Raw genomic sequence first — 72,089 nt, 5'->3', positions numbered from 1 at the left:
CACCTTGCATTGAGTGGGAGATAGTAATAGGACAAGAGAATTGGTGACGCACACTTGTCGAGGACAAGTGGGAGATTGTTGGAATATGTGTCCTCCGACAATAATGCGATCACGACCGTTGATCATGATGATCACATGTTTAAATCTCATTATAAAGAATACAATTGGGAAGTAATATTATTCTTATCAAACTCGTCAACATATATCGGTAATGATTGGCTGACTAGAGTTTGACATTACTGTCGTGCGACGGTGGTGATCAGTTGACCCCCTAGGTCATACCTATAGGGCAACACTCTTAATTGATTATTTAATTAATCGTATAATGTTGCGAGTTAATTAAATTACTTGAAAATTGACGGACGATTTTGGAAGTAAAAATTACGTATCAAATTGAAATGTGATTAAATGAGATACGGTCTGAGTAATTAAATTGTATAATTACTCGGATGAAATAAATTGTTTAATGTAACAATTAAATTTGAATGAATTGTTATAAATACAATCTGTTGTGATTTATAAATGGTAAAATATTTTGGCACAAGTAATTATGAAATTACTAAGTCGATTTTTGTATGTGACGTATTTTTATTAATACGTTGATTTTTAATATGTTAAAAATTACATAACAAATTTATGTCACATATGACATGTGACATATTGACAATTGACAAAAATAAAATGGATTACTTATTATCCAAATGTGCCGAAATTAGGGGATGTAATGGGTTAATATTGTGTTTGATTAAGATAATGGCAACACAATGATTACCTATTATTTAGCCATGCAAGCCTATTGTGTATTGTAAAGAACAACACTTGCATGCATTGGCTACCCAAAAAGCCCCCCCTCCACCCGGTTTTTGATGAGAAAACCATCATTGGTTTTTCATCCAATTTTACCTAATATTACACTAAAATGTGTTAGTGATTTTTCATTTCATTCCATCATCCAAAATTAGTATTCTAGAGAGATAAAAAGCTCTCTACTTCTCCCTCCATAATACCGAAATATATAAGTGTTTTATAAATATTTTGGTTCAATTTTCTACCTAATTAATATTATACTAGTTCTTGTAATATTAATTAAATTAAGAGAAAGCCTTGGGTATAAAGCTTAGGGAGAGATCCTATACTTAGATCTTGTTCATCCATAAGGAAAGCTCAAGAACAAGAGAGAAAGGTGATCTCTCTTGTGCCCAATATAACCGAAATCCACAATGTAAGGACATGATTTCTCCTCTATTTATATTTTGTTTGCATGCATAAAATCCGTATTTAATTTTATGACAAATTAATTTCAACATATATGAGTATGTTAGTATGTATATGAATCTACTTTTCCTTCAATTTAAGGATGTGAAATTAGAACTTCATTTATTCGATGAAGTGATAATTAAACACGGCTTTCGTGAAACCAAAAAGGTTGCTGATTTCATGGCTTCTATTGAATATTCATGTCCAACTCTCTCGAGGTGGTTTGAAAACCGGTGGTGTAGATACCTCATTTCTGCACCTCCCGCAAGCCACCCGGTGATGATTAGGCCGCATGTTTGGTACACGGAACGATTTATAACAGTTCGTAAGTTTATCGTCAAGTGATAGTTCAAATACTTGTGTCTACCCCTTGGTTGTCATCTAAGCATCATTACGGTCGTTTTGACAATAATTAGAATTCATTTGGAGTCCGGGTCGAAAACCGCTTCATTTTCTAATAAACCGTTTAAAATGCCGAGTCGGAATGTTCTGGAATATTCCGGATATTTCTATTCCATAATTTAATTTATACATCTTTTGGTAAAATATATCCCGAAATCATATTTTAAAGAATAAGGAAGTCAAGATCTACCGCAATTCCATAACAGAAACGCGGAAATCTTTCTTCCGTAGGAGGAAACCTCTGGGGAAAGGACGCAACACCTATCGTGCCTCTTCCAAAGGTCGCAGTGGCTGCTGCGCCTCTTCCCCAGCCTTTTTCTGCATATTTTCAGATCTTTTCAAGATTTGTTTCCAAAGTTTCAGTTATACCATAATTCCTCCGTGTGATTAGTATAAATAGGAACCTTCATTCCTCATATTTATGACGCGAGTGTCCGCCCTTCTCTTCTCCCTTTGCATTCTAAGACCGTGCTATAAGCTTATTGACGTCTACGTGCTTGATCAATCGACCACGTAAGCTCGGATCCTTATGAGTACCAGCACGTTGCATGACCGACCAATTTGACCAACTTCACTCAATTAATCAATCAATTTAATCTAAATCCTCTAACAAGGGCACTTTCATCATACATTCGAGTCGAGCAATCACTAATCGTTAAAAGTGCCGGCTTATGCAAAATTCATGAAGGAGATTTTGACAAGGAAGAGATCCTTTGACGCGGTGGAAACTATTGCTTACACTCAGAAGTGCAGTGCCATGTTGCCAATCAACTCACCACCTAAATTAAAGGATCCAGGAAGTTTTTCTATCCCTTGTCATATTGGTCACCTTGCTATTAGTAAGGCTCTTTGCGATTTAGGAGCTAGTGTCAGCGTTATGCCTTATTCTGTCTGTAAGAAATTAAATATGGGTCCGTTGACAATTACTAATATGACATTACAGATGGCCGATAGATCAGTTAAACACCCATTGGGGGTGTTGGAGGACGTTCCCGTTCGTATTGGGAAATTTTTCATCCCTATTGATTTTGTTGTTTTAGACATGGCTGAGGACAACCAAATCCCTATCATTTTGGGCAGACCGTTCCTTCACACTGCGGGGGCGGTTATAGATGTTAGGCAAGGGAGATTGAATCTAGCTGTAGGGGATGATACGATTGTTTTTAACTTGGAAAAAGCATTAAAACATCCCATGATAGAAGAAACTTATCATAGTATAGATGTTGTTGATTTAACTATTGATGAGTGTCTTCCTATGTGTTTGGACAGGGATCCTCTGGAGATTACCATGGTTTCGGATCCAGCTGATCAGACGGGTTCATGGAGTCCAGAAGTTCATCGAATTGAGAGGCTTCTAACTGGAGAGGAATGCCCACATCAAAAGGTATATAGTTTGGGTACCACATCTAAGGTAACTGAGGTAAAGAAACCTGAACTAAAACCCCTTCCCTCTCATCTTAAGTATGAGTTTCTTGATGACTGTGAAATGAACCCAGTGATTGTCAATGCTAGCCTAACTGAAGGCCAACTATCTGCTTTGTTGACTATTTTGAGAACTCATAAAAAGGCAATTATTGGGTATAACATTGATGATCTCAAAGGTATTAGTCCTGATTTTTGTATGCACCGTATTCATTTGGAAGAAGGCCACAAGCCTAGTGCACAGGGTCAGAGACGACTAAATCCTCCAATGCAGGAGGTGGTAAAAAAAGAGGTACAGAAATTACTTGATGCCGGTATAATTTTCTCTATATCTGATTCTAAATGGGTCAGTCCTGTCCAAGTTGTACCTAAGAAGGGAGGTACTATAGTAGACTTGTTACAGGGTGGAGGATGTGCATTGGCTATAGGAAGTTGAACACGGCCACTAAGAAAGACCATTTCCCACTTCCTTACATTGACCAAATGTTAGAGAGATTGGCATGTCATAATTATTTCTGTTACCTAGATGGTTACTCCGGTTTCTTTCAGATACCCATACATCCTGACGATCAAGAAAAGACCACTTTCACATGTCCATATGGTGTATTTGCATATAGGAGGATGCCCTTTGGTTTATGTAACGCTCCTGCTACCTTTCAGCGTTGTATGATGGCCATATTTTCTGATTACATAGAGTCTATCATGGAGGTCTTTATGGATGGTTTCAGTGTATATGGTACTGATTTTGATATTTGCTTGAGAAACTTGACTAAGGTTTTGCAGCGCTGTGAGGAGAGCAACCTTGTTCTCAACTGGGAGAAGTGCCACTTCATGGTTACTGAAGGGGTGGTACTCGGTCACTTGGTGTCAGGTAAAGGTATTCAAGTGGACAAAGCTAAGGTTGAGGTAATTGAGCAACTCCCGTACCCGATTAATGTTAAAAATGTGCGTAGTTTTCTTGGTCATGCAGGGTTCTATCGCCGCTTTATTAAGGATTTTTCTAAAATTGCTCAACCTCTAACCCGGCTACTCCATAAAGATACACCTTTTGTGTTTACTGACGAGTGTGTTAAGTCCTTTAACAGGATTAAACAAGCTCTTATCTCAGCTCCCATTATCCGATCTCCGGATTGGAGCCTTCTTTTTGAGATTATGTGCGACGCCAGTGATTATGCAGTTGGAGCTGTTTTGGGGCAGCGAAAGGACAAGGTGTTACATGCCATTTACTATGCCAGCAAGACCCTTGATGATGCACAAATTAACTATGCTACTACGGAGAAGGAGCTTCTTGCAGTTGTCTATTCTTTAGACAAATTTAGAGCTTATCTTGTTGGTTCTAAAGTTATTGTTCATACTGACCATGCAGCTTTGAAATACCTTTTAACCAAACAGGAGGCTAAACCTAGACTTATTAGATGGATTTTATTGTTACAAGAATTTGATTTAGAAATCCGTGATAAGTCTGGTGCTGAAAATGTTGTTGCAGACCATTTGTCTAGGCTGAGATTTGCAGGAAGAGAGATCTTGCCCATTGATGACTCTTTTCCAGATGACCAACTGTTAGCTGTAGCTGCAAATACTCCATGGTTTGCAGATTATGCCAATTATTTGGTAAGAGGTATGCTTCCTCTTAATCTATCCTATCAGCAGAAGAAGAGGTTTTTGCATGACGTGAAGCGGTATTTCTGGGACGATCCATATCTGTTCCGGGAGTGTGCAGACGGTATCTACAGACAATGTATTCCAGAGGGTGAGGTACGTGCCATCCTTTCTCATTGTCACTCTTCTTCTTATGGAGGTCATCATGGTCCTTCTAGGACATTTGCTAAGGTAATGCAATCGGGTTTTTATTGGCCTACTATCTTGAAGGATGCTACTACTTTTGTCCGTTCTTGTGATGCATGTCAAAGGACGGGCAATATCTCGCAAAGGCATGAGATGCCTCAAACTGGAATCTTCGAAGTGGAGATTTTTGATGTTTGGGGCATTGATTACCAAGGGCCATTCCCTACTTCATGGGAATCGGTATATTTTAGTAGCTGTAGATTATGTTTCTAAATGGGTGGAGGCAATTGCCACCCCCACTTGTGATGCTAAATCTGTTGTTAAGATGTTTCAGAAGATTATCTTTCCACGGTTTGGAGTGCCTCGCGCAGTGATCAGTGATGGAGGCAAGCACTTCAATGAGCGTCATCTTAATTCTCTTTTGAAGAAATATGGCGTTACACACCGCAGAGGATTGGCATATCATCCTCAAACCAGTGGACAAGTAAAGATTTCCATCAGAGAGCTGAAACAAATCTTGGAAAAGGTAGTAAGCAAGAACAGAAAGGATTGGAGTCGGAAGCTAGATGACACTTTGTGGGCTTACCGTACTGCATTCAAGACACCGATTGGAGCATCACCGTACCGTTTAGTCTATGGCAAATCTTGCCATTTACCTGTGGAGCTCGAATACAAGGCTATGTGGGCCATAAAGGAGCTGAATATGGATCCCTCACTGGCAGGTGAGAAACGACTGATGCAGTTGAATGAGCTTGATGAGTTTCGACTGCATGCCTATGATAGTGCTCGAGTGTACAAGGAGCGAACGAAGAAGTGGCATGACAAGCATATTTTGCCAAGGGAATTTCATGTTGGTGAGAAAGTTCTCTTATTTAACTCTCGTTTGCGTTTGTTTCCAAGTAAGCTGAAGAGTAGATGGTCTGGACCGTTCACTGTAGCTGATGTGAACAAGTTTGGGTCAGTTACACTGCAAACTGACAAAGGAGAAACCTTCAAAGTGAATGGGCAACGATTGAAGATCTACCATGAAGGAGCGTATGTCGGGGTAATAAAGGCTTTGGACCTTTTTGCCATTGATTCTTCTCACTGATGAAGAATTACGGTCGTGCGGGACCGCAAAAACCAGCGCTACCGAGAGGCAGCTCAGATTTTGTAACTTATTAGTTTGTAATTAGGATTTCTATTTAAGTTTTTGTAATCGCTTGAATTTCGAGAGATGAGCGGAGGGAATTTCATGTGTTCCCCAAGTATTATGTGCAGGACTGACGAAATTTGGAGCTAAGAAGGACGAAGAATGAAAAAGGGAGCCATCAGGTGGTTCCTCGATCGAGTCAGGCCTGGCTCGATCGAGGAACCTATGAGCTCGATCGAGTGAAAGTGTGGCTGGATCTAGGCACCAATGCAGGAATTGAAGAAGCTTAAAACGAAAGTTGGTCAGTCAGGAAATTGGTTCCTCGATCGAGCTAGGCGCGACTCGATCGAGGCACCTAAATAGACCGGGTTCCGCGTTATTTTTAAAGCCGGTTTTCTGCTTTCATTGTTATTATTTCTTTCAAATCCCTTCTTCTATTTCGACACTCTACTGCATTATTCCGCCTATATTGCTCTTTCTCTCTTCATTCATCATCAATCATCATCAAATCTCTCCTAAAACTTGGGTTTAATTGCTTATTAAGTGTTTGCATCAATCTCTTGTGATTATTTTCGCAATTTCATTGCTATATTTGCTAAGGTAAGTCCCGATTTGTTCTATTTTGTCCCGGAAAAATCTGAAATTTCTTGCTTTACACTTGAGTTTATTGCATTGAATCTTCCATTGCTAGTATACAATTGCTATTTCCTTGCTTTCTAGCCCCTTAATTGTTGAATTTCATGCCTAATTTGCTAATTTGGGAATTAGGGTTCTTCACAATCCGGGTTGAAATTATGCATTAAATTGGTTAGAAATTGTGTTCTTATGCTTGGAATCTTCATTATTTGATACATAATCATGTTCCCCTAGCTTTTTGGATGATTTAATTGTGATTTTGAGTCTTAAAAATTGATTTTTTGACCCATATTTGCCAAAAAACGGGACTGTTTTGTCGTATGGTTGGAGTATGATTGTATACTTGTCTATTTTGCAGACAATGTCAACTTCTAGGCAAGGAAACAAGAGGGTTCGAGAAAGGAGTGCCCCGGTTCAACAACCCGAGGTGATACCCGAAGAAGTGGTGTCTTCCGAGGAGGACTTATCTCCTTTGGATGATTACCCTTTCATTGAATTCCGTGACAAGGCACAAAAGGACAGGTTCGAGTATTTGTTGACTAAATCCATGAGTGCTACTAGATGCGTGGATATGAAAATTTTACGAACCTTGAAGATTGATGAGATTATGTATGGCATGTTCGTTGAGATCGGTTTACAGGGTCTTTTTCTACTTCATGAACTATCTTACCCTGCTTTGACCCTTGAGTTTTTAAGCTCATTTACTTACTTTTCCAGTGACCACCTTATCAAGTTTAGGTTGCTTAACGTGGAACGGTCCTTAACCTTTGACCGTCTGTCAGAAATCCTGGGAATTGACAAGCATATGGAGGGGGATTTATACAATGTTGGTGGGCTGTCCGCCATCCGATACTTTCCATTGTTTACCGGTTATGCGGATGCGGATGTCAGTGCCTATGTCTTTGTTGGACGTCCAACATGTCTGTCTTCGATTATTTTTACGGTATTTGAGCTATTTACTGTATGGGCGGCACGACAAGAGCAAGACCTCCACCATTGAGGTCTTGATTCTTGCTAGTTACCTGAACCCTTATCGGGAGGAGCCATTCCAGTTCTCTCCCCCTACTCTTGTGTGCTCAGCCTTTGACCGTGTGATCGGGCGATATGGGGATCTTGATTGTGGTGCTCTTGTCACCAAGATAGCTCGGGCTGTTTGTGATTTTAGGGGTGATGACCCCTACGAGCCCATAGATGACCATGAGCCACTTGCCGATGATGACCACTTACGTTATGACATCTCTTATATTGACATCAAGAATGGGAAGGGCCATTACGGGAAGGTCCAGGGCGAGTCTTACATGCTTCTACCTTGTGACCGTTTACCTGCTGTAGACCCCCTTGAGGAGAGTACGGATGTGGTGCGACCCCCGCCCGTTACTTATCTGATTCCTCAGGACCTTCTGATCACTTTTCCCGGTTCTAGTACTACTACTACTACCGGTGGGCGTCGGAGACGTCGTCAGCCTGCCACCCACTTGCCTGGCTCTTTCCAGCCTACTCCTCCTCCTCCACCTCCTACAGATTATCCTACTCAGGGTTATCACTTTGACCCAGTCATTGAGAGAGAGGTGAGGATTCATCAGGGCATTAACGCCGCATTGACTGAGCGGCGTATGTGGGAGCAGATGGAGGCTATGACTCTTGCTGCAGGTGGACAGTACACAGACACTCGCTCTAGCCACTACACCGCACCTGGTGATGATAGCCGTGTCTTCCACCTTTTTGGAGTGACTCCTGCTGAGTTTGGACAGTTTAGTACTGATTTTGGTGCTTTGGGTCGTCCTTTCTACACTCCAGTCCGTCCCCATCAGCCTTCTTCTGTTTTTCCTGAGGATGTTGGTGTTCCTTGCTCCCAGAGGGGACCGTTTGGTCAGTTTAGAGCTTCTACTTCCGCTGCTGCTATTCCTGGAGGCGGCCGTGGTAGAGGCCGTAGTAGGAGAGTCGGCCGTGGTAGAGGCCGCAGTGCCCCAGTTCCTGATCCTGAGCTGATGTCCCTGTATGCCGAGATTGATGATTTTGATGATGATGATGGAGCCCAGTAGTGACAGCTGGTCACTACATCCCTCTCTTTCCAACTGGTTTGGGGGAGGCTACTGCATTACAGCTGGTATTATCTTTCTTGTTTTTATTTTATTGCATTTCTTATTTTTCCCCTCTTCCCTTTGTTAGTGGTGTCCCATAGGTTGCTGGATTTCTGTGTGATTGTTATGCTGTAGGCATCACAATGAGGACACTGTGACATTTAGGTTTGGTGGAGTGTGTTTATTTCTGTTGTGTGTTTTTATTTATTGTTGTGTGTGAAAAATTCAAAAATTCAAAAAAATTGAGAAAATTATAAAATACAAAAACATGTTTTATTTATTTTGAGTTGAGTCTTGGTGAATTGTGTAGCAATGATGATAATTTGCTTTGTCTTTGCATTTGAGTCTCATTTAGTTGTCCATGTACTTTGTTTTGACCTGTTAGTTATGATGAACAAAGCTCTTTACTCAAGTCTTGACCGTCACAATATGCCTTATGCCGAGTAAACTTGACTTTATTTTGTTGGTAAACCACTTAAATTTATGAGGTCTTTAGAGCTTCCTAGGCCGGGAACATTAATAAACCGGTCTCATTGTTATTTAGGCTGAAGAGTGTGGTCTCCTTGTGGAATATGTAATATCAAACTGCATAAGTGTGACATTAGTTTCTTAGCTTTTGCGCGTTCATATGATTAAGTACATGAGGAAAGGCGGATCTTATTGTTCAAATATGCCATACATTACCCAGTTTTTGTTAGCCCGTTTGAACCATGTAGCCATTTTATATCCTATTTCTTAGCTACATTCCAGAATTTGCCTACCTTTTTCGGGATAGTCGCAGTTGCTTGAGTCCTTATTGTTATAGCTGCTTTGGTTGGGTAGAGACTTTTATTGTCATGTGGGTAGTAGCTATCTTTTTGTAGTAATTGTGTGACCTCCTATGTTGAAAAAGAGAAGTAAGAAAAAAAAAAGTTTCGAAAAAGAGTTCAGAAAAAGAAAAAAAAGAAAAAAAAAGAGAAAAGAAAAGAAAAAGAAAAGAAGAAAAAAATTGCTTGCTTCATTGAGTTTTGTTAGGAGGTCGAGAGTGGTAATTACTGGAGTCTAATGCACATTTGGAGAGCCTTTTCATTTCTCTCATATGTTGTCAAAGTTGAGATAATTTCTCCAGTTGGATGATTGTTTTATTTCTTATTAGATTTGGCTATTGGTCTAGTGCTGCGACTACCGTTTGAGCCTCACATACCCATACATGCTTTTGCACAAGCCACTTCTATACCCATGCCACTTTACCACCATTCTGTCCTTGATATATGTACTTGGTCTGTTTTGTGAATGCGTACTAGTTGGAGAATCTCTTATCACATTAGATTGCATGCATATTTCATAAGTTGAGTGAGAGTCTTTATTCTTTCTATCTCACATACATCTCACCCCTTATGAGTGCATGAGTGAAACCGCGAGAATCCAACAAAATTGTCTTGCAAGGTTGAAAAGCATCTGGCTGAGTCTCGGTATCATGTCACATCTTGAGTAAGAGCTGCGTTAGTCTATTACCCGTGCTTTTAAATTTGTTTTATTGGCACAACTTTGGTCATTACTTTGTTATAGATGTGGACAGCTGGGATTTGTATGTGCCTAGACATTTGCTCTGAGTTATTCATTCACCATATGTTTGTTGTTCTTTGTTTGGTCTGACTGCTTTGCTTGAGGACAAGCAAAGGTTTGGTTTGGGGGAGTTTGATGTATCACTTTTATATATATTTTTATAGCTCCCTTTATACCATTTTACATACCGTTTTCGTGCCTTTATATCATTTATATGCCTTATTTCAATGAATTGTCGATACTGCCGCTATTTCGTGTTTTAATGCAGAAATGACTCGTTATGAGTATGATCAAGCTAAGATTAGCGTGGCGGAGACGGCATAGTAGAATACACGAAGCATGGCACGAGGAACGAGGAAGCACGAAGGCTAGGAGTGAAAGAAAGGAGCATACCGTCTGTGAAGATGGTTCCTCGATCGAGTCAGGGAGGACTCGATCGAGCAACTGTCCTCGATCGAGTCACCTCTGGCTCGATCGAGGAACCTTTGTGGCGGATCAATTTCCGGATTTTCCAAAAACAATTATCTTTTGTTATAAATTAGAAACTCGTACTTTATTTTAGGTTACGCTTTTATTTACCTTGATACTGTTGAATACTCTCTGAGAACCCTAATCTTTCCTTGCTACGGTACTAATCTTTCCTCAATAATTAATCGTTCATTGTTTTATGTTAATTGATCATTGTTATTTCATGCTTTCAATTATGTCTTCAATCTTAATTATTGTTGTTGTTATTATCATCATGAGTAGCTAATTTCCTCATCTAGGATGAAGGGGATCTAGGTTAATTAAAAGGGAAAATTGATTAACTGCTAGTGATATCGCATAAGTTGTTGTTTGATTATTGTTCTTCTTCTAGTTAATTAACTTAAGGCCTGAGTTATTAATTAGTGTAGCGAATTAATCCTTTCACCGACCGGGTTAGAATTAATATAGGCTGCGATAATCAAATAGATTGTATCTAATTATAGCGACCGCATGTTAGAATCGATCTAAAGGGCATAATTGAGTCGACCGATCTTATGACCTTAAACAGCTTGGTAGATCTAGCAATTGATTAATAGTCCCCAAATAATTGACCTAGTGAACCGGAAATCCTAGACCTTTAATATTATTGTTTAAACCTCCTTTTAATTACTTGCAATTAGTTGATTAGATCAAAACAAAACAAACCCCCCAGAAAACGGTTACCTTTAGACAATTTAAATATTTACAGACTTAGCTTTTACCGCCTCCCTGTGGATTCGATACCTGTCTTACTGCTAGCTATTCTTGTTAGTCCTGAGATAGTTTTACTTTGATTTGGTGATACGACTTTAGCCTTATCAACGGGAGTTTGAAGTGTAACAATTCTCCGCACAAAATAACAACATCTAATACTTCTTGTCTTAAAATTTAACTTATGATAGAGTCATGGACTAATAATTACTTCATTAGTATGTAGTACTTAACATAGTTTCTTTAAACCGAGGAATCACAAGGATTGAGCTTTAACAAATCCAAGCAATACTTCTTTAACTTACTCTTCTCATTGCACTGTTAATATTATGATTATAGTTATAATTATAATTCCCTCATTTACCTCCACCACCCAAATTATGATTCCATTCTAGTGCTTGGTAAGTTATGTGTTTAAAAACTATACAACAACAGGAAAACAATTAACAATCTCTAATCTTCGTATCCATGTGCGTGATGACCTCGTTTTGACTCGTGTTTCCGAATGGCATCTCTGCAAACACAAAAGAACTATGTTGAAGCTTAGTTTGTTAACAACGGAACAATAATATGTTGAAAAAAGTTTATAAAAGCATGTAATAAGATTTCAGTTGCACACATGAACTTTATATTCATATAATCATGTAAGTAGTCATGAATCCTTAGTAAAATTACCATCCTGAAAAAAGTTTAGAGAAGCTTGTATTAAGCTTTCATTCGGCATCTCCACTTATCTACAAATAATATAAGTAGTTCACAATCTTGTTGGTTTATGAAATTGTTGGTGAAAGAAAAATCTATAAAACATCACAAATTTTAGAATAAAACGGTCCTTATGTGTAAAAAAATCATTAAAAGAATGTTTTTTTATGTAAATGAATCGTCTAATTGTGAGACGGTCTTACATGATTAAAGCCATAAATTGGATTGGAGGGAGAAACATTAGCATATAAGCATTACATCTCGTTAAAATCACATAAATTTAAAGTATCGTGATATGAAATCCTAAGGTATAGGCTAAAAACATGATATCTAATGAAATACCATTTGTATGTCAATTTTTTGAAGATTAAAGATTGCGCATATTGTACCTGCAAAACAATAAACTGTATAAGACTTTGTGAAGGGATTAATTTTTGCTATATGAATCATGAAATTAATAAAATAAGCAAACATTAAAGAAAGAATACCAACAATATTAGTTAAAATTAAAACTAATAACAAATTAAAGCAAAGAAAAGAATGACGTAGTTGAATTGATGCAAAATTATGATGGGGTGCAAATATATATAACCAATTAATCAATGTAGCTAACGTACAACTAATCATATAGACAAAGAAATTGATGCATCAAGAAGTTGTATTTATAGCACTAAAGAATCATAGTGCGGATTAATAAATATCCAATTACTGTCCTACTTTGATTACATGCCCTATGCAAATAAAACTCTATCTAAAAAAATATAGTTAAGATTTAATTTAATTGGGATTACATGCCCTATGCAAATAAAACTCTATCTAAAAATATAGTTAAGATTTAATTTAATTGAGGAAAATAATTTATTTGTTTTATTTATTTAGGTGTTTTAGAAAACTTGGAGTCTCTCAGAGTGTCTGAAAATTTTTTCTTTTATATATATACTAGATTTAATGCTCGTGCGATGCACGGGCCACTTGTAATATTATGTCTCTTGAACCATTGCTGAACGTCCAAGTTATAAAATAATCACTACAAATGTCGACGACTATCTACAATGAGGCTTGATGGAATTCCAACTTCAAATTGACAAAATTACTCATCTGATTACATTTCTAATTCACTAAAAGCACTTGAATAACTAAGACTAAGGCCTTGTTCTTTTGGGCCGAATGGAGCTAGAGTGAACTTAATTGAGCCGAAGTGAGTAAAAATGAAGTGGATTGAGCTGAATAGAGATGAACTGGAGTAAGTGAGCTAAGAATCTGAGATGAATATAGCTTAACTGGATTGAATTGAGCTGAGATGAATGGAGCTGAACTGATCTGAACTTAACTGAAGTGAGTAAATGATTGCTGAAATTAAGCTGAAAAGAACATGTCCTAATTCTACACAATAATTATTAATACAATTCCAAAATGACCAGATTACTCACCCTAATACAATTCACTGACAACACTTGGATAATTAAGACTAATTTTATGGTCATTATAAGAAAAGTGCATTAGTAATAACAAACACATTTTTAAAAGGGGTAGTTTTGGAATATACTTAAGTTTATATACACACCAAATGGTATAAGAAATTTGGCCAATTAGGTACTTAATCCTCCACATAGTCGTATAAAAGTATTATGATTTATTTAATGTATGCCATTCTTTTTGAGTTCGTGTTTAGATAACTCAACTCAATCACGACCATACTAAATTTCATGTCATATTTATGTTAACCCGCTTATCTAAGATAGTCATTAAGTCTCAACCAAACTCTAATTACGTACACGTTTACGCTATTTTCGTACTTATAATCAGACTCGTATATAAAATAGGGTTTTTCTAATGTGTGCCCTAAGGGCACATGTTAATAATCCAAAAAAAAGAAAGATTGTTGAAAATATATATATCATGAATGATTGATACACAAACTCACATTTACCATAATTAGTGAAATATTCTCAATAATCTTTCTTTTTTTGGATTGGCACACGTTAGAAAAAACCTATAAAATATTTTAATATTATCTTCTCTATTTTAAATTCAGTTAACTTGAATAGCAAATTGAGAAGGAATAGAGCACCACGTCACCTTATTATTTTACAACATATAGGCTTTGCTTAAATTAAAAATTTAACACATCCGAGATACATATTGTATTAAAATGTGAAATAGGAGTAGAATTTGTAAAAAAAGCATAAATAAATTTCTCATATATAATAGTAATTTCACTTGATTCTCATAAACAAAATTCCTAATACAACAAAGCTTGGGCAAACCTCATTATTCAGTAATATACATACGCCGTATATACGTACGAAGTAATATGTTTAGAAATCATCTGCCTGTAATTGTGGATGGAGCATAGAAAAAGCATGACAAAAGATGATAAGTATCTACCATTCCTAGTTGAAACACCATGGTTAATTCTTTCTTACTCACGAGAATGACGATTTGGAACTCGAAAACCAATTTTGTTCGATGTATGTTAATAAATCCTACACTAATGCAATTGTTGAATTACATGGCATTATGGCAAGTTCATTCTGGCATCCAAATTCCCATATAATGATTCGAGCGTTATATATTCATTTGCTCCATACTTAATTGCATTGAGTAAATAATTAGTGATTCGAGTGTTAGATATTCATGTACGCCGTACTTAATTGCATTGAGTAAATAATTGTATGTAGAAGTAATTCAACATGTGTTATTTCTATTCCAACCATGTAATGTACTTATCAATGGTGTTAAAAGTCTTATGAGAATCATCATACATAATTATTATCTTTCCGTTAGAAAAAAAAGTTACCGTCTACTTTAATTTAAAGATCACATATTACAAAGTACTCAATTTATCTAAGCCATTTGTTTACCTTTTCTTAAAAACACCCTGCACATAAAAAAAAAAAGGTAATCAAATAAATGAAAGAAAGATAGTAACGCATATATATATATATCTGTTTGCGTAATAGTGGTAGTGTGCTTTCAATCAATATGGCCTGGATCAAGTTCCCCGTGCTCTTTCAAGTTGCTGTTGGTCTAACAGTGGACTATTGTGATCGAGAATGTACACATCTATAAATATTATTAAAAGGCTACCCTAAAATGACCAATTAAGTCCACGTAGACAATGCCAAGTAGGATAAAAAAAGCCACGCAGACATTTGAAGCTCACGTCAGCCGCATAACCCAAATGCCACACACACATTCATACCCAATTACCCCGTCTCTTATCATCACTGTTCCTACCGACAACGACAATCCCCCTTTTTCCGCTCATTTCGTTAACCGGCATTAATTTATTATTACATGGCATTAATTTAATTCATTTATCTAAAAATTAATTTAGTTCACTTATCTATATTATTAAAAGATATTATCTATATTCTTAAATGATTTTTGTATATTAAATATTTTATTTTCCCAAATTTATGTAAACCTTAGAAATTTACATCAAAATTTCATAATTTATAGTTAATATTGACATTTTAATTGAAATTTTTGTGATAAAACATGTTAATAAAATTTATAATTTATAATTAAAATTGAAATTTTTGTAATAAAACATGTTAATAAATTAATTAAAACTCTTCATATTACTTACCACCCACCATTTTTATTAACATTTTTTCCTATTTAATTCATTTTTTTTAATTAAACATGGTAATAAATTGATTAAAACTCTTCATAATACTTAACACCCACCAAATTAATTAAATTTTTTTCCTATTTAATTAATTTTTACAATATAATATGTTAATAAATTGATTAAAACTCTTTATATTACTTAACAGTTAACACCCATAATTTTCATTAACATTTTTTCCTATTTAATCACCTTTTGAGTTTCTCGACAATCAATTATCTAATTAAATAATACCACAAAATAAATTTAAAAAAAATTAAAATATTGGAATTTATGGTTGTATAATGGCTATAAAACCTATAATAGTTTCTATCTATAAAATCTTATTAAAAGGCTAACTTAAAAAATGTGACATTGCAAGTTTAATTGTGACGTGACAACTTTTAATGTGACATGGTAAAAAAAAAAAAGTGATATGGATTACCAATTTAAGAAAATTTTAAAATATAAGGTAAAAAAACTTAAAAAATATAAGGTATAAACACAAAAAAAAAAGAAAAAAAAATTGTAACCATTTATCTCCTCTCGTAATTTTTTATTTATTTATTTACCTTATTTATTTAACCATTATTTCCTTTATTTAATGAAATGACCTTTTAACTTTTCTTTCATCATTACTATATATACTCCGTATTTATGTACCATATTTTTTTATTTTTCTTTCATTCATAAAATTTTGAGAGAATTTGTAATAGAATTTTTTTATATATATATAACTATTATAGTCACCCTAATTTTCAATTGTATTCAAAAAAATAGCACCTAAAGTATACATAGAAAAGTAAACTAATTGTTTCATTTTTTATTTTTCTTATGTGTTGTATTAATTTGTTATTATTTTTTGTGTTTGTATTAATATTGCAGGAGAATGAATTTCCAACTTTATTCAAAAAATTGGTAGGTAAGGTATAGCTAAAGAACTAAATTAATTATTTCACTTTTTTTTTATTATGTTTTGAATTAGTTAGAATTTTATTAGTTACTTTTTTGTGTTTATATAAATATTGCAGGAGAATGAATTTTCAACTTTATTCAAAAAATTGGTAGGTAAACTATACAATGAGAACTAAATTAATTGTTTCACTTTTTATTTTTATTATGTTTTGAATTAATTAGAATTTTATTAGTTATTTTTGTGTGTGTGTGTGTGTTTGTATTAATATTATAGGAGAATGACATACTCACATATCAATAACAATGCACGAGATTCGAAATAATGGCTATGGATCTTCTTTACATATTTTTTTCTTGGTTTGGATGACTCTTTCATTTTTGTCGATTTTTCTTTTTTCTACAATGGTGTATTAGAAATATCGAATGGTAGCAAAAATCTTTAACAAGTTGTTGACATGTTGTTACATTATTGTCCTTCACTCTTTCCTACACTTTAGTCTCCTTTGTAACACTTATGTTCAATTTTTATTTTGTCAAACAGGTTACAAATCAAATTGTTTAGCCAAATTTTTAAAGTACGATGCACATGTCAATTTGATCTTATCATAGTGTTATAATATGCATAAATAGTAATTAGTTAGAAACCGATTCTTATTCTCCAATTCATTGTTTCAATTCCAATGCTTTCAAGCCTTTAAATCATTTTTTTGTTTTCCATCAAATATACTATTCTGTAACTCACAATATTTTTTGGATAAATATTTTTTCTGAATGATTTGTTTATATTTTATTTTCTCCTGAATTAGGAAAGGCTAATATTTCGTATGAAGTATAATAGTATTGTTTTGATTATAATTTTTGATGAATGATCGAATGTGAAAAAGCTATGTTTAGAATCGTATATGCATAAATCTCTATTTATTGCGTGATTCCGAGAAATGTGTAATTAGTTTTGCTCATCTTATACTACTAATAATAATTATTAGAGTTCACCTATAAAGTTTTGATCCCTACTTTACTCTCTTACTTTTTGTCTCAAATCTAATCTTATATATACTACGGAGTATATTATTATAACACAAAATGTGATATTTTAAATATATGTAACCTTTCCTTGGAATTATTTGGAATAATTGTTAAAGTTGCTCACATAAAAGTTCACGACCGTTTCTTTGCAAGACAAACATAGGGCCAAGTACTTTAAAATGCACCAAAACGACAATAAAAACAGTATCTTCATTCAAGCAATAAAGAAGCAAAATGCAATGTTTGTTGGTGAAAAAACTCATTCATATTCTATAATCTTTAAGCCGGTCAAAGCAATGGTTAAATAATAAAGAGACAGTTGAAGAATCACTAATTGAAGAACCATTAATTAGACGGGCAATTGAAGAATCATTAGCAACTCAAACGAGAAAATTGAGAGTCATTGATTTTCTTTCTATAAAATCTCATCAAAATACCAATTCATATTGTCTTATTTGATACCAGGTTGTCCAAACCAACATTACCCGTCCTTACAAAAGTCAGTGTTTTTGTTCACTCTGTAATTTAGAGTATTTTATTTGAATTTCGTATCTCCTTTTTTCTTTTCTTTCTGTTCATGTATTTATATTTAATAGTCTTAATTGGAGGTGTCAATTCAATTAATTAACTTGATTATTTAATTAATGATGTTATTGTAGGAGGTATGTATATGTTAATGCGATCCTAAAATGGATGTGCTTTGAACTTCGTGTAATTATTTTGCATACCCATTAAGAAATATTTTTACGAGACTAGCATAATTATCCATATTGTACGAGTTTTAGGATTTTGACGGGAGTATTTATTTAAATTCTATATCTATATGTGTACTTACTATAAGTGAAGTAATAAGAAGGATATATTTTTGTGGAGAAAGAAAGGATAATGAATGAAAAGTAATCACGCTATATATTTCGAAGTTAGGATGTTTTTAACTGCATATGTAGTAGAAAATAAATTTCAATGTAGTTTGTTCATATATGGAAGGGTGACTTCTTTTAATGTTTTGTTTTATTGGTAGAAACTTGTACTCATATTTTTAAATCCTTTGAAAACAGGGGACGACAATGGAGCGCAAATTCATGTTCAAATACTTCCACGGCGTCAAGATTGTCCATAAGACCAGAAGTACCCGAAAATTCAATTTGCCGGATTGTGTCCTCGCTTCAAAACAACCAAGCTATTCACATTTTAGTTTGCGTATCATCCAGAATAAAAAAATTTGGAGTGTATTAAACTTTTGTTTTAAAATACCGCTCCCTTAGACGTGTTCATTTATTTACCTTTTTTTTTAATTATTTGTGAGTGGTTTTTTAATTAAAATTAAACAAATGATTGAGAGAGGGGGACTACTCCATATAAGTTATTCACAAATTAAACACTTAAACACAGTCAATTATTAACGATCCCGTGATTTTCACGGGCTCCAAAACTAGTTATAAGTTATAACCCAAAAATAAATACAACAAAGGCAACATGAATTAATATACTTTATATCTTAGTAAAGGGATAATCACCTTAATAATATTAAAACTTGCCCTCTAAAGAGTAGTTTTATTTGGTCAGTAGTTAGGGATGTGGAATAACTATGGCCTCCATGTCACATTGTTTGATTTCATGCTTGAAAAAAAAAAAGACGTAATTATTAAGGTGAGTCCATGCCTAATAGACTTTGAGCCTGTCACTCTCGGGTGGTTTACCTGGTATACGTGGTTTGCAGGCTATCATGTACACCCGCGGGTTTACCCAGTGCGCACCGAAGGTAGCGGCTGCGGGTTCCCTCGTTACCAAAAAAAAAAAAAGACGTAATAATAATGGTTGCCCACTGCACAATTAACACAAACCACAAAAGTAACAATAAGTTCTCGTTGTTTGAGCGGCAATTCCTATAACTGACACGAACAAAAATTGAGGTCTTCTCGTATCATGTTACTGTCATCTTCATCCTATCAACATACTCTGTAACAAATAACAATAATAAAATATTAGTAAAAATCATTCTATTCAACATCTTATATCACGTGTAACATTAAAGTACTTTATTCGAAACGGCTATCATATGTTATAAGGTAAGAAACATTTATATATACAAATTGAACTTGTGTCCTACCCAAATACAATCTGTTCTATTGTTGATTAGGTTCTTGTCTTCTTGCATTAGTAATTGCGACACATTTTATCAATGTAAAAAAACTAACATCTATTATTATGTATATATACAAAAATAAATAAAAAGCAAGCTCTTTTGATCTATGATAGAAGTATGTGACCAGGGATATTATCAAATGCAATAGAATTTTGGAATAGAAAAGATTGAAAACACACCTGAATTTGTGTATACGGCTGTTTTGATGAAAGTCAAGCACCTACAAATAAGCAATTAGAAGACAATTAGTTAATTTTGAATGAATGCTGAATAAAAAAGAAATGCGCAAATAGGTATGTAAAACACACGTATGATTTTAATTACAAATACAGGTTTCATCCTAACATGCAAGAGAAAAAAAAAATCATAAAAACAAACGTGAATAAATTAAATCAACTGGTAAACCGTCTGTATAAACCCTCTCTATAAATAAAGCTAGATGTTTGAAGTCTAACAAAACTCTTGATTATATTTTAACTTTAATTTATTTAAAACACAATTGGCCTAACCGTGATACATCTAGATTCTAGATATTATCTTCCATTTTTTTAATGATTTTTTAGTCTTGTAATATAATATTGCTTGCCTATTCTACTGTCTCCCAAATTCTTGTAGTAATTATTTAGTATAATTTATTAATGTGAGGTGTTTTGCTAATGTTGGGGACTTGTAATCGTTCGAAAAAAGCTTCATTTATTAATATAGATAGATAGATACATTGATTAAACTGTTTTAAATGTAAATGTAAAATTAACTCGACCTAGCGAGTGTATAAACAACTTGGTTCTCGGTAAACTTGATCCGAGCTTCCAAAGTGAGATAACCGGACTCATAAGTCATAAGTCAACTCATATCTACCAAAAATGTATCACGTACACACTCACCAAAAATGTAAGAATATGGCAACAGCTAGGTGACTATGCCTCCTCTAATTGTTTCTTTACCAATCAGCCAATTCTCTCAATGGATCACAAAAAATGCGAGTAACGGGTCTTCACTAGCCTCTCCTAATTGGTCCATTGATCACATTTATAGATGATAAGTCCATTTTATATAGACTTTATCTCCTTCTTTTAGCTCTAATATATTTGACATTATGCACTAACCTTAGTGATTTTGAGCTAATATTGTATTTCTAGTTGCATTTGCATGTTCTATCATATTTTGTAGGTACTTAAGCTTTAAGGAGCTTAATTCCACATATTTACAAGAACTAGGATACAAAGCTAAGTTGAAGAGAAGAATGGACCAACAATGAAGTAAAACATAGACTTGCATGAGCAAATGTGGTGGATTAATTTGAGAAATGCACAACACAAGTCAAGAAATGTCAAGCCCAATTAATAAGTCTACACAAACTCACATGGGATGCTCAACTTTGGATGCTCAACTTTGGATGCTAAATTGTGTGATTAACCAAAGGCTTAAAGATGGGATTAATGGCTCACATGGGATTCTATAGGCAATTACTCAAGCAATTAAGAGAAAATATTTGGGGTTGACCCCTTGTATTTGCTCTAAGTTTCACCCTCATTTCCTATATAAAGGGTGTAGACTTCACCAATTTACACACCATTCACATACACAATTTCTCATATTTCTCTCTAAGTTTAGTAGTTAGATTAGTTTAGTTATTAGCTTAGCTTAGTTTAGATTTACTTTATGTTATAAACATTTCAATACAATTTCCATTCAAGTTATATTCCAAAGTTTCATTTCAAGTTATTTCATTACAAGTTTTGTTTTTCCATTTCCAATTGCAAGGTAATTTCTTATTCATATTTTCATTATGTTTGTCATTTCATTTATCATTAGTTTAAGTTACATTTCCACCATGTTAGAGTAGTTGCATTTGTCTAAGGAGTAAGGGGAGCCATGTATGTTTAAGTAATATGTAAATATCAAAATGAGGATAAGTTAATATTGTCTAATTGTTTCTATCACATGTTTGCACCTTAATGTTTAATCTTTGTTTAAAGGCCTTATTCATTGATTAAGTTTGTTCATTCGTTCTAAAAGTCGAGAGACATGAAATTGAATTAGACTAAGCATGTGTAGTAGGACGACCTAGTTATGGACGAGAGTTTCTCTAGGTCCCGGTCTATGGTTGACACTAATATCGTAAGGTGGGTGTCTTTAAGCCTAAACATTTATTGTAAAATCAACTTCCTAACTTGACATGAGCAATTACTTAGTTTTTGTATATTGTTCGGGGTTTTGCCCATCTTGCGCACCAAAAAAAAAACGTACACACTCACCATGATACATCGATCTAAACTTGACATCGAGCATCCTGACCTTGATGTTGAAAAATATTGTGATTTAGAAATTTAATAACGAAGAAATGTTGTGGGGTAACCGGAAATGTGGTGATTTAGAAATATAATAATGGAAGGAGTTTGATAAAAAGATAAACCTATCGGCACAAGAGTTGAGACGGTTAATATAAATGTTGTATACCAAAAAAGGGAAAAAATTGAATATATGTTGTGGCATGTGAGATTGTGGAGTAATAAAAAATGTGAAATTAACTTGGAAAAAATAAATCAGTTTGATAAGTTTGATGAGAGTTTCGAAAGTTGGTCAAGTAGAATAGTGGAGATGCAATTCGAATTACGACATTACGTTTAACTCCATGTGAATCGAACCATGCTTGAGTTTTGTTGGGTTGAAATTAACCTACTTGGAAATAATTCGGTTTAAATGACTTGTACAAATAATTTGAGTTTGAAACTGAAATATTCACGTAAAGGTTATAAAATGACCTAAATGAAAGTGACTCATGTTCAAATATGAGTCATTCCGAATCCGGAAATCAAAAGGAAAACCACAGTACTCTTCGATCCAAGCTCCCTCTCTCTCTAAAAAAAAACCCTCTCTAAAAACCTAGCCTCCATTATTATTCGGGGGCTTCCATCGATTATCCATCGATGGTAAGCCCCACAAAAGCTTTCTTAAACAACTAATATTATGCAGATCTATCTTATTTTCAATAATAGTCTCCCTTTTGGTGAGATCTGTTGTTCCGTCCCTTCTTTCGGGGTTTTTCCATTTTTTCGTGGGATTGTTATCAATATAATAAGTTTTAATCGACGGGGAGATTATCAGATTTGTTTCGTGGATGAATACATCAAGACGGCTACACTGTTTCCCTCCATCAAGAAGGATGCAAAGACATCGATTATTCATAGATTCAAGAAATTTATGATTTTGGAGCTAAATACCATTACGATATTTAGATAGTTATTTTGAATGTATTTTTTACGTTAGCAATCTTGATTTTCCTTTGTCTATTTGTTATCTTCATTGTAACCTACGCTTAGTTGATTATTAATGAGATGACAATTTCAAAAAAAAAAAAATATGAGTCATTCCAAAAAAAAAACCCTCTCTAAAAACCTAGCCTCCATTATTTTCGGGGGCTTCCATCGATCATCCATCGATGGTAAGCCCCACAAAAGCTTTCTTAAACAACTAATATTATGCAGATCTATCTTATTTTCAATAATAGTCTCCCTTTTGGTGAGATCTGTTGTTCCGTCCCTTCTTTCGGGGTTTTTCCATTTTTTCGTGGGATTGTTATCAATATAATAAGTTTTAATCGACGGGGAGATTATCAGATTTGTTTCGTGGATGAATACATCAAGACGGCTACACTGTTTCCCTCCATCAAGAAGGATGCAAAGACATCGATTATTCATAGATTCAAGAAATTTATGATTTTGGAGCGGCAGCGCCATTACCAGTATTTAGATAGTTATTTTGAATGTATTTTTTACGTTAGCAATCTTGATTTTCCTTTGTCTATTTGTTATCTTCATTGTAACCTACGCTTAGTTGATTATTAATGAGATGACAATTTCAAAAAAAAAAATATGAGTCATTCCATATCAGTTCACACTTCAAATAACTTGATAATGATATACTTTATTAAGTTTGAATTAACTCATGTCGGCATAACATTTACAAGAACCCCAGTATGACTTTACCGATCTCATCTCGGATAATTCAAACTTGTTTTGTAAGGCCTTTGCAATCAAGTATTCAGTAAAATTGATCTACTAAGCCTAATTGTTCTACCTGGTTCGAGACTCATGAAACAATTGCATATAAGTAAGGCCTTTCGGTTTGAACAATCCTAAATTATACACAATTTAGCCTATACTATTACCAAATATGCGAAAAACAAACATTTATCTATGACAAAACATGTTCGTATCGTTTGTTTCATATATTGTGTCATTTTAAATACCTAACTAACTAGCGGATAAATTAACTCGAAAATGAATGGGATCAGAATTAATAAAACGAGGGGAAAATAATAAGTATGAATACTCAAACTTGAGTCGTTGCTCCGAGAAAGTTAAATAACTACCTACATCATGATAATCAAGTAATTGTGTAGACTTCGACGTCAACTACAACTCAATATTTATCATTTTCTCAACAGGTTCAATGAGCAACAACCAAAAGTTGCCTATGCCAAGAAAGACGAACATTGCGGCTCGAGTGGGAGGTGAGTCTTCTTTCTGTCCTTATTGTTCTTCTTATTTAGAGTCGAGTCTTTACTTGTTTTGGGATTGTGGGGTGGCAAAATGGGTTTGGGACAAGTTGGGGTCGGGGTGTGGGGAGGAGGGTGAATGGTGTAGGATTCGGGAATGGGTGGGGCACCGGTGGTGTAACACCCCCTTCTTACCCGGACGAGGTAATTGGGAGATGTTACCTTCTCGGTTTCCCGAGACGGTGAATCGGAGATACAATAAAGAAACATTTATTATAAATGAAAAGTTTAGTGATTACAAACCATTAACTAATGAATAAAATACAACTCATGGCTACTATACTCATATAACTAGCTACACTCGTCTCGTGACTCATCAAGCTCGTCCCGTCTCCCGCGTACTATCCAAACAACCTGTACCTAGCCTGCTCCCCATATGACCAAAGGATATCATATGGATCAACAAAGGTCACCCCAAAAGAGACAGGTGACAATTACACAGAAACACAAACGTCAGTTTCAATAAACAAATAAAGTGCGACACGACTCAAATATGTGAATATGCAACATAACTACTAATGTGAATGAGACGCTATCAAACAACCACCACCACGGTACCGGGACACACCCAGACGTACCGGGTCCGGAAGCCAACCGGATCCCCTGCCAGCCATCGTGTCTCAATGTAGATACCTCATTTCTGCACCTCCCGCAAACCACCCGGTGATGATTGGGCCGCATGTTTGGTACGCGGAACGATTTGTGACAGTTCGTAAGTTTATCGTCAAGTGATCGCTCAAATACTTTTGTCTACCTCTTAATTGTCATCTACGCGCCGATACTGTTGTTTTGGCAGTAATTAGAGTACATTTGGAGTCCGGGCCTACAACCGTCTTCATTTTCTGATAACCATTAAAATGCCGAGTCAGAATGTTCTGGAATGTTCCAGATATTTCTATTCCATATTTTCCAACCTTTTAATCTTTGGTAAAGTATTTCCCGTAATATTCACACAAAATATGAAGGAAAACAAGATTAATCCGTTATTCCATAAACAAAACACGAAAACCTTTCTTTCGCAGGAGGAAACCACTTGGGAAAGGACGCAGCAAGTGTTGCGCCTCTTCCAAGGACGCAGTGCCTGCTGCGCCTCTTCCCAAGTCCTTTTCTGCGTATTTTTCATATCTTTTATATCTTTTCGAGATTCACTTCCAAAGTTTCTCCGAAAAACCCTACTTCCGTCGTGTGATTAGTATAAATAGAGACCTTCGGTCTCACATATTTCTCACGCGAGTGTCCGCCCTTCTCTTCTCCCTTTGCATTCTAGACCACGTTCTTACTTTTTGGCGTCTACGTGCTTGAACTTTCGACCACGTAAGCTCGGATCTTTATGAGTACCAGCCTCGTTTTGCATGACCGACCAATTTGACCAACTCCACATCAATCAACTTTAATCAACTTTGTTTATTTCCTCTTAGAGGGCACTTTCGTCGTACATTCGAGTCGAGCATCACTAAACGTTAACTTAGTTCATCTCGTTTCGTCAAACATGTAAGTTTGAGGGTGTAAATCCTTCTTTTATTTATTGTTCTTTATTTATTGTAATCATAACACTACTACAAATCCAGGCAACTACAACGCCCCTTTAACAACGATTATTCACGAAAATCACAATAGACGTTGTAGAATGTATGGCGCGAATTTTACTAAAATAAATTACAACGGGTATGGTTATAAAAACCGTTGTTATTAGTTTTAACAACGGGTCACACATGCACAACCGTTGTTAATAATTTGGCGCAAAATTGGCGCAAAGTTAGTGAGAAGTAATCACAACGGTTACTTTTGAAACCCGTTGTTAAAACTTATTTAACAACGGGTGTTTTTTACAACCGTTGTTAAAACATATTTCACAACGGTTGTTGTTTAATAACCGTTGTCAATACCTTCCATACTATAAACCACACAAACAGAAGTCTGCTGCAGCCACAAAACACAACCCTTAATACACAAACACAAACACAGCAGACAAACAAACACAAAACACACACTCTCTTTCTCTCTTTCTCTCTTTCTCATCGTCGCTTTATCTTCTCGCCGTCACCTTTGTTGATTTCATCGTCTATTACGTTCGTATTTATCGGGTAAATCTCGCCGTCACAGTTAGTTTCATCGTCATTATTTTCTTTTTCTATTTATTTCTTTTGCATGTATGTGTTTTTATCGACCATTATGTTATTTGTTTAAGTATTGTTCGCATAATTAGTTAGTAAAACAATGAAGAAGCAAGATGAAGAAGTAAGATAAACATAATTAATATATATATATATATATTTATAAATACATAAATTAAAAAAAAAATTACATATGTAAAAATGCAATTCTTATATTTTCATAGAGGATCTTATTCTGCTCTATCGTATCCGTCCTCTCCTCCTTGGCTATTTGGAGGTTCCGTTCGCAGCTTGCTATATCGTCATATAGCCGCAATCGCTGCTCCGTCAAGCCATCTTCTTTGGCGTGCTTCATGCGGGATCGAGCATCCGCAAGGTAGCTCCTGAAACTTTCCTCAATATGGAGGAACCGGCGGATGAAGTTGTTGTTGTTCTCGATCATGGTAAGAGTCTTAAGGATGAAATCATTCATTTTGTTGGAGTTTTTTGAGTTTGTTTTGAAAGATTAAGTAGAGTTTGTTTTAGCAGTTAGGGTTTGGAGATGGATATATTGAGATAATGGAAATGTTAGTTGAGATAATGCAATGTATTTATACTAAGCAATGTGTGGGTTGAGTTGCTTTTTAATTAATATATATGTTAGGAAGTTGTGCCATAATCATCATCATATCTCTCAATAATGTCGTTTCAAATCTTATTACTAACCCTTCTTATTCCATATTATCCGTTCATATGTACAGTGATGTCAGTAATAATGCATGCATCGGAATTCTAACGGGCCGTAATTATGCATGCATCTAGTAATATTTAATTTTTTTTTATTTTTTAAGAACAAACAACAACGGGTATTTACAAACAACCCGTTGTCTTTAGTTATAACAACGGTTTTGTATATTAAAACCCGTTGTTATAACTTTCCCCCCAAAATTGAGTCACACTTTCCACAACGGGTTTTTATACATAAAACCGTGGTTAATAGTTTTAACAACGGTTTCCTTAAGTAAACCAACCGTTGTTAAAACCTTCTACAATGGACGCTTTAACAACGTCCGCTTTTTTATATAACAACGGTTTTTGACCGTTGTTATAGCCTGTATCTGTAGTAGTGTAATGTAAGATTTATGTCGAAAGTATTCTTAAAACCGATTTGTAAAACCATGTTTTAAACCCCTTTTTACGAATTATCAGAAGACAGACGTCGAGAAAGGACGCAGCAACTGCTGCGCCTCTTCGAAGGGACGCAACACCTGCTGCGCCTCTTCGTGAGGCTGTCGCAGTTCCTGCTTCCTTTCTTCTTCCTTCGTCTTTCGTTAATTCGTTTGCTTTTATGTTGTTTTCAATTGTTCTTTGTTTCTTCAATATGATAACTTAAGCATAATAATTTGACAAGTAAATTATCAATCATTAGTACTTAATTCATCTTTTAATTCCCAACTTAAATCCCTTATAATTCGTATTTGCGGGTTTTCGTCATTAAAATCAATTCGGGTTCTTAGAGGTTCGATTCATCCATATTGAGTCTCTGGAATTCGTCATTGATATATTTTCATCTGTTATTTATCGTCACTATCATTAATTCGTCATTAATAATCTGTTTAGTCTAATTAATTTTGTTTAGTTTGTTTATATTTGTAAATAATCTTATTAATCATGTAATAATTCGTTCTAACTAATTTTGTTCATGTTTTATCGTTTTTATGACCCAATTCACATGTAAATAATCTGCTAATTACTTCCATCCGAGTCAAATAATATAATCAATCATTAAATTTACCAATGAACATTAACGGCTTGCAATTCCGGCTTCACAGCCAGAACTGAGCCAAGGAACAGACGCATCGACTGTTGCGCCTCTTCCAAAGGACGCAGCTCTGCTGCGCCTGTTCCTGGTTGATTTCTGTCTCTGAACTTCCGTTTTTGCTTCGACCTAGTTTATTAATTATGTATTAATTAACTATTATTCGTATTATCACCCTAATTTCTGTTCGTTAACTTATTTGTTTATTCTTTTCTAAAAACCATCCGTTTTAAATGTATTTTCAACATAAATCAATAAACCCGTTGTAATTATTGTAATTTTCATTGTTATTTATTTATTGTATTTCTTTTATCGTATTTCTTGTATGTTCGCATGTAATCAACCTAAATCCCAATTCGACCTAATTGTTTGCTAATTAATTGTGCACCAACTTAGTCTAAATCTCACATGCTAGGATAAAACGTTGGATGTTGCATTGCATGCATACAAATTGACAATATATCGAGTATAGATAATTTCCCTAATCATTAGTAGAGGCCGCTATCGAGGCGGGCGGGATTAGGTGTTCGATCAAAAGAGCTTCCTAATACGTACCCTCACCTCTTACTCCAGATCTCTGTGAACATCCGTGTTCATTGGCATCCACGAGAGTCATTCTAGACATAGAATGCTAAGGGTAACGAGTTCTTGGTGTTCATGTCACTACTTTGTGTCTTGACATGGCACGAGGTATTCGAACGGTTTCCAATTTTCCACAATAAATTGGTGGCGACTCCACAAATGCAAACGCTTGTCCCAAGCGCCCCCGTGGCCCCCGTCCACAGTTTGGCGACTCCGCTGGGGATAATACACTTACGTGTAGCCAAAAGGGTGAAACTTGAACAAGGTTAGGGAATAGTTTGTACAAGACAATTGTCGGGTTTTCATAACTCGGTCTTCCTAGATCGTTTATTCGGCCTTCCTAGGCCCAACCCAACCCATTCGACCAATCGTCCCTTCTAAACGGTCCTAGTTCTTATTTGGGCCCAAGGATGGATAGCGATTGACGTCATCCATACCATGGTACTTACTCTTGTTTGTATCAAGGACTTTCACTACTTGAGGGAATGGACTAGGAATCGGCCTTACTCTTGTTTGGTACGAGCCTCTCCACAGACTTCGGGTTTGATTGTTCGGTATGGCAACCCACCCTTTAAACCAAAACCCTTTTAAATGCACTCAGCATCCCGTTATAATGCCTGTATAATTGCTTGTACTATATGTGATCACCATTTCTAAACAAAACCATGACGATTTTTGTAAAAATCAAAATCTTCTTCAAAATGTAAAAATTTCGAAAAAGCCCAATTTTAGCGCAAAACAAGTCGAAACTTTGTCCAATTCTCGAGTCAAATTTCGCGCCTAGGCCCATTTCAAAATCTCACTTCGAGTCCACTCCTACAACTACACTACAGTTGACCAGGACCAACATTTTCAAATTCTGTCCTTTCTTCAAAGCTCACTTGACACAAGTGGCACACTCCCACTTCACAAGTCAAAACGTTTTCTTAGTAAGTGTGCTAGAATGGTCGATCGTGTTTTGATTCGTCGTCGATCTCTTATTCAGTTTCCAAGATGCCTGAAACAAGCGACTTGAGCAACGACCAACCCCATAATGGTAATGATCAAATCCTAGCCGCGCTAGCTCGTCTCCAAGTCACTCAAGACCAAGTGTATGATCGCCTCGACACAATCAAAGGCCGAATATATACCGTAGAAACAAGGTTGCCTCCTCGAGAAAGTGAAGTGTCTGATGACTTTGTGAACAACTTTGGGGAAGAAAACCCTCCCGTAGGTATGACTGCAGCTGAAAAACGACTTCAATATTTGGAGGAACAATTGATGTATCTCAAAGGGGATGACATTTATAGGGAAAATAATCGCAAATATGAAGCCGTGATCTCCAAGTTGCCAACTAACTTCAACATGACGGATATCCCTAAATTCAAGGGATACGAAAACCCTTTGAACCATATCCGTGCCTTCAAGGATTACATGTCTATCAAAGGCATTAAACCCGAGATGTTCTTAAGGATCTTTCCTTCATCTCTTGACACCATCCCCAGACAATGGTTCTATTCTCTAGAGCATAAGAAAATCGCTACCTGGGACGATGCCGCAATTGAATTTGTTAAACAATACGCGGATAACGCTGAAATCCAAGTCAACATGCGCACCTTAGAGGTTCTTACCCAAAATGACAAAGAAGGTTTCACCGACTTCCTAAGTAGGTGGAGGAAGACTAGTACCCAACTTGTTGAACGTCCAGATGAAGCTACCCTCGTGGAGAAATTTGTGGACAATCTCAAGCCCATCTATGCAAGTCATTTGAGGTACCAAAATATCAAGACCTTTAAAGACTTAACCGTACTAGGAACAAGGATCGAGTATGACATCCGTAAAGGACTCTTGTCCAAGACGGTAGGTCGAGGATATCAAGGCACAACAAGTCGTTCTTACGGCTCTACTAGCAAGACTGATGAAGTTAACCTCCTCGAGCCATCTAAGAAGAACACCCCACCAAGGAAATTCACAAATCTTGGAGACACATACTCCAATGCTCTAAAAAGGTTGATGAAACAAGGTAAGCTTCAACCCATAGGCCCTACACCCGAACCAGAAAAGAAATCCAATTTCTGGGACGAGAATTCCTACTGTGAATATCATAGAGGTAAGGGACATGACACAAAAAAATGTTACAAACTGAAAAATGTACTTCAAGACATGATTGAAGACGGACGCCTACCAATACCGCCTGGAGGTAAGCCCAATAACACTCAAAATCCTCTTGGAATTATAGTGATTACAAGTGACGAATCCACCTTAGATTGCTCACATCTTATCTCCCCAAAAGAAGAGGTAATCAACGGGATATGGACAGATAGCGAGGAAGATGTCTATCTCCAAGATCTTCCCTTAATCAAAAGCGCCGAAAGCATCATAGATGAGATCATTGCCACACTGGGGACCTCGGAAACCAACACCAACCAGCAGAAAGGATGGAGAAAATCAATCAAGTGGACAAACAATCAAGGAAGGCTCTTCAAGCTCACCACGGGAGAAGGAGAGATGTTCAAAGGAGAACCAGAAGACTATGAATTCGAGTCGGAGTCGGAGTCAGAGTCAGAGTCTAGAGAAGTTCCTAGAGAGTCTCCTCCTGTCGTCATCCCCATTCCCTTTGTGCCTCATAGCTTAACATCAAGTAGTAACAGTAGTTTGGGAAATGTCCCAACAACTGTCCCTTTACCGGCACTAACTACGGATCAGATGACTTCTTTGTTTCAACTTTTCTCAAACTTTAATATAAATAAATCAGGTTCTGCTTACTCTTTGTGTTATCTTGAATGTAATTCTGTTTACGATGATACTGAGGATGACCCAGACACAGACTCGATCGAGATACCTCCCTACATAGCCAAAGAAATACTACAAGAGGGGGAAGGGGGACCAGTAATAGAGAACACTGAACCCATCAATGTAGGAACCGAACTAGAACCCCAAGAACTTAGGATAGGAACGACCTTGAGCTCTACTGAAAGGGCCAGTTTCATAGACCTCCTACACGAATTCAAAGACATTTTCGCTTGGTCCTACAAAGACATGCCAGGAATCGACAGGGACATTGCGAACATAGAATCCCAATCAAACCAGTTTCAAACCAAGTAAAAATGAAGCTTCGTCGAATGAGGACAGAATGGGCTCTTAAGATCAAGGAAGAAGTCGATAAGCAATTCAAAGCCGGGTTCATCAAAGTTTCCGAGTACTCTGACTGGGTAGCTAACATAGTACCCGTACCCAAAAAGGATGGGAGAATCCGTGTTTGTGTTGATTTTAGAGACTTAAACAAAGCAAGTCCTAAAGATGACTTTCCTCTACCACATATCGACATATTGGTGGACAATACGGCATATCACGCGCTATTGTCCTTCATGGATGGATACGCAGGATATAACCAAATAAAGATGGCCATAGAAGATATGCATAAGACCGCCTTCGTCACTCAGTGGGGAACCTATTGCTACACGGTTATGCCGTTTGGATTAATCAACGCCGGAGCTACATATCAACGCACCGCAACTACGCTTTTACATGACATGATGCATAAAAAAGTTGACGTATACGTAGACGACATGATTGTCAAGTCCAAGGACAGAGAGGGGCACATTGCGAACCTTCGCAAATTCTTCTCAAGGCTACGAAAACACAACATGAGGCTCAATCCTCAGAAATGCGCATTCGGAGTAACATCTGGTAAACTCCTGGGATACGTCGTTAGCCAACGAGGTATAGAAATAGACCCTTCCAAGATCAAGGCTCTAATCGAAATGCCGCAACCTCAAATGGAAAAGGAAGTTAGAGGATTTCTAGGCAAGGTGAAATACATAAGTCGATTCATATCGAAACTCACCATGATTTGTGAACCTATCTTCAAAAAGCTCAAGAAAACAGACCACACCATGTGGGATGATGACTGTCAAAAGGCATTTGACCGAATCAAGGAGATACTAGACAAGCCACCAGTGCTCATGCCACCTCAACGAGATCAACCTCTTGGTTTATATCTCACGGTAACCGAAACAGCCATGGGCGCCATGCTAGCTCAAACCGTAGGGAAAGAAGAAAGAGCTATCTACTACCTTAGCAAGAAGTTCTTGGAGTACGAGTGCAAATACACACCACTCGAAAAGACATGCCTCGCTCTTGTGTGGGCAATGAAGAAGCTACGCCATTACATGCTTAGCTACTTCATTAAAATATACTCCAAAATGGATCCTGTCAAATACCTCTTCGAGAAACCCGTTCTCAATAGACGCCTAGCAAGATGGACTTTGATGCTCTCAGAGTTCGACCTCAAGTATGTACCTCTGAAAGTTATAAAAGGGCGCGCCGTTACCGAGTTTTTCGCAGAAAATCCCATCAATGATGCACAAACGGTAGATACCTGGTCGTTTCCAGACGAGGATATACTCCAAACCGATGTAGACTCCTGGGACCTTTATTTTGATGGAGCATCGAACTTAAGAGGATTTGGAATAGGAGTGTTTCTCATTTCTCCTGAAGGCGAGCATACACCAATCTCTGTCAAACTCGACTTCGAGGTGACAAATAACGCTGCAGAATACGAAGCTTGCCTCATTGGATTGCAAGCGGCAGTAAGTTTAGGCATCAAGAATCTTCGAGTACATGGGGATTCATCTCTGATCATCAACCAAATCACGGGATCTTGGAAAATCCGAAGCGAAAGCTTGACACCTTATCAAGCCATAATAGACCAAGTTGCCCAATTCTTCGATCAAGTGACCTACCTACATCTACCTTGAGAAGAAAATCAATTTGCAGATGCTCTTGCAAAACTCGCATCTTTGATTAATATGCCGGATAGCATGATAGAAATGCCTTTATGCATCGAACGACGGTCAAAGCCAGCTTATGTGCACCAAATCACCGATGAAGAGGAAATCACAGAGGAACCTTGGTTCCAAGCAATCCTAAACTTCAAGCTCAACGGCACCTATCCACCGGATATGGACAAGAGAGGACAACACGCTATACGCTTACTAGCTTCCCAATACGTTCTCATGCAAGGAGAGTTATACAAAAGAACACCTTTTGGTGTAATCCTACGTTGCCTTGATCATTCACAGGCACGGAAAGTGATGGAAGAAGTCCATGATGGAGAATGCGGTCCTCACATGAGTGGACCCATGATGGCAAAGAAAATCACACGTTTGGGGTATTATTGGACCACAATAGAATCCGATTGCATCAAATATGTAAGGCATTGCCACAATTGCCAAGTCTTCGGGAATGTGCAACATGTCCCTCCTTCACTGCTCTACACAATGACATCTCCATGGCCATTTTCTGCTTGGGGAATTGATATCATCGGAAAGATCACTCCAGCCGGAACAGGAGGTCAATGTTTCATCTTAGTGGCAATTGATTATTTCACCAAATGGGTAGAAGCGGCTTCCTACACTAGTCTCACAGCCAAAAATGTAGCAAAGTTTATACAAAACAACATCATCTGTCGATACGGTTGCCCACATGAGATCATTAGTGACAATGGATCACATTTCCAAGCTGAGACTGAGCAATTGCTAGCCAAGTACAAAATCAAGCATCATCGCTCCTCGCCATATAGACCACAAAGTAATGGCGCGGTAGAAGCGGCAAACAAGAACGTTGTCACAATTCTCAAGAAAATGATTGACAACTATCGAGATTGGCCAAGCAAGATACCTTTTGCTTTATAGGGATATCGTACATCTGTTAAGACGCCCACTGGGGCCACCCCTTTCTATTTGACCTACGGCATGGAAGCCGTACAACCAGTTGAGCTAGAAATACCATCCTTGCGTATTTTACTCGAAAGTCAAATCCCAGAAGCCCATTGGAAGAGGGACAGATATGAAGAACTCATCCTCCTAGATGAACGTAGACTACGTGCATTACATAATGTGCAAACATATCAGGCACGTATCAAATGAGCCTTCAACAAAAGGGTTAAGCCAAGGAACATCAAAGAAGGAGACTTAGAACTCAAATCAGTTAGAGCTCTTTTACCTGTCGATCCGCGAGGAAAATTCAAACCCAATTGAGCCGGGCCATTTTTAGTCAAGTCCATACTTCCAGGGGGTGCGGTTAGGATCACTGACCTAGATGGAAATGAATTTGCCAACCCGACAAACCTCGACCAACTAAAACGTTACTATGCATAGAATAGGAGCAAAAACGCGCCTCGCGTAACCTCACGTGTCGCTCCTGTGACACGAAATAAACGGCCCCTGGCCAAGCTGAAATAAACTGATGTCACCTTGCTCTTGTATTTTGACAACTTGTCATCCTCGTATCATCAAAGAAACAAAATTGTATTTTAGGAGTAAGTAGAAGCTCATGCTCATTTTCTAAGTTCATTACAAGCTCTTGCTTAGAACAATTATTCTTTTACATTTACTTGAACTACGCGCAAGGGTTTGATTTCATTTTTTTAAATGAATACGTAGGCAATCCTTCACAGGATACAACCCATTAATTTATTTTAAATTTAAATAGAAGGGCATTTGCAATTGCATTTGAAATTCGACAAGAATAATAAAAAGAAAATCACAACGGTTTCATAACCAATCAACCTCTTCTATTTCATTTCTTTCTAATAATAATAGTACGCTACATAATAATAATGCTAAAAAAAATTAGGCTAGGATTCTAAAAACCCCACCTTCTTATTACAATAATAATAATAATAAATAATAATGAAGACTCAGGCTATTCCTCCATCTTCCCTTTGCCTTTGTCATTTTTGTCATATTTCTTGTCCCGACCTCGAGCCGGACGCTCTTGCGCCACTTCAGACCTAATCACCAACGGTGTCTCTCGTGGTCTTGATTTGCCATTCTTGTCAATCATCTTATCAGCGGCAGGAGAAGTCTTCAGTTTCTTTGAAGGATGAATGACTCGAAACCCGGCTTCTTCCTCTCCCTCAGTCAGATGCTTCTCTTTCTCCTTTTCCACATCACGAACCTTGTAGTCAACAGGCTCGCGCTTCCTCAATCTCTCGCGCTCCTCCGGAGTAGTAGCTTTCCTCCACCGCAGATAGGAATCCGACACCCATAGAGCACTAACAGAAGAATTCAAGAACCATACATTTCTTTGAGCCCATTTGATGGCCTATTCTCTTCGACTCTCAGTGGTAAGCGCCACGTGTGGACATGGGCCACGGGGGCGCTTGGGAGAACAAGCGTTTGCATTTGTGGAGTCGCCACCAATTTTTATGGGAAATTGGAACCGTTCGAATACCTCGTGTCATGTCAAGACACAAAGTAGAGACATGAACACCAAGAACTCGTTACCCTTAGCATTCTATGTCTAGAATGACTCTCGTGGATGCCAATGAACATGGATGTTCACAGATATCTGGAGTAAGGGGTGAGGGTACGTATTAGGAAGCTCTTTTGATCGAACACCTAATCCCGCCCGCCTCGATAGCGGCCTCTACTAATGATTAGGGAAGTTATTTATACTCGATATATTGTCGATTATATGCATGCAATGCAACATCCAAGTTTTAATCCTAACATGTGAGAAATTAGGCTATGTTGGTGAACAATTAATTAGCAAACAATTAATGTCAAAGTGGAATTTAAGGTTCAATTACATGTGAAAACATACAAATGATACAAAATGCAATGAAGGAAAATTACAATAATTACATCGGGTTTAATTGATTTATGTCGAAAATACTTCCAAAACGGATAATTTGAGAAAAGAATAAATAAATGAATTAAACGAACAGAAATTAGGGCGATAATACGAATAATAGTTAATTAAACGTAAGCTAATAAAACTAGGTCAAGGCAGAACGGAAGTTCAGAGACAGAAATCATCCTGGAACAGGCGCAGCAGAGCTGCGTCCTTTGGAAGAGGCGCAGCAGTTGCTGCGTCTGTTCCAAGGGTGAGTTCTGGCTGTGAAGCCGGAACTGCAAATCGTTAATATTTGTTGATGAATTTGAGGATTGATTATGATTTTTAACTCGGATGGAAGTGATTTAACGTATTAATTACATGCGATTGAGTCATAAAAGCAATAAAACATGGATGAGACGGATGCAAACGAATTAATTACATGAACGAAAGATTGATTAGTGACATAGGTGAACTAAATAGGTTAAACATAACGAATTAATGACGAATACACGACAAATATGACAGATGGAAATATACCAAAGATCGAATTCCAGAAACTCAATATGAATGAATTGAATTCCTACAACCCGGATTGATTTTAATGACGAAAACCCGCAAATATTGGATTATAAGGGATTTAAGTCGGGATTTAATGATAAATTATATGCGTTAATGAATGATAAATAATATACATGTGAAATTATTATGCTATCATATTAGAGAATTGACGAACAAACGAAAATAAATAAAGAAAAGAAAACGAATTACAGAGGACGAAGGAAGAAGAAAGGAAGCAGGAACTGCGGCAGCCTCACGAAGAGGCGCAGCAGGTGCTGCGTCCCTTCGAAGAGGCACAACAGTTGCTGCGTCCTTTCTCGACGGTTATCTTCTGGTAATCCGTAAAAAAGGCTTTAAACGAGGTTTTATAAATCGGTTTTAATAAGCATTTTCGACATAAATCTTACATTAGTGATACAAAAAGATAAAGAACAATAAATAAAGAAGGATTTACACCCTCAGACTTACATGTTTGACGAAACGAGATGAACTAAGTTATCGATTAGTGATGCTCGACTCGAATGTAACGAAAGTTCCCTCGTAAGAGGAAAACGATTAAGATTAATTAAGTTGATTGATTGTGGAGTTGGTCAAATTGGTCGGTCATGCAAACGAGGCTGGTACTCAGAAGGATCCGAGCTTACGTGGTCGAATGTTCAAGCACGTAGATGCCAAAAAGTAAGAACGTGGACTTAGAATGCAAAGGGAGAAGAGAAGGGCGGACACTCGCGTGAGAAATATGAGGAGCGAAGGCTCCTATTTATACTAATCACGTGAAGGAATAGGGTTTTCGGAGAGACTTTGGAAGTGAATCTCGAAAAGATATGAAAAAGATACGAAAAATACGCGAGAAAGGACTGGGAAGAGGCGCGACATGCACGTCTCTTGGAAGAGGCGCAAAGACTGCTGCGTCTGTTCCCAAGTGGTTTCCTCCTGCGGAAGAAAGATTTCCGTGTTTAATTTATGGAATAACGGGATAATCTTATTTTCCTTAATATTTTGTATGAATATTACGGGAAATTCTTTACCAAAGAATAAAAGATTTGTAAAATATTTATAAAATATGGAATAGAAATATCCGGAAAATTCCAGAACATTCCGACTCGGGATTTAACGGTTATCAGAAAATGAAGACGGTTTTAGGCCCGGACTCCAAATGTACTCTAATTACTGTCAAAACGACCGTATTGGCGCGTAGATGACAACTAAGAGACTTAGTTAATCTCGTTTCGTCAAACATGTAAGTCTGAGGATGTCAATCCCATATTTATTATTGTATTTTTTTTTGTACCAATTAATGTAAGGTTTACGTCAAAAATATGCTTAAGAACGATTTCTAAAATCCTTTCTTTTAAACTGTTTTTGCGGATTAATTACTGGCCGATGTCGAAAAGAAACGCAACAACTGTTGCGCCTCTTCGAAGAGTCGCAACTGTGGGAAATAAATCTGTATACTTCCCTTAAACTAGAAGGATTATAACGATTTAATAAAGATGATCTAAGGTCATAAAATAAAATACATAAACAAAAGTAAAAGATTCAGAAATAACCTTCGGTCCTAGCAAATATGACCTAAGAACAATATCAAAATTGATATTCGCCTATTAGTTGCACCCAAGACGATCTGAGATATGTCCTTTGATTATGCTAGAATCGATCTAAAATTTTCTGTAAAATTTAATTGTCTTTGTGTTCTTGTGATGAGAAAGAGGAGGCTAGGTCAAGAAAAAGCATTAGGGTAGAAATAATTCTCTACCTTTCTTTTTATACAGACCGAAACTTGGAGTCAATTAGGAAAAGAAAAACTTTCCCTAATTTCGGCCAAGTGAACCGAAATAAGGAGTATTTTTCTCCTTATTTTGGTCTTTCCAAAAATATATAAAGTGTGTTAAATTGTCATCTAGTGAGGATCGAACCCATGACCTCTTGGCTTGTGTACCCTCACTATTACCACTATGACACATTCAACTTGTTGATATTAAATACAACTGATTATATTTAACTATGAATTAACAGATTAATTCGTCCAAACTAACCTTATATATATTTAATTTAAATATAACTTATTATATTTAATTTACGAATTGACAGATTAATTGTCTCAACTTAATATTATTTAATTTTCATTAAATAATTATCTCATCAACACATTGACTAACTTTTTAGTCATTTTGGGCATAAATGTAATTATATTTCTATAACCACATTTCTCAAACACGTCCTATAGGTGTGACCTTTAGGGACCAGTTGATCACACGCCATCGTATGATAATAACGTCAAACTTTCTAGCAAGCCAACCGTTATTAGGTAAACGTTAATCAACTGATTAAATATACGAAGTATACCCTTGTGAACCTGTAAGAGATTTACAAATGTTATCACACTAATTTGTGGAGGACACCAGCTCCAACAAACTCCCACTTGTCCTCACAAGTGTATGTGCGATAACCGATTCTCATATCCTAAAATTTCTCCCACTCAATGTAAAACAATTTGCAAATCCGAATTCACAAAGGTCGTATTTTACAAGCGATCAATATCAAGAGTGGTTTCCCCGACTAGAGAGTAACTTAACTGATAAACGAATCATCATTCGAGCATGGCCATGCATTTTAGTTACAACTCCTCGAGTGGCCCTGAGAAATAACTATACCTGATAAGGGTTGGATATTTTCTTCAACTCGAATCCTGCAGATTTAAGCACAGTATGAAATGACCCAGAAAAAATCTACTTAGCCCCAGTTACGGTAGACCGTGAGAAAGAAACCAAAGTCACCCAAAAACTGCCTTAATCTCAAGAGACAGTTGATAGTCAAAAGAATCGACTCTAGGAACACAATGGATGTCCTATCCACGACCTGGCACCGAATGTTATTAAACATTTAGGACTCCATTACGTTGTCACAAATAAAAATTGTCCTACGAGGTATCGTCATAATCTCGTATATGTGATCGATTAGTCAACCGTTTAACTTATGGCTCGTTGAACCCACCATCAATCGACTGCACAATATAATAGCCGGAGTTATCAGCTCACATTGGCGATTACGGACCAAAACAAATATAATGTAATTCAGTTCACTTTGTGGCGTTCAATGTTGTCAGTACAATCCACATGAAAAACAAAATATTATATATAAAAAGCGATGAAGTTATAAATAATATATGAAACGATAATGTATCATATCCATAATCAACTACTACAACTCAGGAACACGTTTAATTCCCATGGAAATAATGTGCCCTACATGCTTATCATAATTCAACGATTCAGTAGTAGAATCTGCTACAACACACTTAGAGTGAAGACGAACCGGACTGAGATCCGTTTGGAAGCTAGCATCTGCGTAACCGGTTGCGCATAGCTTTGTATCTCCTCCATAAGTCAATACCCAATCCTTAGTCCTCCGTAGGTACCTGGATTCTTTTGGTACCGACTCGTCATACTCAATGCATGTGCCACGTCTGGACGTGTGCATATCATGGTATACATGATTGATCCTATAGCTGATGCATAAGGAACACGACTCATGCGATTTAACCCCTTCAGGCGTCGTGGGTGACTGAGTCTTGCTCAACTGCATCCCACACGTCATTGGAAGGTTCCCCTTCTTGGAGTTGGTCATGCTGAACCTATCAAGAATCTTATCCAAAAAGACTCCTGACTAAGTGATAACGTCCGTCGTGATCTATCTCGGTAGATACGGATTCCCAAAATGCGTTGTGCCTCACCCAGATCTTTCATCTGGAAATGGTTCTTTAACCATTCTTTAACTGAAGATAGGAGAGGAATGTCATTCCCAATCAAGAGTATGTCATCGACATACAATATTAAGAACACAATCTTGCTCCCACTCGACTTGATATATAAGCATGGTTCTTCGACCGATCGAGTGAAACCATACTCTTTTATCATTTGGTCGAAACGATGATTCCAACTCCGAGAGGCTTGCTTAAGTCCATAAATGGAACGCTTAAGCTTGCATACCTTCTTAGGATGTTTAGGATCTATGAAACCTTCGGGTTGCACCATGTACAACTCTTCCTCCAAATAACCGTTTAAGAAGGCGGTTTTCACATCCATTTGCCAAATCTCATAATCATGAAATGCGGCAATCGCTAAGATTATCCGAATGGAACGTAGCATGACTACAGGTGCAAAAATGTCATCATAATGCAATCCTTGCACTTGAGTGAAACCTTTTGCCACAAGTCGTGCCTTATAGATATCTGGTTGCGCGTCTACAGAACGCTTTATTTTGTAAAGCCATTTTCACTGTAGAGGTTTTACCTTATTAGGTAAATCAACTAGATCCCATACGTTATTCTCATACATGGAGTCCATCTCGGATTGCATGGCTTCGAGCCATAGCTTTGAGTCGTAACAGGCCATAACACCTTTATATGTTGCGGGTTCATTACTTTCTAGAAGTAAAACGTCATTCTCCTCGACCATACCAATGTATCTGTCCGGAGGATGAGAGTCTCTACCCGACCTCCTGGGTTCCTCAGGAATATTAACCGTATCATCAGTTGGAGGTACAACTTCCTCCATCTGTTCCTCGGTTGTTGGTTCTGGAATCTCCGACAGCTCGAAGGTTCTATTACTCGACTTGTTCTCGAGAAATTCTTTCTCTAAGAACGTCGCACTAGCCGCAACAAAAACTCGATGTTCGGTTGACGAATAGAAGTAATGACCAAATGTTCCTTTTGGATAACCTATAAAGTATGTCTTGACCGATCGCGGGCCGAGCTTATCCTCGTGTCTCCACTTGACATAAGCCTCGCAGCCCCAAACCCGAATAAAGGACAAGTTAGGTACTGTTCCCTTCCACATTTCATATGGAGTCTTGTCGACAGCTTTAGACGGACTTCGGTTAAGTATAAGAGCAAAATTGTGACAAAAGAGCATAACCCCATAATGAATCAGGCACTATGGTGTGACTCATCATGGATCGAACCATATCAAGTAAGGTTCGATTTCTCCGTTCGGACACACCATTAAATTGAGGTGTTCCAGGTGGAGTTAACTGCAAAACGATTCCACAGTTTTTTAGGTGTTGATCAAACTTATTTGAAAGATTTTCGCCACCACGATCTGAACGGAGTGCTTTAATCTTTCTACCCAATTGGTTCTGTACCCTATTCTGGTATTCCTTGAATTTCTCAAAGGACTCACTTTTATGCTTCATTAAGTAGACATATCCGTATCTACTCAAATCGTCCGTGAAAGTGATAAAATATCTATAGCCATCTCTAGCGGTAATTTACATAGGTCCACATACGTCCGTATGTATGAGTTCTAATAGGTCACTAGCGCGCATTCCAACACCTTTGAAGGAAATTCGAGTCATCTTGCCAATGAGACATGATTCACACGTGCCATATGCAGAAAATCCGAATGAGGGAATAGTCCCATTATCGACGAGTTTCTTTACGCGTTTCTCATTTATGTGTCCCATTCGACAATGCCATAGATAGGTTTGATCTTTGTCACCAACCTTTAATTTCTTATTATTCATGTGTAATATTTCCGTGGTTTGATCTAAGATATAAATTCCATTCATGGAAACTGCTTTGCCATAAATCATTTCATTAAACGAGAAAATACAACTATTATCCTTTATTGAAAATGCAAAACCGTCTTTAGCTAGTGCGGAAACAGAAATAATGTTCTTAGATAAACTGGGTACATAGTAACAGTTATTTAAAGATAACTCAAAACCACTAGGGAGTTGGATTACATATGTTCCCTTCGAGGCGTGATTACTCGTGCTCCATTCTCGACTCGCAGTCCACATCACCTTTTTCGAGAGGTATGATGTTCTTTAGGCCCTGTAAATGATTACACAGATGAGAACCACAACCAGTATCTAGTACCCAAGTTCCGAAACTTGCATGGTTAATCTCAATCATATGAATATAAGATGACATACCAACAGGAACGACGCGGCCTGCCTTGATGTCCTCACGGTAGACGGGACAGTTCCTCATCCAGTGTCCACAATGGTGGCACTCTATGTCACCGCCCTTGCTCTTTGTCTTGCCCTGTGAGCCACTAGTCTCACCAGGCGCACTCTTACCGTTTCCTGGCTTCTTAAACTTTGGCTTACCTACAGCTAGGTCGCCATGAGCCTTGCCCTTACCTTTACTCTTTTTGTGAATCGTGAGAACATCCTGCTTCATGCTCCCACTCAATTTCATATCCTTCACGGTCTGTACGAGAAGGGAGTGTTGCTCATGAGGACTCTTTTTCAAGTCATTCATGTAGTAGTTCGCCCTGAAAAGGGCAAAACCATCGTGAAGAGAATGAAGCATTCGGTCAATGACAATGCTCTCACTGATTCTACAATTCAGTGACTCCAGTTTCTCGACATTCTCAATCATGTGAAGAATGTGTGGGCTAACGGTTGGCCCTTCTGGAGTTTCGCATCAAAGAAGCGACAGGTATGCTCATATGTAACGATTCTCGCACTACAGGAAAAACGCGGGAAACTGACGGAAAAATAAAGCCCATACTGACGGCATTTCCGTCGGTATTTCACGTTCCTGACGGAAATTCCGTCAGGAATCAGGGGTCAGCTTATTTCGTCAGTAAAATACCTGTACTGACGGAATTTCCGTCAGTCTTCCAGAACACTGACGGATATTTGACGGAAAATCCGTCTTTATTTATAGGTCAAAAGTGACGGAATTTCCGTCAGTGTTTTGCATTACTGACGGAAATTCCGTCGGTTGTGTCTGACACGTGGCATTCCACGTAAGATTCTGAAATCAAAATACCATGGGGTAGTGACGGAAATTCCGTCAGTTTTCTCACTTTATCGACGGAATTTCCGTCGGTTCCCTGAGGACACGTGGCCTTTTCCCGTTAATGGAAAAATGGAGAGGGAAAGCGATGACGGAAATTCCGTCGGTATTTTAAAATTACGACGGAATTTCCGTCGATCTATTAAAAACAAAGCCGGAAACAAAGAAATGTTGCCCCCACGATGCGTTTTTGCATCGTTTCAAATACAACTGCTTGCCAACCACGATGCCTATTTGCATCGTTTCCAATATAAACAAAACCTGCAAAACACATCCAATCGTCGACCGCCAAGCGGGAATCCATTTTCACGTCGACCGCTAATGCGGGAATCAATAGACAACAAAAGAGAAGGGGACGCAAATTGTTTTACATAAAAACATAGTCAAATTTGTACATTGTCTTACAAATTAAACAGAGAATTGTTTTACCATGTCTTTCATACTTACTAGACGACAATACTAACTAAACTAAAGTTCTAACCTAAAGGCTCTAACCTAAAGGCTCTAACTTAAAGGCTCTAAGTGTTTATAGGGTGAATAAAACTACCACCAATACCTCCAAACCCGTCATCACCACCCCCAAAGTCATCCCGTCTATGTGGAGTAAATTGTGAACACGTGTTTGGGGGTTGAGATGCTTGCAAATCAGCCCAAGCCTTTCTCATTGCCGCCATTTCTTCAGCCTGTTCTTGAACCTGTCTTTCAAGAGCAACTCGAGCGGCTCGCTCATCATTCATTTGGGTGGAAAGCTGTGAAATCATGCTAGGAGCATAAGACAAAGACCGTCGCCCAGCTTTGTTAGGAGGAAGATCATACCATATTTGGGCCCCTGTAGGTCCTGTCCCAAACATCCGGTTCTTCTCGTCAAATCCTCCTACAGCCTTGTAGTAGGCCTCAATCTCGTCGGGAGACTGTCCCGTGGCAATGGCTGGCTCATCTCCTCTTGGAAATCACGCTGAAAAAATAGAAAATCGTCGTAAATGATATATATATATATACCTATCTTTATAAGAAAGAGATTATCGTTCTTTGTAATAAAAATAAATATTAAATTAAATTCAAGAATTTACCTCAACATCAGCCGCTCGAGGGTTAACCCACTCGCCCTTCTTATTTTTCTTCGTCTTCATGAACATCTTGTGGGGGGTGGCCTCTTGACCCTGAAATTATTCAGGAAACAAGTAAAATCAAGTATATTTTTGTCAATCATATATATTAACCACTTTTTAAAAGCAATATAAACAATACTTACCAATTCCTTGAAAGCATCGGAGCAACTCTTACGACCAAGAGTGTGGGTGCCCAATGCTTTCCCATCTTTCCCACCCGACTTCCTATTTGCCGTGTTGATTTTCGAATGTTTGGCAAAAGTAGGATCATTTGGCCTATTCCTAAGGTTCTCCAACCAAGAAACAGGCACCCACTTTGGCGGTTTCTTGTTATATTTTATTCCATTGATAAGAGTGGTAATCCGCCTCGTTACCCTCGCCTGCCACTCAGGAATAGGATCATACCCAGGATCGATGGATCTTACATGAGTCTGTTTCAAAAAACAAGTGTGAAATTAGTTATATAAAACTTTGGAAAATTCTTATAAACTTAAGAAAATTATTAAAATTATTATTGAAAAACATAATTACCGCAAAGTAATTCCACATCTTCCGACGCTCTGCGTTACTCGCTTCACCCCACCTAGTGAAGTACTCATCTCTCGTGTTACAGTGAATGACCAAGTAACATATTTCTTGATTGCTTCGTCATCCCACCCGAAAAACACATAAATATTTGAAATTAAAATCAAATGTTAAAGTTTTTTTAAACTTAAGAAAAATTAACATAAACTTACCAATAATGATCCGCCGAGCACGGCCTCCGAGAGAATCACCCGCATGTTCTCCTGTCTAGTTGATGGAAATTCAGGATTTTCCTCATCCTCAACCTCTTCGTCCTCCCGATTCCGTTGAGATGCGTTTGCCTTACTATTGCTCCCAATCATACGGCGAAAAATGTTCGGCATAATCACTGCATGTTAACAATTCAAATCGTTAGTATATATAAACAATTGAAAAAAACACTATGGAAAACTGTGAACTAATTACCACTTGCCTCTTTAATGCATTTTATTGGGTGAATTGAGAGGTTTCTTATAACCAAATCTTGAAAATTGAAACACACTATTGATGTTAAGCTAAAACGACATTTATAAAACAAAAAACCAAATAGCTTAGAACGACAAGTAATAAAAAACGGAGGGCATATTTTATTGAATGTTTAATAATTGTACAATTACAACTAGTCCTCCTCACTATCACTATCACTACAAATCAAAACAGGTTCATCATCCGAAAAAGCACTCCCACTTCTTCCTCTGATTCCTCATTTTCGTATCTAATGAGTTCTTCAACTTCATCTTCATCCCCTTCTTCTTCGACGTCTCTGTCATATTCCCCTTGACCTCTTTCCACTGTCACTTCGTATACATCTTCATCATCTGTATCTTCCAACAAAATCGGTGAAATTGAGTGATCATTCACAACCACATCTTCTTGAAAGACACTTTCTTCAATAGGAGCATCAACTTGTGATCTTGCCTTGGTTTTAAAAACCGCGGACCACTGAATACCTTGATTACCTTTCTTAATGGTTGGATAAGGAGCATAACAAACTTGATCGACTTGAAAAGCTGCCACAAATGGGTTATGTCCACGAAGTTTCTTTTTCTCGTTTACATCTACAAGTCCATAAACCTTATGGATACTAAGTCCTTGTGGGGAATTATCAAGCCAATCACATTTAAACAATATAACCCTATAAACCCTTTGCCCGGCATAATAAGAAAGCTCAATTACTCCTAGTGAGTAATTTTTGAACGGGTACTAGGTCAATATAAACAATAATTTTAACAATATTAAAAACAAAACATACAACAATGACTACTTTTTCAATTAACAAAAATTAACATGATTTACTTTTCATTTTACATATCTAGTCTAATTCATATTTATTCTAATTAACATTTAACAATAATCTAATTTTTAATAATAAAATTAAATATATATCTTAACTCAACATGCATACATTTAAAAAAAAAATTATAACTAATAATCTAAATTAACAATATACATTAACAACATACATCCGTCACAATATTGGCTTCTATCCTAAGTCAACATGCATCAACATCAACCCTTTCACAATTCTGACGGAAATTCCGTCAGTAGAAACCTCTGACGGATTAAAACAATAACTAATAATCTAAATTAATTAAACTAATTAAAAGGAGTAATACCTAATTAACTTGACAAAAAAAAAATGAAAAAGGAAGTGGCGGCTGGCGGCGCGGGCTGGGGGCGGCGGCGGCTGACGGCGGCGGCTGGCGGAGGCGGCGGCGGTCTACTATTAACAAAAAAAAAAAGATAAATAAGAAAAGGATGAAGGAGAAGTAAAAGGATAAAGGAAATAGAAAAAAAAAAGATAAAGTTAATTACCTTATAATGATGGCGACGGCGTGGTGGTGTTGGTGGTGGTGGTGGTGGCGCCGGAAGTGGAGGAGGGTGGTGGTGGTGTCGGGTTTTAAGGAGGTAAGGGGTTAAGACGATTTTAATTGATTTGGGGAAATTTTAGTAAAGTGAAGGAGAAGTCTTCGCGTGTTTCAGTTAATAGAAAACTCTGACGGAAATTCCGTCAGTATTCCTATTTAACTGACGGAAATTCCGTCAGACACTCACTTTATCAGCAAATAATGCATGTGACTGCCACACGTCAGTTAAAGTACAACTACTGACGGAATATCCGTCAGTTTTTTAAAAATTCTGACGGAAAATCCGTCAGTATCACAATTACTGTGACACCCTGTCACACACAACCACCAACTAATAATTGACCAAGTGACGGATATTCCGTCAGTATTTTGGAAACACTGACGGATATTCCGTCAGTAAGATAAAGTGATTTACAAATGTAACATAATTTAACGTGCAAATACCATTGACGGATTTTCCGTCGATAAGAGATTACTTGACGGAATATCCGTCACGGTTCTTTGGCGCCTTTGACTTGGTCAACGCGCCAATATATACTGACGGGATATCCGTCAGGAAAATTTACTGACGGAATTTCCGTCACACATCCGTCAGTAACCCGTGTTTTCTGACGGCTTCTTTTTTCCGTCGGTATGGCCGTCAGTAAGCCGCGTTTTTCTTGTAGTGTCGGTGCCTTTGAGAACTCGTTAGTGAGCGTGGTGAAAATCTTGTTTGCACCTTGGGCAATGAAGCGTCTCTGCAAATTGGTTTCCATTGCAAAGATGAGTACGTTCTTTATCGCACCCGCTTCCATAACGAAATCACTATAAGCAAGTGAGTCGTTGATTCCTGCATTTGGGCCTGGGTTGACCGGTATTGGCTCGATTAAATACCTGAGCTTACCGTCGCCATGATGCAGCAGCATTCCGTAGTGCCGCCTCCCGAGTCCAAAAAATTGGACCCATCATTCTTCAGTCGAGTGGACTGATTCATTTGGTCCATGAACATTTTAAGCCAGGACGAACGATCTAGTGTGGCACTAGGCATTGGGATTGCGTTATTTCCAGCCATTTGTTGTAATGGTATTATTGATAATAAGCGTGTATCGTTTTTATTTTAAGTCTAATGAACTAATGTCATAACGCGAAAACTCAAAAACATTTATACAATTGACCTCCCTCAAGAATTATATAAATGACCCCAAGACTCAATTCTCTGTAAATTGATAAGCTAACCTGTTAGCTAATTCTACCGTTAGAATTTCTGGTCGATAAATTTCTGTAAATTCTATCTTTAGTCCATCATAATCACGAGAAACTCTTCGGACTATGATGTTGAGGTAAACTAAGTCAACACAACTACTTACCCAACGTAGAAGGGGTCATATTAGGCCTACCGACGAAGAAAGGACTCATAGATGTTTGCCCTTATAAAGACTAATCTTAATTTCCGTTTTAGAGGAAGATCCCATCAACTATTTTTAATTCATTTTAAGTGAACTATAATCTAGCATGCGAGAATGATTTAAACTAAAGTGATGGCTTATAGACTGTGACACCTGCATGTCCATGAAAACTAACATACAACTATATGAGTCAATTTTCATGCATTTTAGTAGTAGGTGGTTTGGTTTTAGGCGGAATATGATGCAATTACTAGCATGTGAATGAAAAGCAATAAAATGAAAAACGTAAAAAAAACCAGTAAAAGTCCTAGTGTGGCCTATCCTATTAAAATGAACAATAAATACAAGTTTGGAATCCATCCTTGGACCCGAGAAGCTTGTCTTGATGTTCCATCTTGATCCATGTAGCGGGAGTGAGCTTGAATCTTCATCTTTAGTCTTCTTTGAAATTACAATAAATAAAATTACATAATTGACCTATTAATTACATTCTAATTTCAAAACCCAAAACTAAAATAAAGGAGATTCGAGATCTCATAATTACATAAAAATCATGTTTCCTTCATTACGAAAACATAATTGACTAAGGCAACACTAAGTATTACAAATTACAACCGATTGCAAAATTAAATACGTAAATAAAATTCATTCATTCGATTCATTCAACATAATTAAAAGCATCAACTAAAATAAATTAAACATACATAATACAATACATTAATTATGTTGATTAATTTATCCAAACCACCTATTTAAATTAAATTAAGTGACAATTCCGCAATTTAATCACATTAATTTCATACTTAATCCATATTAAACTTGTAATATGAATTCTATCCGTCAAAATTTTAAACTGCTTTAAAATAACTCGGTATCATTAAATTGTGAACCGATTCACAATAACTAATTGACCAAGATAAAAAAAAAACAAAATCCAATTTTTTTAAATTGGTCTCGGCTGGGAAGAAAAAAACAATTTTTTTTTTTTTATTTATCAGCTGTCACGGCTGATTTTTTTTTTTTAAAAAAAAACAGCCCCTTTCCTATTTTAATTCGGTAAATAGGAAAAACAAGGAAAAACTTTCCAAATTTTTTTTTCTCTTTCTTTTTCGGCAAAAAGGCAAATAAAAAAACTTTCCTATTTTTTTTTCTCCTCTCGGTTTACCAAAAAAACAAAATTAAAATAAAGTTTTTTTTTTTTCGGTAAACCCTAAAAAAAAAAACGGCCTCCTTTTTTTTTTTTTTTTTTTCTTTTTGCGGCAATATGCCCTAAAACAAGATTTGATGACTAAATTGTTTACCTTTGCTATTAGAACATGATTAGCATATGAAATAATAAACATGATCAATTTATATGCCAAAAACTATATAGCAAAAACAATCATTTTATCATAAACCTGACGATTCCATTTAATTTTAACTTAATCTGCATTAAATCAAAAACTACCAATTCTTCATATGATAATTTTAACTGATTATAAACTATAATATGAAAAATAGAATGGAAAAATATCATCAAACAGAAAGAAAAAACGGCAGGGAAAAAAACGGCACAAAAAAAAATTTTCGAACCACAAAAATATTCGAAACCCTAATTTTTTTTCGAAAATCCTATTGTTCACATACAAATTTTATGAAAATCATCAAAATTAAAATCGTAGCCTATTGCTCTGATACCACTTGTGGGAAATAAATCTGTATACTTCCCTTAAACTAGAAGGATTATAACGATTTAATAAAGATGATCTAAGGTCATAAAATAAAATACATAAACAAAAGTAAAAGATTCAGAAATAACCTTCGGTCCTAGCAAATATGGCCTAAGAACAATATCAAAATTGATATTCGCCTATTAGTTGCACCCAAGACGATCTGAGATATGCCCTTTGATTATGCTAGAATCGATCTAAAATTTTCTGTAAAATTTAATTGTCTTTGTGTTTTTGTGATGAGAAAGAGGAGACCAGGTCAAGAAAAAGCATGGCCAAGTGAACCGAAATAAGGAGTACTTTTCTCCTTATTTTGTCTTTCCAAAAATATATAAAGTGTGTTAAATTGTCATCTAGTGAGGATCGAACCCATGACCTCTTGGCTTGTGTACCCTCACTATTACCACTATGACACATTCAACTTGTTGATATTAAATACAACTGATTATATTTAACTATGAATTAACAGATTAATTCGTCCAAACTAACCTTATATATATTTAATTTAAATATAACTTATTATATTTAATTTACGAATTGACAGTTAATTCGTCTCAACTTAATATTATTTAATTTTCATTAAATAATTATCTCATCAATACATTGACTAACTTTTTAGTAATTTTGGGCATCAATGTAATTATATTTCTATAACCACATTTCTCAAACACGTCCTATAGGTGTGACCTTTAGGGACCAGTTGATCACCGCCATCTGTATGATAATAACGTCAAACTTTCTAGCAAGCCAACCGTTATTAGGTAAACGTTAATCAACTGATTAAATATACGAAGTATACCCTTGTGAACCTGTAAGAGATTTACAAATGTTATCACACTAATTTGTGGAGGACACCAGCTCCAACAGCAACATCTGCTGCGCCTCTTCCTGAGGCTGCCGCAGTTCCTGCTTTTCTGCTTCTTCTTCCTCGCCTTTCTGTTAATTCGTCTTCTTTCGTTTTTCTTTCTTATTTTCATCTTTTTTTTTCATTCGTATGTAATAATTATAATCATATCATGTATAACTTATCACCTTTAAATCCCGACTTAAATCCCTTATAATCAATATTTGCGGGTTTTCGTCATTAAATCAAACCCGGATTTTGAAGATTCGATTTGTTCATATCAAATCTCTGGAATTCGACTTTTGTATATATTTTCATCTGTTTATCACAACTTTCTTAATAATTTAACCTAAAAAAACCTAATTAATTTGTATTAATTTGACCTAATTAGTTATAATTTGCTCACAATTAGTCTTAATCCGTTTTAATCTGTTTTAATTCTTTTTTACCGCTTTTATGGCCAATTCACATGTAAATAACCTGTTAAATCACTTTCATCCGAGTCAAATATCAATAATCGATCATTAAACACACCAACGAGCATTAACAACACGCATTTCTGACTTTACAGCCAGAACTCACCTCAGGAACAGACGCAGTGACCACTGCGCCTATTCCAAGGGACGCAGTATTGCTGCGCCTATTCCGGGGTGACTTCTGTCTCTGAGCTTCCGTTCTTGCTTTGACCTAATTCATTAGTTTACGTATTAATCGACTATTAACCCTAATATCACTCTTAATCTGTCCGTATTTTCTAACCTAATTTATTTTCCTTTCTTTTCTCAAATTGTCCGTCTTAAATATATTTTTGACGTAAATCATTAAACCGTTGTAATATTTATTTATTGTTTTGTATCGTTTATTCATTTGTTTTTCACATGTAATCAATCTTAAACCCTACTTCGACATTAATGAGTGTTAAATTACATGTTCACCGACTTAGTCAATTCTCTAATCATTAGTAGAGGCCGCTATCGAGGCGGGCGGGATTAAGTGTTCAGTAAAAGGACTTCCTAATACGTACCCTCACCCCTTACTCCAGATCTCTGTGAACATCCGTGTTCATTGGCATCCACGAGAGTCATTCTAGACATAGAATGCTAAGGGTGACGAGTTCTTAGTGTCTATGTCATTACTTTGTGTCTTGACATGGCGCGAAGTATTCGAACGGTTTCCAATTTTCCACAATAAATTGGTGGCGACTCCACAAATGCAAACGCTTGTTTTCCAAGTGCCCCCGTGGACCCCCCTTGTCCACAGTTTGGCGACTCCGCTGGGGAGTAATACACATATTACCAAGGTGAAACTTGAACAAGGTTAGGGAATAATTTATATGAGATAGTTGTCGGTTTTCATTACTCGATCTTCTTAGATCGTTTTATTCGGCCTTCCTAGGCCCAACCCAACCCATTCGACCAATCGTCCCGTCTGGACGGTCCAAATTCTTATCTGGGCCAAAGGATGGATAGGGATTGACGTAAATCATACCATGATGCTTACTCATGTTTATATCAAGGGCTTTCACTACTCGAGGAAATGGACTAGGAACCAACCTTACTCTTGTTTGGCACGGACCTCTCCACAGACCCGGGTTTGATTGCTCGGTATGGCAACCCACCCTTTTAAGCCAAAACCCTTTAAATGCACTCAGCATACCATTATAATGCCCGTATGAATGCTTGTTTTATACGTGATCACCATTTTATAAACAAAACCATGACAAAATTTTGTTAAATAAAAACCTTTTCAAAATGTAAATATTTTTGAAAAATGGCCCAAATTAGTCCAAAATGAGTCAAAACTCTGTCCAAATGTCGAGTCAAAATTCGGGCCTCAAAACTCATTTCAAAACCTCACTTTGAGTCAACACTCCTAGAACTACACTGCAGTTGACTAGGACAAAGATGTCAAACCTGTGTCATTTTCAAAACCACACTTGACACAAGTGGCACACTCCCACTTCACAAGTCGAGTCTTTTTCTTTTGAGCAAGTGTGCTAGAGTGGTCGATCGTGTTTTGATTCGTCGTCGATCTCTTATCCAGTTTCCAAGATGCCTGAAACTAGTACCACAAGCGCCAGCGGTCAACCCCCAAATGGTAATGCTCAAATCCTAGCTGCGCTCGCTCGTCTCCAAACAAGCCAAGACCAAGTTTATGATCGCCTCAACACAATCGAAGGCCGAATTATTGCTGTAGAAACTAGACTCCCTCCTGCAGAAGATGATATTCCTAGCGAATTTGTGCATGATAACCTTCCACCCTATGTTGGAAAACCAGAAATCAACCCTCCTACCGAAGCTGAGAAGCGACTCCAATACTTGGAGGAGCAACTAATGTACCTAAAGGGAGACGGCATCTATAGGGAAAACAATCGCAAGTATGAGGCCGTGAACACCAAATTGCCAACCAACTTCAACATGACTGATATTCCAAAGTTCAAGGGGCATAAAAACCCTTTGAACCACATTCGCGCTTTCAAAAACTACATGTCTATAAAAGGCATCAAACCTGAGATGTTCCTAAGGATCTTTGTAATACTAAGGATTTTATAAGCTAAGTACTCGACCGAGTAGAGCCTACTCGGCCGAGTAGTGTCAAAAGTGTAGTCTGTTTGACTACTGCCGAGGAATACTCGGCCGAGTATGACGAATACTCGACCGAGTAGAGGATACTCGGCTGAGTATACTCCATACTCGACCGAGTATCCGATCTGGCGTGTAATTATTCAGCGATTTGATGCGGGAGTGTTTAGGGATAATTTATTTGTGAAAACAGTTTCTAAACGTCATTTCAAACCCTAATCACTTTTACGATACTCTAATCACTCTCTAATCTTCCACTGTGTGTGTAATCATCGTAGCCTTTGCATTCAATCGTTCATTCCACCATCGGTAAGTTCTTATTCCCATGTCATTGATGATTTATTCTATGGGTTTACTTTATGTATGAATTAGGGGGAAAAGGGGATTGTGCAATGTGTAATTATGTTATGTGATTATTGTATAGGAGAAGACTTCGTAGAGGAGCCATTCTAGTTGCCTGATTCTCCATATTGCTGTTGTTGTTAAGGTAGGGTTTCCCTACTCAGTTACTGTTAATTGATTTAAGATTGTGCTTGTGTTGTAACTGTTGTTATCTGCTGATCATCGGAGTATGGGTGTTGTGGTGACGGTGGTGATGTGGTTGTGTAGTGATGGTTGTGGTGTTGTGACAGCTGTGATGTTGTGGTGTTGTGTGATTGTGGTGGAGTCACTTGCGGGAGTGGCTTCACACCCTAGTTCGCCCTCCGTGGAACCCGTCATGGGAGGGGATGTGCACATTAAGGGACAGGGTTGTCGCTCGTTGATGAGCTGGACTTGGTGGGGATGGGCTGCGGTCCCCCACCAGCGGAGTGGATTACCTATTGCGATGGGTAATCCAGCAGGGCTACACACTTTGGTGAGTAGTCAGTTACTGTGGAGGATGATCAGCCAGTTACATTATTTGTTTCACTTACATTGATTGAATGGTATTGACCCCATTGTTATTGTTTGTGGAATCTGCTGTGATCCATTCGGGGGTGGTGAGCAGGCTTGACAAGTTTTGCATTTGGTGAGCTTGGGCGGTCATGGGGGAGTCGTCTTCACCAGTTGTAATCTTACAGTGACGAGTCTTAGTTATGATTTGTAGTTGTCAACTACTGGATTCATTTTGTTGGTTTTGGATTTGGATTTGAATGATTGTAAACATTTATACTTTACAGTACTTCTAATAAATGTGTTAGAACATACGCTTTTGATATATACTAACCTCGGGCAACCGAGATGGTAACACTCTTTCATGGTAGGGTGGTCCTGGTAAGGCACCTTGGTATAAAGGGGTGTTACAAAGTGGTATCAGAGCTGAAGATTCCGGCACCTAAAACAAATGAACCTAATGAACTTAGGGAGTCTAAATAAACTGAACCCGGGGAGAGTTGTTTGGAGCTTCCACAAAGACTCGGGAGACGTCCCGGAGTCGCAATATGGTCCTCACTAACTCGAGCCGGTCATGGGGGAAAATGCGTTGAGAGTTGTGTCATATATCTGCATGTATGTGAAGGTTAATGGTTTGAACATGTGGTGATAAGTAATGTGTATGTGGAATTGTTAAAGGTATATTGAGAATCGAAACGAAGTGGAAGGGATAGATATGTGAAATTTGGTGAAACGGTTATAACATGTGAATGATTGGCATGATTACATGTTTATTATGTGTCATTCGAATGTCTGTCGTTATATGTTTAATTGTAGGGATAAAAACCATGATAGGAGACACTGGTACTGTTTCAACCCGTTTTTGGCATGACTCGGCCGAGCGGGGCTGGTACTCGACCGAGTAGGGGGTACTCGGCCGTGTAACCAAGCACTCGACCGAGTGTTAGTTGTTGGTAAGTGGAAATCGCCACTGGAGTGATTACTCGACCGAGTATATTTAGGTGTACTCGACCGAGTAGTGCCTACTCGGCCGAGTGTTGTTTATACTCGACCAAGTATGCATTTTGTGAATTTGAGGACGGCTAATGGAGTCGACTACTCGACCGAGTATCAGTGATACTCCACCGAGTAGTCTTTACTCGACCGAGTATTGTTTGGTACTCGGCCGAGTGCTTCTTTGGCAGAAGATCATTACATTTTGAGTCGTAGGCTTTTGTGCATACGTTTCCCTGTTTCTTATTAGCTCAAAATGCCGCCTAAAAGAACTGCCGCACAAATTCAAGCTGCTGAGATGACCATAGATGAGGTTGCTTGTATGATTGAGCAACAAGAGGCTCTCCTTGAGGCTCTTAAGAATGTGGGAAAGGGGACGGAGAAGCCGGTGGATGATACTCAGCTTAGCATCATCATCACCCGCTTCAACCCACCCACATATGAGAGTGTTCGGGAACCAAAGCTGCTCGAGAAGTGGCACCGTGAGATGGAAAGTCTCATGGAAGTGGTCAAGTGTCCCGAGGATATGATCGTTGAGCAGGTAGTATATTACCTGAGAGGCGAAGCCGCCGTGTGGTGGCAAAATGTCAAGGAGGATGCTAGAGCCTACTACCAAGCTGAGGGTCTGGGGGCTATTCCTTGGTCAGGTTTGAAGAGCGATATGAGGGAGCAGTTTGTGCCGGAGCACATCCGACACAAGATGAGATCTGAGTTCGATTCCTTCACCATGACCGATGATATGACAGTCACCGAGTACTATCACCGGTTCCTAGAGTTGTCTCGTTATGTTGAGGATATGCAGTTGGGACAAAGGGGTTTGGCTCTTCGTTTTGAGAGGGGTTTGTCTGCCAAGATCATGAACCGTCTACCAACTGGAGTCGCCACTGATCTTAAGGAACTGTACCTGAGAGCAGGTCAAGCTGAGAGAATGGTAGATCTCTCAAAAAAGATTAATGAAAGGACTGCTGCCGAGAAAAGGAAGGCTGACAGTGGAAGCAACAATCAGTCGAGCAACAAGAGGGGCAACTTCAAACATGCCAAGGCTTTTTCTGGTGGAGCTGGTTTTTCCGGGGGATCTCGTGGTTGGGGAAAAGGTGGTGGTCGGAGTTTGAGTGACAGCTCCAACCTTACATGCTTCAACTGTGGTGGTGTAGGCCACAAGAAGCGGGAGTGCACGAGTGCCAAGACCGGGGCAGGCTCAGGAGCTTATCATGGGAATTTCTCTCAGGGGCCGACTCAGAGCTTTGCTAGCAACTGGCCGGGTGGATCATGGGGCAACAGAGGTGGACATAGCCACCCTGGCAGTTATAACCGCAGTGGTGGTGGATCTTATCAGCGCCAGAACAACAGTGTCACCCAAGATTCGGCAGCCAAGTCGAGTACTTCTAATGCTTCGGTCCATGGAGGAGGTCAGAAAAGCAGTGGAAAGCTCTTCATGATGGACAAGCAAGAAGTGCAGAATGATGCACATGTAGTCACCGGTACCTTTCTTGTTCATAATGTACCGTCTTTTGTTTTATTTGACTCGGGGGCAACACATTCTTTTGTGTATAGGAGTCATGCTTTATCTATGGGCTTGGGGGAGTTTGAGATTGTAAAGGATGACGTGTTCATACCTTCTGGGGAGTCTGTGTCATGTGTCAAGTTGTATAAGGGAGTGTCTATGGTAGTTGGAGGGGTAGATTTACCGGTAGACCTGTTAGAGTTTCTTATGGATGGGTTTGAGGTGATTGTCAGAATGGATTGGCTGGGTAAGTATGATGCCAAGATAGATTGTCGGCAAAAGAGAGTGTCCTTAAAGGGTCCTATGGGTGTCAGGGTGTCTTATAGAGGGTTTGTTGTGAAACCTAAGTGTAAGTATATAGCTGTGATGACTTTAAAGTCATGCTTGAGGAAGAAGTGTCCCTTGATTCTTTGTCATATGAGAGATCGCCGAATAGAGACGCAGACAGATGCTGAGATACCTGTGGTGGGAGAGTTTGATGATGTTTTTCCTGAAGAGATACCGGGGTTGCCGCGAAAGAGGGATGTTGATTTCAATGTGGAGCTCAAACCAGGCACAAGTCCCATATCCAAAGCACCATACCGTATGGCACCTAAAGAGTTAGCTGAGTTGAAGAAGCAGATACATGAGTTGTTAGGCAAAGGTTATATCCGACCAAGTGTGTCACCTTGGGGAGCCCTAGTTCTGTTTGTAAAGAAGAAAGATGGGAGTATGAGGCTGTGCATCTACTACAGAGAGCTAAACCGTGTCACGGTGAAGAACAGGTATCCTTTGCCTAGGATTGATGACTTGTTTGATCAGGTAAGTGGAGCATGTGTGTTTTACAAGATCGATCTGAGGTTAGGGTATCACCAATTGAGGATAGAAGATGAGGATATACCAAAGACAGCGTTTCGATCCCGTTATGGTCATTACGAATATGTGGTGATACCTTTTGGTTTGACCAATGCACCAACAGCTTTCATGGATTTGATGAACCGGATCTTTACACCGTTCTTGGATAGGTTTGTGGTTGTTTTCATCGACGACATCTTAGTCTATTCCAAGACTACGGAATAATATGAGGAGCACTTGAGGATGGTTTTGAAGACTCTGAGAGAGAATCAACTTTATGCAAAGCTATCTAAGTGTGAGTTCTGGTTAGAGGAGGTGGCTTTTCTGGGTTATGTGATATCTAAGAAGGGGGTGTCTGTGGATCCTAGCAAGATTGAGGCCGTGGCCAAGTGGGAGTCACCAAAGAGTGTAGCTGGTATCCGGAGTTTCTTAGGCCTTGCTCACTGCTACAGGAGGTTTGTGAAAGACTTTTCTACCATAGCGCGACCTATGACTTCCTTGATGAGGAAAGAGACCAGATTTGTTTGGGATGAGAGTTGTGAGACGGCGTTCCAGACCTTAAAGGAACGTTTGACCACAGCTCCTATTCTAGCTTTGCCAGAGGGATGTGAGAACTTTGAAGTATATACCGATGCTTCAAAGAATGGTCTGGGTTGTGTTCTGATGCAGGCAGGGAAGGTTATAGCTTATGCTTCGAGGCAGCTAAAGCCATATGAGGAGAATTACCCTACTCATGATCTGGAGCTGGGTGCAGTTGTTTTTGCTCTTAAGATTTGGAGGCACTACCTTTATAGAGCAACCTTTAAGGTGTTTCCGATCATAAGAGCCTAAAGTATATCTACACTCAGAAGGAGCTTAACAGGCGACAGAGACGGTGGATGGAGCTGATCGGAGATTATGATATGGAGATCATCTATCACGAGGGTAAGGCTAATGTTGTTGCAAATGCTTTGAGTAGGAAGAGTGTTCATTCGCTATGTACGGCCATGTCCTTGCTGAAGCTGAGGGATGAGATGTCTCAGATGGGGATCTTTATTATAAGGAAGGGGGATACCATCGGGGATTTGACGATCGAGCCAGACTTGTATGAGAGCATCAAGAGTAAGCAAGAATTTGATCCTAAGATTCAGGAATCGAAGTCAGGAGTGGAGAATGGCACAGTTTCCATATTTTCTATCCATACAGATGGGAGTGTTCGCTTCGATGGGAGATGGTGTGTTCCGGAGGATGCAGATTTGAGGAGAGTGATCTTGTTAGAGACTCATTGCACTCCTTATTCGGTTCACCCAGGTGGTGACAAGCTTTACAAAGACCTTAACAAGACTTTCTGGTGGCCAAACATGAAGAGGGATGTAGCTGAGTTCGTGGCTAGATGTTTGACCTATCAGAGGGTTAAGGGTGAGCAGAGGAGATCACAGGGCAAGATTCAGTCTTTGGAAGTACCTGAGTGGAAGTGGGAGTCGATCTCTATGGACTCCATTGTGGGGTTACCTACACAGCAAGGTAATAACATGATCTGGGTGATTGTTGATCGGTTAACCAAGTCAGCTCACGTTGTTCCTATGAAAGATACCTGGTCTAAGATGCAGCTGGCATTGGGGTACAGGAGACATGTGGTACGGTTACATGGTATACCCAAGGATATCATTTCTGATCGTGATGCGAGGTTCATATCCAAGTTTTGGCAAGAACTGCAAGAGTTGATGGGTACTACCTTGAAGATGAGTACAACTTTTCATCCGGCAACCGATGGTCAGACGGAGAGAACCATAAAGACCTTAGAGGACATGTTGAGGGCATGTGTCATGGAGTTTGGGGGCAGCTGGGAGGACAGACTTGATCTGATTGAGTTTTCATACAACAACAGTTATCATACGAGTATCGGGATGTCACCTTTTGAGGCTTTGTATGGTCGGAAGTGCCGAAGTCCAGTTTGTTGGGATGACAGTTCTGAGGCTGTGGACCACAGCTGGTACAGGATATGGTTGAGCAAGTTCAGATGATTCGGTAAAAGATGAGGGCAGCTCAAGATCGCCAGAAGAGCTATGCCGATTTGCACCGCAGAGACATAGAGTTCGCTGTAGGTGACAAGGTTCTTTTGAAAGTGTCACCTATGTGAGGGGTGATGAGGTTTGAAAAGAAAGGTAAGCTAAGTCAGAAATTTATAGGTCCTTATGAGATTTTGGACCGTATAGGCGAGGTAGCCTACAGATTAGCTTTGCCACCGGCTTTGGATAGAGTCCACAATGTTTTTCATGTTTCACAGCTTCGGAAGTATGTGAGTGATCCGTCACATATACTTGAGGTGGAGAATATCGACCTTGATGAGTCCTTGTCCTATGCCGAGGTTCCTAAAGAGATTCTAGATCGCAAAGTCCGTAAGACAAGGAATGGTGAGACCGTCTTACTCAAGGTACTTTGGTCTAATCACAATGTGGAAGAGGCCACATGGGAACCCGAGGAAGCTATGCGAGAACGCTTTCCTAATCTTTTTCATCAGGTATGATTGGTTACGGGGACGTAACCATTGTCTTTTAGGGGGGTAGGAGATGGTCGCGTGTGTGTTTTGTCTTATTTTGAGTCGGGATGGTGGGTCTTGTGATGCTTTGTGTAGTCCTTTGGTGTTCATAGGTGTTCATTGAGGATTCTTTTGTGTGTTGTTGTGTCTTGTTTTAGGGTAGAGTGTGAACTTCGGGACGAAGTTCTTTTTAAGGGGGGAAGATTGTAATACTACGGATTTTCATAAGCTAAGTACTCGACCGAGTAGAGCCTACTCGGCCGAGTAGTGTCAAAAGTGTAGTATGTTTGACTACTGCCGAGGAATACTCGGTTGAGTATGATGAATACTCGACCGAGTAGAGGATACTCGGCCGAGTATACTCCATACTCGACCGAGTATCCGGTCTGGCGTGTAATTATTTAGCGGTTTGATGCGGGAGTGTTTAGGGATTATTTATTTGTGAAAACAGTTTCTAAACGTCATTTCAAACCCTAGTCACTTTTACGATACTCTAATCACTCCCTAATCTTCCACCGTGTGTGTAATCATCGTAGCCTTTACATTCAATCGTTCATTCCACCGTCGGTAAGTCCTTATTCCCATGTCATTGATGATTTATTCTAAGGGTTTACATTATGTATGAATTGGGGGAAAGAGGGGATTGTGCAATGTGTAATTGTGTTATGTGATTATTGTATAGGAGAAGACTTCGTAGAGGAGCCATTCTAGTTGCCTGATTCTCCAGATTGCTGTTGTTGCTAAGGTAGGGTTTCCCTACTCAGTTACTATTAATTGATTTAAGATTGTGCTTGTGATGTAAATGTTGTTATCTGCTGATCATCGGAGTATGGGTGTTGTGATGACGGTGGTGATGTGGTTGTGTAGTGACGGTTGTGGTGTTGTGACAGCTGTGATGCTGTGGTGTTGTGTGATTGTGGTGGAGTCACTTGCGGGAGTGGCTTCACACCCTAGTTCGCTCTCCGTGGAACCCGTCACGGAAGGGGATGTGCATATTAAGGGATAGGGTTGTCGCTCGTTGATGAGCTGGACTTGGTGGGGATGGGCTGCGGTCCCCCACCGGCGGAGTGGATTACTTGTTGCAATGGGTAATCCGGCAGGGCTACACACTTCGGTGAGTAGTCAGTTACTGTGGAGGATGATCAGCCGGTTACATTGTTTGTTTGACTTACATTGATTGAACAGTACTGACCCCGTTGTTATTGTTTGTGGAACCTGCTGTGATCCATTCGGGGGTGGTGAGCAGGCTTGACAGGTTTTGCATTTGGTGAGCTTGGGCGGTCATGGGGGAGTCGTCTTTACCAGTTGTAGTCTCACAGTGACGAGTCTTAGTTATGATTTGTAGTTGTTAACTATTGGATTCATTTTGTTGGTTTTGGATTTGGATTTGAATGATTGTAAACATTTATACTTTACAGTACTTCTAATAAATCTGTTAGGACAGATGCTTTTGATATATACCAACCTCGGGCAACCGAGATGGTAACACTCTTTCATGGTAGGGTGGTCCTGGTAAGGCACCTTGGTATGAGGGGGTGTTACAATCTTTCCTTCATCTCTCGACACCATTCCTAAGAAATGGTTCTATTCCCTAGAGCACAAGAAGATTGACACTTGGGATGATGCCGCAATTGAGTTCGCTAAACAATATGCGGACAATGCTGAAATCCAAGTCAACATGCGTACTCTAGAGGTTCTTACCCAAAATGAAAAAGAAGGCTTCACCGACTTCCTAAGTAGGTGGAGGAGGACTAGCACACAACTTGTTGAGCGTACAGATGAAGCTACCCTTATGGAAAAATTCGTGGATAACTTAAGACCCATTTATGCAAACCACTTGAGGTACCAAAACATTAAGACCTTCAAAGATCTAACTGTACTAGGGACAAGAATTGAAGATGACATCTGAAAATGGCTCTTGTAAAAAATGGTGGGTCATGGATATCAAGGTTCAACGAGTCGTTCTTATGGCTCTACTAGCAAGACTGATGAGGTCAACCTCGTCGAATCGTCAAATAAGAATAACCCACAAAGGAAGTTCACAAACATTGGCGATACATACTCCAATGCCTTGAAAAGGTTGACGAAATAGGGTAAGCTCCAACCCATAGGGCCTACACCTGACCCAGAAAAGAAGTCCAAGTTCTGGGACGAAAATTCATACTGCGAATATCATAGAGGTAAGGGGCACGATACAGAGAAGTGTTACAAGCTAAAGCATATCCTTCAAGATATGATCGAAGATGGTCGCCTACCCATACCTCCTGGAGGTAAGCCTAACAATACTCAGAATTCTCTTGGAGTTCTGATGATTACAAATGAAGAATCTACCTTCGATTGTTCGCACCTCATTTCTCCAATCGAAGATGAGATCAATGCGTTAGAAGATGAGGGGAGTTATTCCACCATTTCTCCTACCATCACCGACTTTATTGCATGGGCAAAAAGTGTGAGTAGACAAGTCTCAGAACTGGAAGATATAGTAGCATCCCTCTGTAATCCAAACACCATCCCTAAGGAGAGCGTTCCACTAAATATTTCCCGAAATTCTACGATGCAAGAAGTAGTAGCCGTGGTTGATAGCCTAATCGATCAAATAATCCACTTAGAAGCTGAGATCATCAGGTTGAGGGAGCTTGCTACCGTCAACGAAATATGGACCGATGACGATGAAGATAAATACCTCACTGAGCACTACCTAATCAAGGTTACTGAGGACATAGTCAAAGGTAGTGGAGACCAAGACATAGACCACCTTACTCGTTCAGGGCGTCCATATCAAAATGTTTCTCAAAATGGTCCTATAGCTAATGGTCCAATTACTAACACCAATGTCGTCACACCAAATGACGGCGAAGATACATCCACTGACCACTTACTAAAGCAACTACAGAAGACAAAGGCTGATCTTTCAGTCTTGAACTTATTTGTTAGCTTATTTCCTCATCGCCAAGCTTTGCTGCAAGCCTTAGCTAAATTAAATGTGGCACACAACTCTACACCTGACAACGATGTCAACTTGGTCTTCCAAGATTCAACTAAGCTAAGTAACCCAGTTACTTTCTCAGATGAGGATTTGCCACCTTTTGGCGCTAGTCACAACTTGGCTCTATACATTACTGTCATATGCTTAAAGAAGAATGTGCCAATGACTTTGGTGGATGATGGCTCTACAGTCAATGTCATACGATTAAAAACAGCATATAAATTGGGCATTAAAGAATCGGATTGGTAGCACTAGCCAACCTCACCATAGCCACACGACCGATTGAGCGAAAGGTTAACTTTCAAATAGTGGATATCGAAGCATCATTCAACATACTCCTGGGAAGGCCTTGGATTCACGCTTCCAAAGCAGTAACATCTACCCTGCACCAGAAAATCAAGATCCCACAAGATGGCAAAGTAGTGACGATCACTTCATCACCTATCAAGGCAGTGATAAAAACGATGTCAAGCAACCAAGTAGTTACAGATCCAGTATACGAGCTTGGGGATTCCATAGCATAAACCGTGTAGAAAGTGAACTAGCACCTCTATACTTCGATCCATACTCCAATTTAGTGGTCAACCACATACTTAAGTCTCAGGGATACTTCCCGGGAATGCCACTGAATCCTGCCCAGAGAAATACCTTTGCACTTTACAAAGAAAGAAACTCTCAAAGGATACCACTAAGATTGGGATACAAACCCACGAAAGAAGAAGCTCTAGAGATGCTCACTCAGTTTCAAAACCGTAAGAACGTGGGAATCCAAAAGCAACCCTATCTCCCCACTCTAAACGGATACTTCGTTAGAGAAGGGAGCCAGGAATACTTTCATGGGTTTCCCGAACCTTGGCACTATAAAGGAACGCAACTAGCTGGAATCGAGATCTTTCACGATTGCTACTTCATTCCTTTAGAAACGGTTCCTACCGCCAAGACTCGTCAAGCACCTTGCTTAGACGAACAGGCTGTTAGCCTTCTGTTTGGGGAAGACCGATTTGTTAGAGCTGCACAGGACGAGATCATTACCATGATACTTCAAGATGACCATTTCAACCCTGCAGCGTTAATCACCGAAACCAGTTCAAATCAGCAAAAAGGATGGAGAAAGTCAAGGAAAGCTCTTCAAAGTGACCACTGGAGAAGGAGAGAGAACCAAAGATAACGAATTCGAGTTAGAGTCGGAGTCGGAATCAGAGTCGGAGTCTAGAGAAGTCCCTAGAGAGTCTCCTCCTATCGTCACTACTAATCCCCTTGTTTCTTCTAGCATAACATCGAGTAGTAACAATAGCTTGGAAAATGTCCCAGCAGCTGTCCCTTTACCGCCACTGACTATTGAACAGATGGCTTCTTTGTTTCAACTCTTTTCCAAATTTAATATGAATAAATCAGATTCTGCTTACTCTTTGTGTTATTCTAAATGCAATTCTATTTACGATGATAATGAGGATGATCCAGACCCATACTCAATCGAATTACCTCCCTACATAGCTAAAGAAATACTACAAGAAGGGGAAGGGGCACCAGTTATAGAGAACATTGAACCCATCAACGTAGGAACCGAACTAGAACCCCAGGAACTTAGGATAGGGACAGCCTTAAACCCAACCGAAAGGGCCAGTTTCATAGATCTCCTACATGAGTTCAAAGACGTTTTCGCTTGGTCCTACAAAGACATGCCAGGGATCGACAAGGATATTGCAGAACACGGAATTACAATCAAACCAGGTTTCAAACCTGTAAAGCAGAAGTTTCGTCGGATAAGGACAGAATGGGCTCTTAAAGTCAAAGAAGAAGTCGATAAACAATTCAAAGCCGGGTTCATCAAAGTTTCCGAGTATTCAGACTGGGTGGTTAACATAGTACCCGCGCCCAAAAATGATGGGCGAATCCGAGTTTTTGTTGATTTTAGAGACTTAAACAAAGCAAGTCCCAAGGACGATTTCCCTCTACCACACATCGACATATTGGTGGACAGTACAGCAGACCACGCATTGTTGTCCTTCGTGGACGGATATGCAGGATATAATCAGATCAAGATGGCCATATAAGACATGCATAAGACTGCCTTTGTCACTTAATGGAGCACCTATTGGTTTACTATTATGTCATTTAGACTAATCAATGTCGGCGCTACATATCAACGCACTGCGACCACATTGCTACATGACATGATGCATAAAGAAGTAGAGGTGTACGTCAATGATATGATTGTCAAGTCCAAATATAGGAAGGGGCACATTGATAACCTTCGCAAATTATTCCCAAGACTGCGAAAATACAACATGAGGCTCAATCCTCAGAAATGTGCATTCGGGGTAACATCAGGCAAGTTCTTGGGATATGTCGTCAGTCAAAGGGGAATAGAAATCGATCCATCCAAAATCAAAGCTCTAATTGAAATGCCACAACCTCAGACAGAGAAGGAGGTTAGGAGATTTTTAGGCATGTGCAATATATAAGTCGATTCATATCGAAACTTACCATGATCTGTGAACCCATTTTCAAAACGTTCAAGAAAACAGATCATACCATATGGGACGATGACTGTCAAAAGGCGTTTGACAGAATTAAGGAGATACTAGCCAAACCACCAGTGCTCATGCTTCCTCAACGAGATCAACCTCTTGGTTTATATCTCACGGTGACCGAAACAGCCATGGAGGCTATGCTCGCACAAACCGTTGGAAAAGAAGAAAGAGTTATCTACTACCTTAGTAAGAAGTTCTTGAAGTATGAGTGCAAGTACAGACCTCTCAAAAAGACATGCCTCGCTCTTGTGTGGGCAACAAAGAAGTTGTGCCATTACATGCTTAGCTACTCTGTCAAGGTGTACGCCAAAATGGATCCTGTCAAATATCTCTTCGAAAAACCCATCCTCAACGGACGCTTGGCAAGATGGACCCTAATGCTCTCAGAGTTCAATCTCAAGAATGTACCTCTGAAGGTTATAAAGGGGCGCGCCGTTGCCGAGTTCTTCGCGGATAATCCCATCAACGACACCCAACCAGTAGACACATGGTCATTTCCAGACGAGGATATACTAAAAACCAATGCAGATTTTTGGGACCTTTATTTTGATGGAGCATCAAACCTAAGAGGATTCAGAATAGAAGTATTGCTCATTTCTCCTGACGGTGAGAATACGCCACTCTCTGTCAAACTCGACTTCGAGGTGATAAATAACGCAGCAGAATATGAAGCTTACCTCATTGGGCTAAAAGCAGCAGTAATTTTAGGCATCAAAAATCTTCGAGTTCACGGAGACTCATCCTTGATCATCAACCAAATTACTGGATCTTGGAAAATTCAAAGTGAAAGTTTAGCACCCTATCAGGCTAGGATAGATCAAGTTACCCAATTCTTCGATCAAAGGACCTATCTACACCTATCTCGAGAAGAAAATCATTTTGCAGACTGTAGATACCCGTATCCGTCGATATTGGAATTTATAGAGAACCCGACAAACACCCGATGATGATAGGACACATGTATTCTTTAGTTGTCATTGTCATTATTTGGAGCTCGTTTTACGAGGTAGAATGGGCGTCGTCGATGAAGTATTTTATTAATTTAAATGATATTTAAATTAATGTTTTTTTTTTTTTTAAGTAAATTCATTTTATTAATTTAAATGATATTTAAATTAATGTTTTTTAGGGAGTTCGTTTTTTTTTATTTAAATGATATTTAAATTATTGGTTTTTTAGGTAAATTTAATTTATTTTAAATTTATTTTCCCAAAGTTTATTTTATTGAAAATAAAATAAGTATTTGATTTGAAAAATCATTTTTATGAGAATATTTGATTTGAAAAGTCATTTATTTTAAATTGTTATTTGATTTGAAAAATCGTTTTAAAAGCGAAGAATTCGTTTTGGACACTCGTTTTTGAGCTCGTTTTTAGCTCGGTTTTTAAGCTCGTTTCCTTTGCGAATTGGCACGAATCTCGAGTACACTAACCCACCTAAGCCTCTACCCATCAACCCATGTTCGAACCCCCTCACAAGCAGCCCAAAATCTCGTTCAAAACCAACCCCAAGCAGCCCGCATAAACCGCAAACCCTCCCCTGTTTTGCAAGCCAATTCCCGAGCCCAAAACCCACCTCAAACACTACCAAGACCCGTACCCATTAACCCTAACCCATACCCTAGTATCCTACCCATATTATCCTAGCTTGATCACCAAGAAATCCCCCAAAACGAACCCTAGAAACCCCTCCCAAAACCGATGGACAGCAGCCATGTTCAATGAGCCCGACTGCTCCTTACTCCCTTTTAACCTATTTTAAACCCTTATAAATACCACCCCTTCACCATACAATCATTCCTCTAAGTCCTCCATACATCCAACCATCACCCACAAGCTTTAAACCTCAGAAACAAACCCTAAACATCCTCCAAAAACCCTACAAAAAACCGACACACAAACTGAAACTGTTTGTGTGTCTCCTTCGAAAATCATCTCGTTCCTCCATCAAAACACCATAAAAATTCGAGTTTCTTGTTCCTAATTAACCATACAACATCCATACACACATTAGATAAAGAATCACGAGCCAAATTGCCCTTGAGAGTACACGAAATCCCTCGAAAAACAGAGTGAATTAACACTCTGTTTTCGCGGTTTCTTCTTGTCTGTCCAGTTCTGTTTGTGCTCGTTTTTCGTGCCCAATAACCCAAATCGAGCAGGGGTTGCTTTAAGATCCTTGTTCTCCTCTCTTTCTAGTTTTCAAAACATCTTTCGGATCGAATTTTCGTCGTGAAACGAGGGAGATATCATTGTTTTAAAACTGCTGTCCAGAAACTTTCCAAAACGCGCGTGTGCTTTGTTCTTCGTCGACGACGGCCTCTCGAGATAAAACCTACCTTCGATTACGACCCAAGACGGTGTCAACGATACATGTAGGTTGAGGGTGCATCAAATCCCCTTCTCTTCCCTTTTTTATTTCGTTTTTTTATGCTTTTTTTATAGCTTGTTTTTGTTTGTTTTTCGTTTGTTTATCGTTCGTTCTAAATTAACTATGAAACTAGTTAGTCCGAGTATGAGTTAAAGTACCACCATGAACACCCGCGTTGACTTGAGATGGGAAAAGAAACCGCTCCTTCTGTCGGTCGTACACACCCCGTCTCATTTACATATCCTCGTGTTCAAGGTAGGGCATAATTAAAACGAGTTGTCTAACTTTCATCGCTTTCGACCCCTTTCTTTTTTCGCCAAATCGATGGACCCTAGGACCCGTTGTATGTTAGTTTAACCTCTGGTTGTTAACCTATGACGTAATTAGATGACTTTAAGTCAATTTAATAATCTAATTAGACACAATAGGCGGCTTTGACGTAGCTTTAAAAATCAATTAGCGATTCTGTAAATAATTGAATGCATCTTTCTTGTCACTTGATTTCTCGCTAGCATAGGAGTGCGTGATTAGCACCTTCCTATTAACACTCGACGAGTAAGCGTTAATCTTATGATATTTGACCCAATTAGACCCTTTAGGCCGTGTAGAATGCACCATAACGCGACAATCAATCGACATCGTTTTTAATTCGTTTTCTAACTTGTTTTCGATTCCTTTTCGCAATCATTCGATCTAATCAATGAATCTAACTTAGGAACTAGGTTGGCTCTGTCTTAGCCGTGTCTTGGCCGTTGGTTAGGGCCGTGTGGTGGCCGTTTCCTTCACCTTTCTCGTTTGTTCATATATCGTTTGTTTTCTCGTTGTTTCATTGTTTGTAATTTATTGTTGGTTTATCGAGTTGTAATATTTCAAAGTTTGTTTTCTTCTATCGAGTCAAATGATTTCTAAAAACCTTAGTCTTGTTGGTTAGACGGTTGTTCCCCAATGCTTGTAGGAGCGTAGTAAACCGCATGTTGTTTAAAGCAACATGGCCCGGTTTATGCTAATGCATGCTTTGGTGCGTGGCCATATGTCCAATTCAATAAGATTAAGCGCGAGCACACACTACGAGGAGTGGCCCAAGGACCGTGGGTCGTGTGAGCCGTGGGCCACCCTCATGTGCACGGTTTTTCAAGGCCATTAGGCCGTGTGTTTTGCGTCGTGTATTGTTTTGTTTATAGCAATTGTAATTAGATCGAGTTGTAATTTATTTATTGTTGTGTCGGCATGAAATGCCTGGTTTGTAATAGGTAGATCCCAATGGCTCCCCCATTCCCCTTTAAGCCTTGTTTGCTTTCATTTATATGTTGCTTAGAACAATCAACCCGCATGCTAAATCACAACTTTGACAAAGTTAGTTTAGTTGCATCTAAAACGACATAGAAACCGTTGTCACATGATAGGGTTTAAAACAACGTTTTGCACATCATACATCGCAGTAGCTATGACCTTGTTTGAAATCCGACACTTGACTTAGTAGAGGCCGTTATCGACGGGCGGGGTTGGGTGTCCTTATGGGCTTCCCAACACGTACCCTCACCCCTTACTCAAGATCTATGGTTTGTGGATCCGTCTAAATACCATGGGATTACGAGAGTCATTCAAATCGAGTGATATAGGGTACAAGTCTTTATCTTTAATCACTCGTAGTCGATTGGCTTTATGCTTTTCGATGAAAGGTGTAAAGTTGACTTGAACGGTTCCAAGTTCCCAAAAAACTTGGTGGCGACTCTAATTGGTCTTAATTCGATTCGAAAGAACCTCGAGTCGATTATGCCGGGTGTGGATCCCTCGGACGCAGCCTTCCGAGGGCCTTGTCCACGCTTTGGCGACTCACTGGGGAAGAGAGGACTAGTTACACTTTGTGTTTCTAGGGTCTTTTCCTCCGAGGTGAAACTTGAAAAGAAAGTGTTGGAAAGTAAAACATTACTCATAGTGCTACGATTCATGCATAAACCCTTAAGGACTTGCCCGGGCCGTCCCAGCGTTTCTTCGTGATGCGTGGGGGGCGACGTCCCACTATGCCAGGAAGCTGCACATTGCTCGCTTCCACTTCGCCTCGCGTGGTTCTTGGGAATGGGGACGATCTTCTAGGTACTTTACCTTAAGACACCTCGCTTTATAAGACCGCAAAGGATGGAGGGCATAGACCTTCTTGTAGAAGACTTGCCGAGACTTAGAGATGTCTAGGAGCATACATCCTTATAGCATGAGAATGACAATGTGCAATATGTTTTCCCGAGTCCTTTTTTTTCGAAAATTCCAAGTCCTTTTCAAAACCGAACTTTGGAACAACTTACTTTCAAACCTAGCATGATTTTCAAAACGCGGAATGCTGCCCAAATAGGACTAGAATTTCGGCCCAAATTGAGCTTTTATAGATGTCGCCCATTTCAAATCTCATTTTCAAATCAATCCTTCGTTTTTCAAAATCAATCCAAAATGTTTCTCGAACCTCAACCAAGCATGAAATGCGTCAAGTCGTGTCCGGGTCATGGCCATGTTAGGCCGGGTTTGTTTCAAGAGTCTAGAACACGACCTTGTTGGGTCACCCAAACTCACCTCTTGGGCTTTGAGTCATGTTGGTCGACCTTTTGGTCTAGAATAGTCCACAAAAAACGTCCAGGCTAGGCCCTTATGGACGTTTCACGCGAACCCATGGGCTATGTTAGCCCAATCACGGGTTTAGTCACACCAAGTCCAGTTTAGAATCGAGTTATGACAGTTTGAGTCATGTCGTTTTGTCGAGTCTAAAATGAACCGATGTCTAAATCAAACCGTGAGTCGAACCTTTGGTTAATCAATCTCAAGTCGAGTCTTTGTTTGAGTCAAGTTGGGGTCGTGTCCTTAAGTGTGCAGGGGCTCTTACTTTAAATATTGACTCAGTACGGGGTTTTCTTGTAGAAAGGCCGCCCAAAACCCGACGTCAAGCAATGGAAGATGCTATCAACAAGCTCACGGAGGCCGTGAACCTCATGATGACCCGAATGGATGTGATCGAGTCTAAGTTGGTTGAAGATTCCTCTTCATCTACTCCACCTCTGACTGATTTGGAGAAACGGTTCAAGTTCATCGAGGACCGTTTGAAGCTCTCCCAGGGGAAGAACATCCACTATGAGAATGCTAGGGCCTATGCCCCGGTTCGGATAAGTTGCCTACGAACATGGTACTCACCGACATCCCCAAGTTCAAGGGCACTCAAGATCCATCCACCATGTTAAGGCCTATAAAGGGTACTTAGCACTAAAGGGAGTACCTGCTGATATGCTCTCTGAAATCTTCGCCCAATCTCTGGGTGAACACCCAAAGGCTTGGTTCTACAATCTTGACCTCAAGAACTTCCCCACTTTCGAAGATATTACGGTGGAGTTACAGTAAGCACTATCTTGACAATGTTGAGATTCAAACCAACATAAGAACCTTGGAGGTTATGACACAAAAGGAGAAAGAGGGCTTTCTTGAATTCCTCGCAAGATGGCGCTGAAAAAGCGTGAAGTTAGCTAA

Source organism: Silene latifolia, chromosome X (genome assembly GCF_048544455.1).
Source record: "Silene latifolia isolate original U9 population chromosome X, ASM4854445v1, whole genome shotgun sequence".
Taxonomy (NCBI): domain Eukaryota; kingdom Viridiplantae; phylum Streptophyta; class Magnoliopsida; order Caryophyllales; family Caryophyllaceae; genus Silene; species Silene latifolia.
This window is presented reverse-complemented; position numbering follows the sequence as displayed.